Here is a 72,089-nt window from a genome sequence, read left to right as displayed (position 1 = left end):
AAATAAATAAATAAATATTTGGAAAAAAAAATAAAGCAAACTGCAGTGAGAATAGCAATAAAGCAAATCCGGCAGTTATAAAGTTATACATTTTATTTGCTAGCATCCCTAATTCTTGCATTTTTTGAATAATTACAAAAGATCCACAACTTCTACGGTTACTCTCCTTTTTCCTCCCTGTGTAGATATTCTGCTGCTAGCACAGAAGTATTTAAAAACAACTCTAGCTCTAGAGTTTGAAAGACCTGAATTTTAATCATAGATCTACTGTGTAATTGGTAAGTATCCCTGAATGATTCCTTCTGCGTTTCTTGACCCAAGTTTTCTCATCGTTAAGTTATGATAGTATCTTCTGTGTTTCTTGTGTTTCTTGACCCAAGTTTTCTCATCATTAAGTTATGATAGTATCTGTGCTGCAGACTTCTTATGAGGATCAGGCATAGAACGTGGCATGTAGTAGGGATCAAAAAAGGGGGAACTGGGGCACCTGGATGGCTCAGTCCATTAAGCATCCGGCTTCGGCTCAGGTCATGATCTCACGGCTTGTGGGTTCGAGCCCGCATCGGGCTCTATGCTGACAGCTCAGAGCCTGGAGCCTGCTTTAGATTCTGTACCTCACTTTTTCTCTCTCTCTACCTCTCCCCCGCTCATGCTCTGTCTCTCTCTGTCTCTCAAAAATAATAAATAAACGTTTAAAAAATTAAAAAAGAAAAAGGGAGCTGACGTTCTTATCATTTGTCCTTACTCTCGCCCCCTCTCCCTGTCCTATTATCCAGCATCTACCACAGAAATGTGTTTATTGGTTCAGAATGATCAGTGGACATTTGACCATTTGTCATAAGACAAATAACAATTTGGGACCATAACATGGTGGGGGTGGGGGGGTGGTATTAGAAGCACACCACCTGGGGGTTGGTAAATGTCTGCTTTGCTCTCATTCCTGTGGTATATCTTGTGGATAATGTAAGCACGGAATTTCAAGCATGTCAGTGACTAATTGTACAATCAGTTTTCATCTAGGCTACAAAGAAAAACAGATTTCACCCCCTGGCCAGGTGCTTTAGGTAAATAGGGTTTAGAAGCTTTAAACACTTCTTTGGAAGAAAGGATCCCTTGAGATCCTATACTTCACCTCAAACTTAATGTTCAGCCCCACTTCAACTCCCTAATATGTATCATACTTATGACTCACTGATAAATTGTGCAACCAGTTGACTAATGCACAGTCTATTTCAAGAAGATATGGTTCATCTCTTTTTCACCACTGTATTCTTAGCACTTGGCACAGTAGATGCTCTATAAATACTTGTCAAATCAACAGATAAAAGAAGTAATGACTAAATCTGAATTTTAAACAAGGAGAAAGACTTCCTAATTAAGTACAAACCAAGCCCATTAATTTTATTTTTCAACAAAATGCATTTGTATTACTCATTTCTGTATTGTCTTTAAACTGTTATTTCAAATCATTTTCAGTCCTAGGCCTTAATATTTGAATTATAATAAACTACTCTTTGAGATTTACTATGTAATAGCTCAATTTCCTACTTTGCATGCATGTAGCATTTAGGGGTTAAAGACGAGGTCATTATCATCTACCAAGGATATATTGGAATTTATGAAATGAATAATAATGTTAAAATAAAGCTCTCATTATCCCACAGTGCAATCTTTAAACAACTGGACTTTAACTTTTTCATTCTCATATAAGGATATAATTATACTCAGACTTATTTTTATTTATTGTACTCTCTTTAGAATAAAAACCAAATGCTTGGCAGTCATTTAAAGGAATTATCATCAAATCAGGGAATTCACTATTCTATGAAGTTATATGTGTGTGTATGTGTGTAAAACACAATATATGCAATATATCCTAACCTGGTAGGTGACATAAATACTAAGTAACACAGAGCTATATATAATATCTTATTCCTATAGTTTTATATATAATGCAAAAAATATATAGTTTCAAACAATGCACTAAATCTCAGTGTGTTCTTTTTGTGGAAATGTTTCTAAGTAATGTGGCTTTTTATCATAATTACTTTAATTTGAAAAAGTTCATAAAACTATAAAGACAAAAATAAAATCATACATAATGAGGATATTCCCATAATCTTCATTGGCACCATCCAGGAAAAGGGAAGCCCTATTAAATATTTGGTATATTTTTTTTCTTTTTCTTGTGAAGATATAGATAGAAAGATAGATTAGACAGATAGATAGATGGATGTAAAGGTGTGTGTGTGTGTGTATATATATATACATATATATATATAGGGAGAAAGAGAGAGAGATGGGAGAGATTAACAAAATTGAAGTCATACAGCATAAACCGCTTTGCTCCCTGCTTCTTTCACTCAACGATACACCATATATAGTAAGCATCTTTCAAAGGTTTTTATTTGTATCATTTTAATGACTGTATAACATTCTATACTGCGTAAGTACCCAGTCCTCTAATATTAGACATTCAAGGTATTCTACATTTTCTAACATTATAAACCAGACAGCAATGATTTGCTGGCAATCACTTTATGCTACCCGGCAGCAGGTTTCAACCTAAGTAGTAATGCTTTTGATCAGGTTTGCAAACCAGGCTAACTAGCTGGTCAGTAATCACGCAGTAGATCGGTAGTTCTTTAGCCAGGGACCCACCCCTGGTTGAACCAGCCAGGGTCAGCAGAGGTCATATGTTCAGTTCGCAAGTTAGATAATAGTGCTATTCAAAGTATGGTGGCTGCAATGTTATTTAAAAGTAGGCGAGATGGGTTTAGGCGGTACAGAAACGCACGAGTAGTTATTTGTTTTTAATGAGTAATAAAGTAATATCAATATAGTAACCTCTTGGCATAAATATTTAAGTCTGTTTTAGTGATGATTTACGCCTTCCATTCATTCGTCAAACAAATGCTTCTTGAGAATCTCCCAGATCCCAGGCTGTGTTTCCACACATTGGGGATGCCACTCTAAATAAGACAGGTAAGATTTCGACCCTCAAGAGGCTTATTCTAGCAAGAGAAACACATAATAAAAAAAAGTAAACATAAATATTTGAATTCAGGTAGTGATCAGTAATATGGAGGATATAAAGGAAAGTAAGAGAAGGAAGACAAGGAGGTCTAGGTATTGCTACTCACAGAAGCATTCATTTCTATGAAATGAGAAACTGAGCAGGTGTGAAGATACAGGGGCGCAGCATTCTCTGCAAAATGAACAAAAGTACATTCCACATACTGCATACTGCATTCTGCATACTACATACTGCAGAATAACAAAATGAACGACCTGAAAGAGCAAGCTTAGTGCATTCCAGAAAGCAATGCCAGACCGTTTGACTTAAGCAGACCGAGCAAGGGTTACTGGTAAAGAGGTCAGGAAGGTGATTCAGAAGGCAGGTCACAGAGGGCCTTGTCAGACCCCGCAAGGATTTACCTTGCTCACAGTGGAGTGGCAAACACAGGATAGTTTTAAGCGGCTTCATCAGACAAATTTATGTTCCAGAAACATATTCTGCTGCTGTGTGGAGAACCAGTTGGTAAAAAGCAGGAGCAAAAATAGGAAGATGAGTTAGGAATTTAATTAATACCACAGTCAGGTGTAAGACTCCCTTGGACCAAAATAAGAGAGGTGGATGTGGTGAGAACTGTCAGATTCAACGTCATGTTTTGAAGGTGCCGCTGACAACACTTGGAGGAAGAGAAGTAAAGTGTGTGAAGATTTGGGATGACACCTACACATTTGACTGTGTGATTCAGGCAATGGTGATGCCCTATACTAAAAAAGAGAATCCGTGCAAAGGGCGGATTTGAGACGAAAGAAAATTAATAATTTTGGTTTTAACGTGTTATGCTTTTTAGACATACAAATGGAAGTATCCAGTAGATGGTATTCAAACCTGAAGCTTCGGGGGCAGGAGGGAACGGGATTCTCACTGGATGCTATTTAAAGCCACGCACCTGGATGGAATCAGCTAGGGAGCCCATGAGGAGGGCGGGACCAAGAGCTTGCAGCCGGAACTGGGAAGCAAAAGAGGTGAGGTGGGAGGATACCCAGGAGAGTATGTGCAGGTGTGCAGGGAGGACCCACAAGACCGTGCTTCCGAGGGGATATCTGTGCTCAGTCTGCCGCGAGGTTGCAGAACATGGAGATTGAAAATTGGCTGCTAGGGGCGCCTGGGTGGCTCAGTCGGTTGAGCGGCTGACTTCGGCTCAGGTCACGATCTCCTGATCCTTGAGTTCGAGCCCGCGTCGGGCTCTGTGCTGACAGCTCGGAGCCTGGAGCCTGTTTCGGATTCTGTGTGTCCCTCTCTCTCTGGCCCTCCCCCATTCATGCTCTGTCTCTCTCTGTCTCAAAAATAAATAAACGTTAAAAAAAAATTTAAAAAAAGAAAATTGGCTGCTAGCGGTTGCCAGACGGGAGGGGTAGGGGTGGGCAACATGGGAGAAGGGGAACCGGAGATCCAAGCTTCCAGTTATGGATTGAGCAAGTCACGGGAATAAAAGGCACAGCACAGGGAATAGAGTCAATGATACTATACTAGTGCTGTGTGGCGACAGAGGGTAGCTATACTTGTGATCACAGCCTGACGTAGAGAGAAGTCGAACCACTATGTTGTGCACCTAACGTACTGCGGTGTGTCAACCATACTCAAATTTAAAGACCATAAAAAGCAGGAGAAAACTGCTGCTTTTAGCAACATGGAGATTGCTGGTGATTTTCACAGAGCAATTTCAGAGTAGTGAGGGCAAATCCCCGCTGAAGCTAGTCAACGCGCTGCGCGAGGTGAGACAGTGCAACAGCAAACACAGTAAAGTCTGTTAAGTCTTGCCCAGAAGCTGAGTCAATGTGGGAGTAAGTCTAGGAAAGGCTTGCCTCTACTTTGCTGAGATGAAAAGTCTAATTGCATGCTGATATCCAGTGAGACAGAAGAGTGGAAGTGCCAGGGACGGGCTCAGGGTGGAGAGACTGACCTTAGAGAGAGCAGGAGCTGCTCATCCTTTGTGACCAAAGGGAAGACATTGCATGAGGGTGTGGCAAAAGGAGGCTGGTAGATTTGGGACGGGGGAAAGGAAGCAATTCTCATCTGCTTGTTTTTTTGTTGTTGTTGTTAATTATAAGCTGAGGGTGGTGACCGGGAGGAAGCATTGGAGGTTGGAAAAGAGAGACGATCTAGAACAGTCGTCTGAAAAAGGGAACAGGAAACTGAACAGAGAATTCCAGCAGTACTCTCCTGCGGTTCTGGGCCCCCAGTTGAGATCTGTGGCAATGCATGTAAAGCAAATGTCTTTCCTCACGTCCCATCCATCTGGCTGCTAAAATGCAGGTGTGGGATAGGCAGGGTTGAATTATCACCAGGGTTTGGGTTTTGTCAGGAACGGTACAATGGAAATAGAGGCAGACAAAAGAGTTGAGGGTGTGTCTAAGGACGTTGTGGTGACACTCTATGAAATCTAAGCTGGGTAAGGAAAGAAGTGAGCCAAGAGGAGAGAATTGGACAGGGAAGAGGTCATGGGGTGGATCCCTGATCTACCGGAATGGTGTCATTTTTGAGTGATATCACAGTGGAGATCACAAAGTGGGGTGACGGAAAACAAGATTTTGGAGCTTGCTGATAATAACAAGATCTAGGCTATCATTGTGGGAACAAGTGAGCATGATGGGGAGGTGGGTGGAGGGGAGATGTTGGGAGTGAGATTAAGGAATTGGACTTGATCTCCCAAGTAAAGGGGTTCTGAATCCTGCCCGCATGTCCAGATCAACCTACGAGTTGAGAAAAAACTACCCAATGCCTGGATTTTATCTTGACCAATTAAATCAGCCTCTCTAGGGTTTGGGGAGGTGGGCCCAGGTAATCTTGAAAAACATCATCCTGTGATGCAAATGTGTAGGTAAATTTGAAGACCAACCATCTATATAAGTGTTGAAGTCACCAAGAATGATATCAGGAGCAGTAACAGAAGGAAATGTAGTGAGCTGGTTGCTCAAATCTGCCATGCCTGAAGCGAATGACTGGGCGGATAGGAGATGAAAGCAGTCTCGTGTCACCTCAAGGCAGCAGGGGTTTCTGAAAAAGAAGCACTGATGAGAAACAAGGAGAGCACCTGTTTTCCTATTCTCACCTCTAGGATCCAGAAATGTGGGACGGGGAAGCAAACACAGCCACCAATTGGAAGGGCTGCCGGTAAGCAGGATGCAGGGGGCAGATCCAGGTCTGAGAGCAAGAACGTGAAGGTATTCAGAAGAGAGTCTGGGAAGAGGATTCAGAGAAGAGCGTGAAGGTAAAAGAGGTGTTGCTATTCAAGCTCTGAGTTCCAAAGGCCACACTGGAAAGGACTGCAGTTTGGGAAGGAACGGGAGGGTGGCTCAAATAATGCACTGCGCAGCAACGTATGGACTGGAGTGCCTGTGTTGACCTGAGAGGCTTGGACTTGTGATGACTAAGGCCAATGAGAGTGTGAGACATGAGGATTAGTCCCATGGCCTCTTAGGGAAAGGCGGAAATGAATTCTGAGTACAGCTTCCTTCCTGGGATAGGGGGCTAAGGTAGTAAGTAGGTGATGACGAAACAGGTGGAGGAACTAGGTTGGTGGAGTTGTGGAAGGAAGGTTGTGTGTCTCTAAAGCCTTTTATGTTGAACTGGAGACAGCGTCAAAGAGGGTGGGAGAGTGGCGTCTGGGTGACCCAGTCAGTTAAGCATCTAATAGCTGGGAACCTGCTTGGGATTCTCTCTTGCTCACTCTCTCTCTCTCTCTCTGCTCCTCCCCTGAGCTTCTCTCTCTTTCTCTCCCTCATTCTCTCAAAAATAAATAAACTTAAAATAAAACCAGGTAGGAGAATAATCCTACAAAGGGTAAAGTATCGACCTCCCTTAAAACCTTTGACATAAACAGCTAAATGCTCTGAATCTCAGGACTTGAATTATATTGCAATGATCTGTTTACATGCCTGTCTACAAGTAGGCTTTAAATTGCCCCAGCAAGATCTTTTTCTTATTTATCTTTTTACCTCCAGCACCTTAGAATAGTGCCTAGTACAGAAGAGGTACTTAATAAATGTTTGATGTACTGAAATGAAATGTTTAAAAAGCCAAAAAGACCAGGTCTTTCTGTGTCTAGAGTCAAGTAATCAAGTGAGACACAATATTTTGTTAGAATTTCTGGTTTGTAACCTTACCAAACTGGACCTCTTGCTAAGTACACTTACTTGTTTTTTTAAGTTTGTTTATTTATTTTTTGAGAGAGAGAGAGTGAGCAGGGAAAGGGCAGAGAGAGAGAAAAAGAGAGAGAGAGAGAGACAGAGAATCCCAAGCAGGTTCCATGCTGTCAGCACAGAGCCCACCGCGGCGCTTGAACTCACGAACGCTGAGATCATGACCTGAGCTGATGTCAAGAGTCAGATGTTTAACTGACCGAGCCACCCAGTCGCCCCAATACACTTATATTTCTAACCACAAACAGCACTTTTATTTTTTTACTCATTAAAAGAATTAAAGTAGTTTCTGCCAGGAATTGGTGTCATGATATATGTGTTTAAGTATTACATTAAGAAATCAATATTTCTAGCTTGCACTAAGTACATTAAGCATCCCTTAATTCAGGAGCATGAGCAGTGTGTGCACTTAAGATTAATTTTATGAAAAGAGAAGATAAAGTAGATCAGCCAAGCCAAAGAGACAGTGAGTCCTCAACATGGTCTTTAGTACTAAACTTTTTGCTGTATTTGGGGCACCGGTTTCTCCCTTTGTTTGGAGTTTGTGGCTGGAATCAGGACAAGCTAACACAAAGCAAAAGCAAAGAGACTCTACTCAAAGAATCAGCTATCTGTTCTCAGCTTCTTGTAGAATCCTGTTGTATTTCTCCCTTACTTGTAATATTGTATCTCAGAAATACAAATACTAGCTGTTTAATATAATGTGGTAATTTACTAGAATGTTATTTTTTTCTTTCTTTTTTTTCAGAGAGAGAGAAAGAGAAAGTGAGCGGGGAGAGAGGGGAATAGGGAAAGAGAAAGAGAGAGAGAATCTTAAGCTGAGCGTGGAGCCCATGGTGGGGTTTGATCCCACGACCCTGGGATCATGACCTGAGGCAAAGTCAAGGGTTGGATGCTCAACCAACTGAGCCACCCACGTGTCCCTAGAATATCATTGTTTTAAAAATCTTTCTTATGCTGTATGTCAAAATAAATCCCAAAGAATTTATGTGTGAGGGGGAAAAAAAAGAAGAAAAATAGAAGAACAAGATAATTCTATCTTGATGCAACTCAGATGCAATAAAAAAAGATTCAAAGGAGGGGCGCCTGAGTGGCTCAGTCAGTTAAGCGTCCAACTTCAGCTCAGGTCATGATTTCGTGGTTCATGAGTTCGAGCCCTGCATTGAGCTCTATGCTGACAGCTCAGAGCTTGGAGTCTGCTTTGGATTCTGTCTCCCTCTCTCTTTCTGGCCCTTCCCTGCTCATGCTGTGTATGTGTGTGTTTCTCTCTCTCAAAAATAAATAATTTTTTTTTAATTTTAGAAAGATTCAAAGGAAAATATTCAAATATACAAAACTTTATGAAATGGCAAATATGCAAATCACAAAACAATAATAAAAGGAAATTGTTTCTCATTAAATGTGAAGAAAAGGATTAATGTCCATATTCAAGCATATAAGAAAAATAATCCCAGCGTGCCTAAGTGGCTCAGTCGGTTGGGTATCTGACTTTTGATTTCTGCTCAGGTCATGATCCCAGGGTCATGGGATTGAGCCCCATGTCCTACTCTGCACTGAGCATACAGCCTGTTTAGGATTCTCTCTCTCTCTCTTTCTCTGTCTCTCTCCTCCCTCTACCCCTCTCCCCTATTTGCATTCTCTCTCTTTAAAAAAAGAAAAGAAAAGAAGAGAAAAGTAATCCCAATAGTTAAGTGTTCAAAGGATACAAGCAATGACCACATAGTAAGAGATATAAATCCTAAAAAAATAAACAGAAGATAACAATAAAAATATTAGTTTAATCCTATCAAATGAGCCAAACTGGATTAATAACAATCCACATCTAGTGAAGATGTGATACAAAGCATTCATACAGTATTTGCAATATTGTAATTTAGGGCAACCATTTTGGAGAGTTATATTAAAAATATCGTTATTTTAGGGGCGACTGGGTGGCTCACTTGGTCAAGCGTCCAAGTTTGGCTCAGGTCATGATCTCAACAGTTCATGAGCTACAGCCCCATGTCAGGCTCTATGCTGACAGCTCAGAACCTGGAGCCTGCTCCAGATTTTGTGTGCCTCTCTCTCTGCCCCTCCCCTACTCATGCTGTCTCTGTCTCTGTAAAAATAAAGAAATAAACTTTAAAAATAAATAAATAAACACTTTTTAAAAAATATGTAGAATTTGGACCAAGATTAAAAAGGATGAATATTTTTAATATAATTATTTCAAAATTAATAATAATAGTGACTAATATTTACAAAACACTTCTTGGTGCCAAGCACTGTTCTAAGTGTTTTATATATATTTTATCTAACATAATCCTCAAACTGCTCAATTAAGTGAGTACTATCAATATCTCCATCTTATGGGTGAGGAAATTGAAGCAAAAGAGGCTTAATAACTTTTTCCAAGGTCAGTCTGCTACAAAGGGACGTGGTCAGAATTCAACTTGAGAATCTGGCCTCAGGATGACAAAACTATGAATTATTCTTCTTTTTCAAGCTGTCCTATACTATGGTTGAGACATTGCTTCTACGATTAACAGAGAAGGAATTTTCCATAAACTTTTCCACCTAGAGAAAGCTAAAGGTATAGAAGAAGGCAGATGTCTTTAGCTCTTTGCCAAACTCCATGGAGATTTCTCTCACTCTTTAATTATTATGTATTTAAAAGAAGCTGGGAAAACAAGGGCTCCATTCTTCCTATCATTCCCAAAAGCCCAGTCTCTGTCCACTACAGCTTGATCCAGGGAGAGTTAATATAGCTGGCTCTCTGCTTTCTGGAACAATCAGCTCCCCTGTGCATGCTGGGGTAAAAATTACGTTCGTGTGTTCGCATTTACTTTAAACACTGCACTCCATTACAGGTGAATGGTTCCATGCTGGAGAAAGGAGAGCAATTAAATGATAGAAAATCATGTTTCCTGTGTGAAGAAATGCAGAGGAACAGGCTAGGAAAAAAAAAAAAGCATTACAACAGTCGGTAATTTTTTTTTCACTTATCATGAATAAAATCCTGCAGGAAATTCTGCCTTGAGCCTTTTTTGCCAGATGTCATAGCATTCTCTTTTTGCTTTCACCCAACAACCAAAGGTAAATCTGAGTGCCATCCTGCACACATACAGTTTAGATTCCTTTTGAGTGGCATAATCCAGTGATTCCTCTTGCATAGTGTGAGACATGCAGGATGCGGTGAATTTTCAGCAGATTCAAAGTGTGGATTCATCACTCGAAACTAGTCCTCTTCTCCAGCTCATTCAATATGAATCAGTATTATTATTGTCGTTATTATTATTATTTACTTTTAATATATTAAGGTTTAAATGTTTCAGGGATTTTTCCTACAAGTCTTAGGCAATAACGAAAGGGATCTGAAACAGAAGAAGAAGGAAACAATAAAGACATAAGATTAATTTTCAGCTAAAATAAGCTCCACTCAATTACCTTTGGGGGAGAAATCGCTTTTATTCTCTGGGAGTGCTTGCAGCTGTTTGAACTTTGCTGATTTTTTTCCCCTCAGATTCTCATCTCGGTTACCTGGACAGTGCACAACATGTTCAGCAAGTTGTTCAGTAGGTAGGAGGAAGTCACTGATTTATCCTTCCTACTTTCCCAACTACCAAGCAAATCCACTTCAAGGTGAGACTCCAGAAATACCTTCTGCATGAGTGACCAGCAGTTAGACAATGTGGCTTCTGGGATGGGATGATGTCACCAGCCAGGGTCTAAGCTTTGCTAATGCTTCTCAACTCTGCATAAGTCATTTCAACTATGGGTCTTGCTCCCTCCTAGTGGCCAGATGAGGGAAAAACAGTGATTAAAATCTACTCTGGGGCTTGTTTGTGAACCATTTTAAGATTCTCCTAATGGAGAATCTTTTTTTTTTTTTTCCCTACAGAGGGCAAAACACTTGATTACGTTAACTACCTTTAATGCTATACTGAGGGGCAAATTTTTATATATATGAAAAACTTTTATGTATATGTATTTAAAGAGGCCTTGCTGTGTTGAGAGAGAAATGTATACATAATATGCATGGCATATATTATTTGATGCTGGTTGAGACTTCCCTTAAAAATTGCATCTTAAACTTATTTTTTAAAAAGTAAGTCTCTTTAGAAAGGGCATAAAGAAAAGATTCATTGAGGTGGAAGATATTTTATAAAAAAAAGTGTGATTTGGTGTAAAATATATAACTTAATTTGTTCAAAGGTATAGAGAGGATTTCACAGCCATCAGTTTTAACAGCTGAAAATGCATTTTCTTTCGTCAGTGTGTTTGTTTTTCTTTTAAATGATCATGAAGTGAAATGAATGAGTGTCTCCTGCTTGGCACAGGAATGAAAATTTGCTTCTTTCAAGCTATGAGAGTTTTGCTAGGATTTAATTTCTTTGTAAAGTCGAAGGTTAGAATGTATTCACCTCTAGCTTCTCCTGTCCAGATGTAAGATTCTATTAGTATCTCTTTTCTAGGAATGATTTCAAGGGTATTCTCACAGAAAATTTTGGGGGAAAATGTACTCTTAGTTCCTTCCTTTCAAAGACTTGATTGTTTGAACCTACCCACAAGTCAGAATTCATTGCTGCTGCTTCTGGGCCTGTCACTCTGCTCTGAATTACAGTCATGTACTTGCAGATTGATTTTCTCTACCAGGTTATAACCTACTTGAAGGCCAAAATTTGTGTCTTATTCATTCAAGTGTCCCCTTCCTCCAAGTATTTACAACAGCAATAGACTCCCTAAAAGCAGAGTAGAATTAGCAAGAACCTCGCACCTAATGGGTTTCCTACATTTGTTCAGTGACTATTGGATGTAACTCAGAAGTTGCAACTCAGTTTCACAGAGCTGGGCATAACTCAGTAGCACAGTTTCCTTCTTGTCTCCAGCCCATGATACCCAGACCAGCCCGTGTCCTGGTGCGGCAGTCAGATTGTTGTCTTACCCATTTATTTTCTCAGCACTTCATGAGTGCTGGGTACACCATTATCATCATTAACACACATAGTTCTCACTGCATTCCTAGTGCTTTACAAGTACTAACTCGAACTCTCACCCCACCAGCTATTCTCTTCATTTTACAGCTAAGGAAACTGAGGCACAGAATGTGACAATATTCAACACCAAATAGTCTAGGATCAGAGGCCACTTTTCTAGATCATAGTTCCTCCCACGTGGAGTACCGTTACTCTTTGGAAACAAAATTAAATCTAAGGGTCATTTCCTGGGTAATTGACCATTCTTCAGAATTCCTAATCCCTTTTGATGTATCTTTCAGTTGCTAATCAAATAGAAGAGCTCAGAGCCTGTTTTGCCAAGAAGGCAAAACGTTATTAAAACAGCGGTGTTCAAAGAATCTAAACCCGCCTAGCTTTCTGAATTCATTTTCCCTTGATTCAGCCTTGGTGAAAAACAGAGTGCGGCCTGACCCAGCGATAACCCCATTAGGGAGTTTCTTTTGGTGCAAACAACAATTTAAGCAAATATGCCCTTCTGTTTTTTTCTAGTGCTCTTTGTTATTGTAGTAAAATCCAAGTTGGGCTTCATGTGGAATCGCAAAGAGCCACAAGGGGACTTTTCATTATATGCAGAAATGCAACAGAATGCTTTTTATGCCCCTCCAAGCAGTTATTGTTTATCTGCGTGGCTAAGGATAGAAGATCTAAAAAGAAGCCGAGTGCTAGACGGGTCTCTGCTCCTTCACCCCGATGGAAGTCTCAGGTCCTGTGTGCAGTGTCTGGGCAAGTGCAGTCACTCTCAAAGCCAGGGGATCTGCCATTTCCTTTGCAGTTCAAGTACTCCAACTACAGACATTGTTCCTACTTTTAATCTGATTATTAAAAGCCAACTAAAGTAGTTAAATGTTTAAAAAAGGTGAAGACCTGATAATACGTAAGACACTCTGAGTACTCTGTTGACACTTAAATACTGTAGCCAAGGACAACGCAGGAAGTCATTTACTGCTATTAATCAGTAATCTAAAAGCTTTGTGTAGGTGTGCAAGTGTCTCTCCCTTGGCTAACATCTGTGAATTGATCACTGAAAAATCTGATAAAGGAACATTCTAAAAGTACACAGTGAAATCCAAATGATTGCCATCAATTACAGCTTACCTTTTGTCAGTCTCAAACTTGACATTTTAAAACGTTTTCGTTATCACCTTGCTTCAAAACCAACAATGCACCTACGGTTAAAATTCTACCTTTCATCAAGACATTTGAGACCTATAAGACTTAAACTTCTATTTCATACTGACTTTACTTCTATAGTTTTTAAAATAAAGATTTCATGCCCTCTGTATGCTTTATTTTTTTCCTCAAGGTCTTGTTTCGTAATCCTGACCCATGAAAAGTACTGCCATCTGCTGGCCATTGGTATTTAACTCTGTATGAACAGTTTGGGGTCCTTGAAAGGACTGTGAAAAAGCATACGCCAACCTATTTGTGGGTACATTTGTGACTTTAAAGTTGACCTTTAAATGATGACACCTCTGTGTGTATCTGTGTGTGTCTCTCTTTCCCGTACAAAGTGAGTGCGACAAATGTTAGACAATATTGACTGGCAAGGTTAAAAAAGAAAAAAAAAAAAAAGGCTAAGTTTTGCTGCCCCCTGCTGTTCAAGTTTCTTAGCATACCTGAGCTTTCATTCTTGCGAAAACTAAAAACAAAATGTGTTTGTTCCTGCTTTTATTTATTCACGTAGTTGTTCACTCGGTTATTTACTCAATGAATGAATACAAGCGTACTACCTACCTATGAACCATGCTGTACAAGGTGACTGAGACAAGGAAAGAAAACCTGACTGAGACAAGGAAAGCAAAATGAAGAATTCCAAGGTAAAATGACATGAAAATCTGTTTTAAAATGCCCCTAGAGGGGCGCCTGGGTGGCTCGGTCGGTGAAGCGTCTGACTCTTCATTTCAGCTCGGGTAATTATCTCACAGTTGGTGGGGTTGAGCCCCGCTTCAGGCTCTGCCTTGACTGAGCCGAGTCTGCTTGGGATTCTCTCCCTTTCTCTCGCTGTCCCTCGCCTGCTTGTACTCTCTCTCTTCCTCTCTCTCTAAATTAATTAATTAATTAATTAATTAAAATAATGTCCCTAGAGTCCATACATTCAGTTGTATCAAATCAGTGATGTTTGCCTTAATAATAGTCTGAGGAAGAGTGGGGAAGAGAAGGGAAGGGGGCAGAAAGGGAGGACAGGCAAGGAGAAGGAGGGGAGGAGAGAGTGGGCAGGACGGTGAACAGAGTGTAATCCAGTCATGTCAGCAGCAGGAGGATAGCCATTTGTTTCCTTTTTACTTTAAGTCCATTTTAAGCATAAAACTTTTTTTTAATGTTTATTTTTGAGACAGAGAGACAGAGCTTGAGTGGGGGAGCGGCAGAGAGACAGGGAGACACAGAATGTGAAGCGGGCTCCAGGCTCTGAGCTGGCAGCACAGAGCCAGATTTGGGGCTCGAACACACAAACTAATGTTTTAATTGAATTCTGAAATATCTTGTCAGATGATGTAGAATAAAATATTGCATCTGGTATAAGATCTCTGGGGAGGCCTGTGGAATTCTCAGCAACACCGTGCTTCCTTTTACTAACCTTTGCTCCATTTGGCCATAAAGCGATAATTTCAGTTTGATCACAAGCTACCTCAGCGATGGCCAATCACTTACTCTTCAATTCAGCCGCTTGGAACCTATGGCAATACCACAGGAGTGCCATTTCTCCATGAAATATCGTCCATTGGCTTGAAACTTGGCAACTACCTCCCCACTTTACGTAGCTAACTAGGGGCTGTCTTTTAGGAGCCCCATCACATATCACCACCTCTGGGAAGTTTTTCCTGATTCTTCCTGAGCTACCAGTCTGATTAAGAACTCCTCTCTCGCATTTTCCCTCAGCACTTTATAAATACATTTTCCACTGCACTCCGTGAAATGACTGTTTAATTATTAATAAGCTCCCCTACAACCTCACCCTCCTTCTCGATCACTCTTTCCACCTCCTTGCCTTTATTGAAGCCTAGTCAACCATTTCCCTCCACAACTTTCTCCAGGAGAGGCCAAATGTTCTAGCGTTCCTCATGTATCATGGGACTGCCAGTCCCTCAACTGCCAACTCCAGATTGGTTTGCTTCCTGATGTCTATAAAAACTAATACTATATTGAGGTCTCTGACCAGCCTTGTAGTTCTCTCTTGCCAGTTCCTCCAGCAGTTGGATCCTGGCTCCCTGCCTTCCCCTTTCCCCAAGTTCTGTTATAGACCATGGAGATACAGTATGATCTCAGACCATGCACACAGACAATATCTTCTGTCCTATCTAATGATCTGATTTAGCTGTACACTTTTTGGACCTTGCCATAACCTGGGGTGACTATTTTTCTAAAACCTTGAGCTTCAGTATCTCCCTTCAGGACCTCCCCTCCTTCCATCTTTCACACCCCTTCATCCTACCACCACTGCGCCGAGCCTTTTTTTGCGATCTTCAGTTCCTTTTACCATCACCCAGCTCCTTCTTGGCCTCTGCTCCCTAGAAGGTTGGACTCCCATGACTGATGATATAAACTCACCTTCCCAATTCCGCCCATTCCTTGAGACGCTAGCAAGTCAGACAACAGAGGGCTTCGAGGGAAAATTATACACCATTGTAGATTGGTACCATTTCAAATTTATGGTCCTTAATCTGACATAGTCCCACAACCATGCCAAAAGTATGCCATTTATCTTCAAAGCCATTTTGCAACCTCATCTCTCACTTTGTTGAGAATATTAGGCCATCAGGAACCTTCTATTAAGTTTATCTCGAGCTCCCATTCTTACCTCCTTTTTCCAGACCCACAGCTCCTTCCTCTGATACAGGACCATTCTCTTCATCAGTACTTCTGATCCCATCCCTCTGAGAAACTCTGAGATCCTGCCCCATTAGTCATCCCTCTCTATCAGTATCTTCCATTTTTCCTTCTGTGTGAACTTCTTCCCCTCTGCTTACAAATGTATTCAAAACTCTTTCATCGTTAAAGGGGAAGAAAACCAACATTGACTTCCTCTCCTCTTATCGTGTTTCAGTGTCGCCTCCTTTCACTTCCAAACTTCAGGATGGAGGTATCTCTTGTCTCTTCCTCACTTCCAGACCATTCCTTTTGCTCTTCAGTCTAGTCGGTTTCCACTCTTGGTGGAATAATCAATGTGAGGGCTTTGTTTTTATGTTTAATATTCTGGAGTCAGATGGAATAGAGAGCTCTGCATATATATAAAGAAGTGTTTTAAACTATTTGGTTTTAACATTAATATTCAATTTATTAAGGCCACAAAATAAAAAACAAGTTGTAAGTATTCCTTCAGTAATTACATTCAGTTTACAAATTGTCTTATTTTTACATTGGGTACAATGAGAAATATCTTCACTTTTTTACTGATTATTGTATTAACTATTATTGGTAACATTTCTATATTGAACAGAATAATTTTCCTCAGCTCTCTTTTGTCATTAGATTCAATTAAATATTTTAAATTTTTCAAAAATTTTACATATTTCATTTTATATTGAAGCATTTCACATTTCTAACAAGACACATTTAAGATACCTATAAGCAAAGCATGTCCAATAACTCAAATATTTTTTAGATGGAATTATTTATATACTTATAGAATTACCTATAATACTCGGAAATATAGCAAATCAACTTTTTTGTTTTGGGGTTGGCTTTTTCTCTTTTCTTTTCTTTTCTTTACTTTTCTTTTTTTACTCACAGCTTACTATTGTCAGGCCAGAAAGGAAATGCAAAGATTTCAATAACAGCAATTTCTTTTACACTCAGATATTTCCCAATTTTATATATCCATCCCATCAGAAAACTTATGTATGCGCCATGAATAGTTGTAAGAACCACTGAGCTATTTCTAATTTATAACCAGCTAATCACAAAGGCTCATATGGCATTCTTTAAATTTGTCCCAGGAAGAAAGTTAATCATGGCTAATCCTACTCCAGATTATTTCTTACGAAATCTGATTAGCTGATTAATGTTGTCAAAAATTCATTGTCACCACTGAAGAGTTTGGGCTCTCAACCAATTTAATGCAACAGCCCCAGGGTGGTGCCAACACAAAGGGCAATCAACTTGGTTGTGATTGGAAAACCAAATATTTATGTAAAGCACTCTGTCAACATTTTGTGAAAACTGTGGAGTCTTGCCATTTGAATTGTAAATTACCACAATTAAAGTTAAGGATCAAGTGATTTGGTCACTAGTTTATTGCTTAGATCTGGGCATGTCCAACCTACAAAACCTTTCTCTTAGGAGCCAATGACACTAAGACAGACTCAAGAAGTGACTTGGCACTCCTTTCCTCTGATCATCACTCTCCTCCCCAAGTCCTACTTATCAAGCTCCCCATCCCTGTATTGCAAACTCACTAGTCTGAAGTATATCACTTGGTAAAAAAAAATTAAGAAGCATCAGAGAACATTCAGGTTTTTCAAGTAGGTATGAAGTCAAATTTCACCATTTTAAGAAGACACACTAAGGAATTTGAATGTTGAAAGTTGAAAAGCCTAGCCCCATCATCATATATGTATACATATAAACATGTATATGTGTATGCATCATATGTATATATATGTATGCACATGTATATCATCATATATACGTATATGTAAATCTTGTCATGTCCCAATATCTCATCCTTGTAGAAGATGGAAATTGACCTGACATTCCTTAATCCTGAGTTTTCCTCTTTCTAAAGTGGGAATAATAATTTCTATCTTATAGATTTTTTTAGGAGATTAAATTGTTAAATGTAATTCACATGTAACTGTAATATAATCGACATGTAGGTATTTTTTCAATAAATGTCCTTTCAGATAGCGAGTTTTGTTTTTAGTTCAAGTTAGAAAGTATAGCTGACTATTTCTGTAGAATTAGGACATAAAATTGGGGTTTATAAAGAAAGTATTTATACATGTATCTATTTAATATATTTTTTAATTCAGGATATGGATCAAGACAAAACACTTGAAATGTGAATGGCTAATAATATATGAGAAAAAGCTCAGATGTACAAGGAGTTAAATACAAATTAACCATAAAATGGATTTATATTTATAAATATAATGCTTATTATTGGTGAGTATGTGGGAAACAATTTCATTTTCTTCCCAGTAGTGCAAGCTTTCTTGGTGGTAGCTTTCTGTAAGATAATCGGACCCTATTGGGTGCTTGCAAAATGTTCATTCCTTTAGATTCTCCAGCCCCACTCCTAGAAATTTATCCTTAGGAAAAAAATAATATTTAAACAAGTATTTGTAGGGGCACCTGAGTGGCTCAGTCAGTTAAGCATCCAACTCTTGATTTGGGCTCAGGTCATGCTCAAGATGTGATATGGACAGCTATTAGCAACACCCTCTCAGTATGTTGTTGGCTGGGAGCTGGAAGTTGGGAAGGTATGTATGAGGGATTACCCGAAAAAAGAAGAAGCTATTGAAATACCTGTACAGTGTCATAATCAGAATTGTTACAAGGTGTCCTGGGTACTTCTTTAGAATTTCTTAGAAAAAAACAGGTGTACAGGTGAACAGAGAGAATTTATAGGGCAAGAACAGAAGGATAGAGCAAGATGTTATTTTCATATACAGACTCTTGAGATACCTCTTGTTAATTCCCCATACCAATCAAAAAGAGAGACCACTAACTATTAAAAATGTTGCCCTCTGTTGATTTGAGGGCTTACTAAGAAAAAAAAATTATCTAAAACTTGGAAATAAGCCAAAAAGGTTACTGTCTTTTCAAAGACACATGAAGTCATTATCCAACAAGTCTGCCCAAGGGTCATCTGCTTCCAGGGGTGAATGGCAAACAATGGCCCTCACCCTTAGCCAAACCAGCTCTCTACCTGTTTTTACATAGATTCAAACTAAGAATGGTTTTTATAATCTTAAGTGGGAGATGAAAAACTCTAAAGAAGAGTTATAGTTTGTCATATGTAAACACTATATAAAATTCAAATTCTAGTGTCCATAAAGTTGTACTGGAATATAGCCATGCTCATTCAATTAGACATTGTCTACATTTTCAAGCTTCACATACTCCTTGATTTTTGCCTCTTAATAGGTAAGGTTTGCAGACCTTACCTAAGGGGCTGTAGCTTTGTTTTATTGTTTCTTATTGATAAGTGTTTAGACTCAGGTGGTAGATTTCTTGTTTGTTATGGTTGATAAGTTACTTTTTTTTTTTTTTTTGGCAAAGCTGCAAATAGGATTGTTGGTAGATAAGAAAACTCCAAAGGCTACAGTTTTATTGTTTTGCAAAAACAGTTTTGTATCTAATTTTGCCATCTTCTAACATACTATTTTCTGCTGTTTCAGCTTCTTACTCTCCTCCTTTGAATCAGCTTTGCCACTCCACTAGATCCTTTACTAACGACTAAGAGATTTTTTAGAGACTAAGTACATCTCTGACACAGGCGGACTATATATTCATTTGAATATTGTGTTTTTAATTATCGGAAAACTTATTTTGACACATTCTTCTAAAATTGGATTTTTATATTAAGAGAACCCTATAGTGGCTGCTGTGAGTTCAAATCACCTAGAGTTTGCCAGTCCAATCCTTCTCAGTATTTGCCTGCTTTTTTCTCATAATGCATCGTGATAAAAACTAATACAGTCCCCTTGGAAGGTGGGTCCATTTGTCTTGAACTACATGCCACACACACACACACACACATAAATAGTGCATGACAATCAGCTGGGGGGGGGTGGCGGGGGAAGTGCCTGGTTTCCTACAAGAGGTTAGAAAATTGCTTACATTTTGTCTAGAAGTGCTAATTTCCTCCTATTGATGGTTTGTGAATTATATCACTCAAAAACCCAGACCAGATTTGGGACAATTTTCCCTTCACGGACATCACATGTTCAAGAGCACATGTTTGAAGATGTTGGCGAGGATGTGGACAAAGAGGATCTCTTTTGCACTGCTGGTGGGAATGCAAGCTGGTGCAGCCACTCTGGAAAACAGTATGGAGGTTCCTCGAAAAACGAAAAATAGAACTACCCTACCACCCAGCAATTGCATTACTAGGTATTTATCCAAGGGATACAGGTGTGCTGTTTTGAAGGGACACATGCACCCCAATGTTTATAGCAGCACTATCAACAATAGCCAAAGTCTGGAAAGAGCCCAATGTCCATCAATGGATGAATGGATACAGAAGATGTGGTATATATGTATACAATGGAGTATTACTTGGCAATCAAAAAGAATGAAATTTTGCCATTTGCAACTACGTGGATGGAACTGGAGGCTATCATGCTAAGTGAAATTAGTCAGAGAAAGACAAATACCATATGACTTCACTCATATGAGGAGACAAAACAGATGAACATAGGGAAGGGAAACAAAAATAATATAAAAACAGGGAGGGGGACAAAACAGAAGAGACTCATAAATATGGAGAACAAACAGAGGGTTACTGGAGGGGTTGTGGGAGGGGGGTGGGCTAAATGGGTAAGGGGCACTAAGGAATCTACTCCTGAAATCATTGTTGCACTGTATGCTAATTTGGATGTACATTTTTAAAAATATAAATAAAATTAAAAATTTTTTAAAAAGAGCACGTTTGAGCCCTGACCTGCAAGTTACAGTACAAAAGTCCAGAAGTCCAGTTTAACCCCTTCCAAGTTTCCAACTCCTTCTCTGAGAGTCTTCTAATGCTTACAGGATCCATTCTATTCACAGGGTCTAACTTTGGGCAGAGAGGCAGCACAGAACAGAAACTGGACTTGCTGGTCACATTAAAGCACAGAAGTTGGTCAAGATCCCCCAATTACAAAGCAATCATACCCAGGGTATCTTCCTTCCCACAATGGTTCCCTTCTGATCACTGGGCTTCCTGCTCCCCAGTAGAGAAATCAGCAGACTCCCAGAAAACTACATCTTTGAGGGACTCCCAGCCTTCTGCCTTTTCAAAGGAACACCCCCGTCTTCTACATTTATTCTTTAGCCATTTCATTTTATAACTTAAAATAAACAAACAACCTTTACATTGTAAGAAAGGGTAGACCTGGAGCAAAAAGTAACAAAGAGTGGAAGTCTTTACTATTTCAGTAAACATCTTACATGGGCAGCACCCCCACAGTGATATTTTAAATGAAAGTGTACTTGTGTCTTGTTTCAGTGCTTTGCTGCTGTAGAGAAAGAGGAAAGTGTATTCTTTCACAGCCATCCTCCCAACCCCTAGGTTTATGTGCAGTATTTTTGTATCTCAGAACATTACTGCCACCCAGCATTTAGTTTAGGAGAGTTTAATCCATCAAGGGAGGTTCAACTAGATTATCCCAGCAAGCAGGGAAGGGATGGGGACTTTGAAAGGAAAGGATTATCCCAGTGGAGGGCTGGTGCTCTGCCTTGGAGATGGTTGGGGAGGGGGGCATGCAGCAGGAGGATGCGGGAGTGATCAGTCGGTGTCGAACAATGAAGACCGTGAGTCTGGATTCCGAATCTCGGTGTATTGGACATTGGCTGGGGTGGGAGAGGTTAAAGATGGCCTTGGTCTGCATCAAGCCAAACTGGGGGTTGGCAGTGTCTCATCTCCTCAAAAGGCTCCCCTCAAATTTAAGATGAGTATAGTATGCACATCAGAAAGGTCATCCTGTAGCCGGTTACTCTGTTTATTTCCTTTCTGTTACCTCGGAGTCTTGCGTCAACCTCATCCCTACTCGGTCCTTTAGGAATTCAGGGACAGGAGCACACCCCCGATTGGGTCGCGAGAGTAGGAAGAGCAAGTCTCGACAGCCGGGTGTTAGCAGTTGGGCAGAATGTCTGTGAACAGCCAGTTTCCTCCAGAGGAGTCTCCCTCCCGCGAGAACTTCTGGAACACGGACCAGCCTGATTTTACAGAGGAGGCCGAGGTTGCAGCTACCAGTGGGCAGAGCAGGGAGTGGCGCTCTTCCTCGTAGGGATCTTGCGAAAGGTAACAGATCTGATTAAAGGGCAAAGGCACAGAATCTGGGGCAGTGCAACGGCTCAACTAACGGTCTCCATTATTATTATCATAACTGTGAACCCCTTACTTAGAACTGGGGTGAGAAAGAAACCGCGGAGAACCGGAAAGGTCTGCCAAAAGGACCGGACGCGAGAACCTCCAATTGAGGAGGGGGGTGGCGGGGGCGATTCCCACCCCAGCAGCCAATCCAGCTGTCTCGGGGAGGAAGAGGAGGAGCCAGGGCCTCCCCCGGGACTCCGCACTGCTCCGCGCGGTGCCACCACTATAACTCGGTCGGCTCCGGACTCAGCGCGTCCGCCACCGCAGCCGCTTCCCCGCGCAGATATGGCCTCAGGTGCCACCCCCGCGGCGGTGAAGGTGAGATGAGCCGTCTCGGCGGCTGCAGTCCGCCCTGCTCCCGCTGGGTGGGTGGGGGACCGCGCCTTCGGGCCACGCGCCGGGCCTGTGCGCCCCAGCCACGGCTGGCAGGGTCTGGGGCCCGGCCCCGGAGGCGCTGGCCCAGCGGCGTGGGCTGGGGGAGAGAGAATGCTTGCAGTCTCGCTCCTCTCCCCCCACACCTTGGGCTCAGAGGCACCTGCGCCGCGCCAGGAGTGGGCAAGTGGAGAAGGGCGGTGGGCGGAGGCTGCGCTTGCTCCCCACACTCCCCCCCCACCCCAAAACGCTTCCCCAGCTCCACTCCTTTCCGGCGGGCAGCTGCTGGACTAGCAGTGTGGGCGCCCACAACTGCTGAGACCCGCCCCCGGTGCCGGCAGTACTCACGCTTCCGCTCCAACTCCGCTCGCTGCCCGCGGCCCACGTGGAAGAACTGGGTGCTTGAACTTGTGCGAGCTTCCGGTTTTTTTCTTATGCTTTCAAACGTAGGGCTTTTCTGTCCTGAAGTTTTCCCTGCAGCGCAATGCTTGGGGAATTCTGAGACTTTTTGACCTCACCGAAATGGAGTACCGGGCCGCTCCCTGTTTGGAGGCCTCTGGCTTTAAGCTGCTTTGTTTGCAACCTTGAAACAGTTAGAGATCGGTTTCCTTGTACCCTCGGACCTCACAGGTCTCCTCCATACAAGGGATCTTTGTTCGGTGGAAGCTTTGGCCAGAGGAGGGCCCGAGTTCTGAAGGGTGCCTCGAGCTTCCCTGGGGCTTTTAAAATACATCCTGGTTGTAGTCTAGGGAGAGAGTGTAGAATTACAGAGCAATGGAAATATTGATGATGAAACTTCAGATCTCTTCTAGGTTGTTTATGATTGGTTAAGAACTCAGTAAATTTGTTTGACTTTAGAAATTCTTGGCGGATGGGATAGGAAGGTCTGGGATAGATCCCTCTTCGGTTATCTCCTGATTCCTGCCTTTGTGTTCACTTCTTTTGGGAGAAGGCAAATCTCTGCGGTGTGTATTCAGCCAGAGTGATGAGTTTATTAGCCCTTGCAGCTCTTAATGAGACACTTAGAATGAGAAGGGGTAGGGTAGAGAGTGTTGCATTCATACTCAGACATGAAACTCAGCTTTGACATTTTGAAAAGAATCTTGCGTTTAACAAATATTTGTAGAAGGCCTCTCCCTTGTCAGTAGCAGAGGACAAGCAGAAAATGTTTACTACGCTTATGAGCAAAGTAGGTGAGTTCCTTAGGTGCCCGTCTTTTAAGTGGGGATTTTCCTGCAGGGTTTGCTGGGATGGTGACAATTAATCTGTCTAGCATATGGTTGAAACTTATTAGATGTTAGTGCTTATTAGTGAGGGAGCTGAAATAAATTTTACAGGTCTTTTCTCCAACAATTATTTTGCTAGGTCTTATTAGATGACAGCTTTCAGTGGCTAAGCAGCGGAAGTGATCACCTTTCCCTTATAGGAGTACACTTAAAGTGACATTAGGAGCAGAGAGGGATGGTTATGGAAACAGCCTCCCTTCAGTCTTGTTTGACATTCTCCAGTCACACAATCCCTGTGAAATTAGTGCAGTACACTTAAGTGCAGAACGGGCATTGACTAGAGCCCTGATGTAAATACTGAATGACGTATATCTTTGGTCTTGGCGAGCTGCTGAATATAAAATTAAGAGGGACAAATAGTGCTAGGCCTGCTGGCTGATTGCTCTTTGAGCTTAGAAAGGTGACTGCTGTGCTTTGAGAAACCATGATGGCAACGCCAAATCCCTCAGACTGCTGAGGCTACGTCCTATGCAGGAGACAAAAGGGCCAGCGTGCAGAGCAAAATGGGCTCTAAAAACCATACCCTGTCCCCAGATTGTGAAATGTAGAGCTGGAACATTTCTTAAGACCACATAGCCACACAGACCCTTTTTGTGGACATAAAGCTGAGGCCTGGAAAGGTCGACTAAGGTGTCCAGGACTATACAGCTGGACCTAGATAGTGATAGAATTGGGCCCAGAGCCCGGTGTGCCCCCAACTAGATGTGAGGCAGTTCCGAAATACGACATGTCCTGTTTTATTGTGTGAGTAGAGAGATCATGCGGCCTGCACCCCCCTGCCCGTGCCCACTGGCTACTCTCCCATGTTATTAAGGATAGCTGTTGTCTGGGAGGACCTCAGGGAGACATCATCCTCCAACATCAGTCACGAGCAGGTGGTACGTATGACCATGCAGAGGGCTAAACTGGTTTTTGGCACCCAGACAGAACATTCTAAAGGGCTCTTTCAGCTGGCTATGGTTCCCCCAGGCAGCTGCTCTGGGGGATTAAAAATAAGCCTTATTAATCACGGTTGTTATCACAAGGAGGAAATACGGTTCCATCATAAGTGTGCAGTGAGCTGTCAACAAAATGGTATGGAGAGAGACAGGCAAGTCACGGAGTCTAGACTGTGATGAATGGGCCTTTTGAGCTCTCCTTGTGGCTGCCTGAGTGTGGCTGGCAGAGGCCTTCATACTGAGAGTCCTTGAGCGACTCTCCAAAACCAGGCCCCAACTGGAAGCTAGAGGCCAGGGAGCCTTCATTTTTTGCCTGGGGTCACAGTGGCCTTTTGGACGGGATGCTTGTAGGGCCGCCCTGAGCATTGCCAGGCATATAGTGCGTCCTGGACGCCTCCCCACAAAATGCCAGTGGCGCTCCTGCCCCCTTGTTGTGGCAGCCAGAAGTGTCCCCATGGGTTTCCCGACACTCCCAGGAGAGCCAGTACACGCTGGGTTGAGGGACCTGGGCCAGATCCCTGAGGCAGAGACTACCTGGTGAGGAGATGCGGGAGCAGCCCAGTTTGCATTCCGACCAGCAGAGAAAGACCAAGCAATAGGGGGCTTTTTGTTGTTGCTTGTTGCTTCGAGGGATGTTCATTTTTGTTTTGTTTTTGCTGGAAGTGGGAAGATATACAGAAACGGTGACAGGGGCGCCTGGGTGGCTCAGTCGGTTAAGCATCCGACTTCGGCCCAGGTCATGATCTCACGATCTGTGAGTTCGACCCCTGCATCGGGCTCTGTGCTGACAGCTCAGAGTCTGGAGCCTGCTTCGGATTCTGTGTCTCCCTCTCTCTCTGCCCTCCCTGGCTCTCTCTCTCTCTCTGTCAAAAATAAATAAACTTTGAAAAAAAAAAAGAAACGGTGACAGATATTAATGCATTATTTCACTTGATTCTCATCATTCTATAGATTAAGGATCTCCTTTTCAGTACCGATGAGCAAACAGGTGATATAAATTTTTGTGTCCAATGGACTCTAATCCCTAATTGTGATTGTGATCATGGTATTCTATTTTTTAAATTTTTTTTTAATGTTTATTTATTTTTGAGAGAGAGAAAGCGTGAGCAGGGGAGGGGGCAGAGAGAGAGAGAGAGGGAGGGAGACACAGAATCTAAAGCAGGCTCCAGGCTCTGAGCTGTCAGCACAGAGCCCAACGCGGGGCTCGAACCCTTGAACTGCGAGATCATGACCTGAGCCTAAGTCAGGACGCTTAACCGACTGAACCACCAGGTGCCCCATGATCATGGTATTCTAGTCTGTGCCTCAGAAACATCTAAAGCAATCGTTTTCAAAGTGGATGATGCATCTGCACCCACCTTGGGGATTTGTTAGAAATGCATGTTATCAGGCCTACCCCAGGCCTGCTGAATCAGAACCTCTGGGGGTTGGGGGGTCCAGCAATCTTGGTTTTAAAGAGCCTCAGTGTATTCAGAAGCCCACTAGAGTGTGATTGCTGCTGACCCAGGGAGCTTTGAAAAGGCCAGGTTTCTGCACTCTTAACAAGCCCTTCAGACGCTTCTTGGTGTTTTAGTTTCCCATGGCTGCTATAACCGTTACACAGACTGGATGGCTTAAAACAATGCAGATGTATTTTCTCGCAGTTCTGGAGATTAGAAGTGCAAGAATGAGTCCTAACTGGGCTAAAATGGGAGTGTCAGTAGAGTGGCTCCTCTTGGAAGATCCAAGGGAGAGTCCGGTCCCTTGCTTTTCCAGCATCTAGAGATCACCAGTGTTCCTTGGCTCATGGCCCCAGATCACGTCACCTTCTTTCCCATTTGACCGTCTTATAAGGGCATTTAGGGCCTACCCCGATAATCCAGGATAATCTCCCTGTCTCGAGATTTGTAACTTAATCCAGTAAGGTAACATTCACAGGTTCTGGGGCTTAGGACACAGACAGGCTCTCTTTCAGGAGCGTTATTTATTTAGCCTCAGCTAGTCCAGATTTTGGCAATTCGTGGTCTGGGCCATAGGGTGGGGGTGCTCATTTCTGGCTGCACATTAGAACTACCTGAGGAGCTTTAAGAACACAAACCTTGCCTTGCCCGGTTAATCAGAGTCTCTGGAATCTTGGACCTGAGCTTCAGTATTGAAAGTTCCCCGCAGGATTCTCGTATCCGGGAGCTGACCCAGGAGGAACACCGGGAACATTCCTGCTGCTGTGCCACAAGGGAAGGAAGGCTCTACAGAATACAATTAGCATTGAGGAAAATCCTTCTCAAAAAAGAAAAAAAAATTGGCCATTTCAGGAGGTAAATTATATCTTCAAGGGGGGTGTCTACCCATTAGAATAAATATCCTGACTTTGCAAGGGGTGGTTGGTTAAGTAAAGCTACGGATGTTCTGAGCCCCAAGGTTATCTTTGATCAGAATATCACATGACCAGATTAGTTTCCCAGTGCCACCGTAGCAAAGTACCGCAAACTGTTACTTAGGCAACAGACATTTATTCATTGTCTGGAGGCTGGGAGGCCAAGATCCAGGTGTCGGCACGGTTGGTTGCTTCTGAGGCCTCTCCTCGGCTTGCAGTCAGCCAGCTTCCTGTGCCTCACACGGTCTTCCCTCTGTGTGTTTGTGTTCCTAATCTTGTTTTATAGGGATACCAGTCATAGTGGATTAGGGCCCTTCCTGTGACTTCATTTAACTTTAATTACCTCAACAAAGATCCTATTTCCAAAAAGAGTTGCATTCTGAGATATTAGATATTAGTGCTTCAAAATACGGATTTGGGGGGAACCAGTTCAGCCCATAACCATCACCTACAAGGGTGGCTTACAGAGAAGGGCATCTTGTCTGAGATGGAGCCACCAGCTATCTGGACCGTATTGCAGGTTTTCAACAGGCCACCCAGACTGAGACATTTGGCCACTCTGTCCCCATACAGCTGGGCTTCTGGGATTTTGCAAGGCCCTGGGAGGCTCAAAGCCAGGTTGGCTCAATTAAAGGAGAACTTTTGTCTCTTGTGCTTGCCAAATAGGTCAGTGGCAGCTGGGGCTGCAGGACTGAAATGCTCAGATCAGGGATTGCTGCCAGCTTGAGCTCTGGCCTTCTTGCCTCCTCGTGAGCTTGAAGCGCTCAGAGGAAGCCCACCTCTCTGGCATGAGCTAGTCTCAACTGCTTGGGGTTACGGTGTTTTGAGAATCCATCGTGGAGTGCTAGGTTCCTTCAGGTAGTGTATCTGGGCCTCAAAGTGATGGTGAGTGGTTCTTGAAACCGAGTGGGATATGTGAAATCTCCTAGGTCTAGGTACCAGGGGAAAAGGACACAGGATAGGGGGTTAGTGTGAGCCCTTTTAGCATTGCTGGAAATAACCATTCTGGCCAGGTAAGCCAACATTTAGATAAAATGCTTTTGCACTCTCAGGAAGTCAAACTCTCTTCTCTTTTGAAGGAAGTTGACTCGGTGGTCTGTCAGTGGGAAAGTATGGAATGAACCAGTAGCTGTTATAATTTGGCAGTGACCATGATTGACCAGGTTGGGGCGGGGGGGGGTTCTCTATTTTAGAACTTTATCTGGTGTAAAGTGACCTAGGAATTCCATCCTTGTCTCCAAACATATTTATTTCTAGCAGTCTAGGGTTTTCTGGATGGAGGGCTGATGCTTCTGACCCAGAAGGCCTGGTAAGGTCCTGTCGTTGCTTCCTGAGTGTGGATGAAGTCACTGATGGAGAGTCCCCTCCCTTCTTAGGTGTTTGCGTAGATGCCAGAGTCATTATTTCTGTTTGCTCTGTGACCCCGGTCCAGAATTTGACCTCTCTGGACATCAGTTTCCTTAATACATGGAGACAGAAAAACTTTCCCAGTACGGTATGAGGCTGTAAAGGACTCCAGGGGATATTGGAAGGTAGTAGTACATCGTTGTAGTTGAGCGTGAAAGACCTAGGTTCCTATTCCAGCTTTGCTCCTTACTTCTTGTACAAGTTTCTTAATCTGATGCTTTTTTTTTTTTTTTTTGTCTTTGGTAAAGTGACTGTGACACTGTGGGGCCTGTCTTGCAGGGTGGTTGTGAAGATCAGTTGAGGTAAGGCATCTGAAACACTCAGCCTAATGCCTGTGACTTGTAAGTACTCAGACACAATTACTTCATCACTAAGGCATTACCAAGGCAGGTACTAGATGGACTGTTGAATTGAGAGGCTCCACGTGACACCCATTTAGGCCATGGCTGCTTGAGAGAGTTCCCTCCTAGTTGTACTTTGCTGTGGAGCCAGCAGGTGGCAACATTGCCCCATTCTGGCACTGCTGGCCTGCCTCCTCAGCAGAAAAATGGTTAGAGGTCTATTTCCCCGATATGGCAGTACGCAGTTTGCTACATGTGTTCTGTATCCCTTTTGAGATGTGGTTTTCCATGAACAGTTGGAGCCGGTTAGATGACTGGATGTGTTCACCTATAGATAATTCCAGTGCCCGAGACCCTGTTCCAACCTTCTGGGGAGCGGTAGCAGCTCTTGCTTTCATGCCCAGTGAAACTACGTGTTCCTCTCTGAGGGCTGAGTTACCAGCTACCGAATGCAGTCATGCAGCCAGGGTGCTGTGGACTGAAGCTTGGGGCTGCTGACAGCGGGCCCAGGGGCTCCAAACTTCAGCAGGATCCCTGGTTGGCATTTCTTCATCGCTGCTGCGAGGCTGGGCTAGCTTCCCCCAAACCGAGGTGGTTTCACAACAAAGTCTGTGTTGTCTTGTATGTACAAGTCTGAGAATCCAGTATTGAATCCGGATGTGAGAGGCCCTGGCCCAGCGAAAGGAAGGGTTAAGATTATATAAAACCGAATTTAAAAACTTATTTTTCTATCAAAATTGGCATGGTTTAAATGGACTGACTTAAATGAACATTTCTGTTGATTTCAAAACTGCAATGTGGGTTTTGTCTTACGTGGTAGCAAGGTACGAGAGAAATGTGGGGTCGGCATCGCATGTGTAACCTGCTGTGGTTTTAACATACCACAAGGTGGCACCAACTTCAAAAACTGGTTTAGCCACTTGAGGACGTTGGGGGGATATTTTCAAAGGTCTGGATACTGTAACTAGCAGTTCTTCAGTAAAATCTCACTAAATTACCTGTGTTGTTTTATTCTGTTTGGTTTTCCTTCCAGAAAACCGCGGGCCAGAGAGGTGGCCATTTTCCCGCATATTAAATAGAAGTCAACTTGTGTCACTTGATCTGAAAATCACTCAGATGTTCAGTTAATTCTTAACTCTGGAATTTTTTCTCAAGGAGCTGCTTTCTTTCATTTAGTAGAAATTTTACTCCAGTGACAATAGATTTAAAGCTTTTTGTTGAAAAAAAGGAAAACGTGCAGGTCACTTTCCATTCAGTTTCTAGTAAAGTGTCCTCTCTCTAACCTGTCATCAGTAATTTAAATCCTGTTTCTCTTTGAGGAACTGTCAGCCCAGGAAACCTGAATGATTTCAGTCATTGAAGTTTTAGTTAACTGTTCAGTTAACATTTAGTTGTCTTTGTAATTATTCTTGTTTGTGTTTCTTAGTCATCAAATTAAATTAACTCTGGAATTGCAGTATCAGGTTCCTGTAACTCCGATTAGCACCTGGAGACAAGGACTAATAAGTTCATCTCTGGAAAATGCAATACAACACTTGAACTTAAAAAATTTAGAACTTGTTGGGGTGCCTGGGTGGCCCAGTCAGTTAAGCGTCTGACTTCGGCTCAGGTCATGATCTCACAGTTTACAAGTTCGAGCCCCTCATTGGGCTCTGTGCTGACAGCTCAGAGCCTAGAGCCTCCTTTGGATTCTGTATCTCCCTCTTTCTGTCCCTCCCCCTCTCGCTCTTTCTCTCTCAAAAATAAATAAACATTAAAAAAATTTTAGGGGCGCCTGGGTGGCTCAGTCAGTTAAGCGTCCAACTTCGGCTCAGGTCATGATCTCGCCAGTATTGAGGTTTGAGCCCCGCATTGGGCTCTATGCTAACAGTTCGGGGCCTGGAGCCTCCTTCGGATTCTGTGTCTTCCCCTCTCTCTGCCCCTCCCATGCTCATGCTCTGTCTCTCTCTCTCAATAATAAATAAACGTTAAAACAAAAAACTTAAAAAAAAATTTTTTTTTAATTTAGAACTTGCATTACTTATTTATATTTACATATATATGAAGGATAGTTTGATTTTATAAATATACATGAAGCTAACTTTTTATGCTTTTTCAGACTCTTCTATCATGATCTGTTACAGCTCTATGATTTCAGTGGCCTAGGAAAGAAAATCTTTCTTGTTTCTTTATCAAATGGCATAATGAGGAGAAATCATTACTGGATGGGGATACAGAATATTTTCTGTCCTGGCCGTCTTTTGAGCATCCCTTACTCCATAACCCATTTAGTAGAGAAAACAAGATTGGTTAGAACCACATGCCTCATTTTTAGATTTGCTTTTCTAACTTAAGCTAGTTAAAGTATCTTTCTATGCTACCTTTGTTATTTCCATAGTCAGAAACAAATGTCATATAGTCCAAAATATGTCCCCTGCATTGGTTATTTCTGGAATATAGAAGGCTGTCAAATGTGTATTGAATGAGTGATTGTTTTTCTGTGATGTTCAGTTTTTTTTTTTTTAAGTTTTTTTTTTAATGTTTATTTATTTTTGAGACAGAAAGAGACAGAGCATGAACGGGGGAGGATCATAGAGAGCGGGAGACACAGAATCTGAAACACTCTCCAGGCTCTGAGCTGTCAGCACAGAGCCTGACGCGGGGCTCGAACTCACAGACCGTGAGATCATGACCTGGGCGGAAGTCAGATGCTCAACCGACTGAGCCACCCAGGCCACCCTGTGATGTTCAGTTTTTTAAAAATAACTAGGACTTAGCAGGAATGGTGAAGAGCATATATGTATGAATAAATGAACTTGCATGAAATAATGGTTTGTTTACAATGAAAAATGACCAAATATGTCGTTTTCTTATTGTCTCCTTTAGATTGGAATAATTGGTGGAACAGGCCTGGATGATCCTGAGATCTTGGAAGGACGAACAGAAAAATACGTGGATACTCCATTTGGCAAGGTTCATATCCAGTTAGCAGAGACATACCGGCCTCTTCCTTTCTTCTTGCTGGCTTGGTTTTTAAGTTAAAAAGAACTTTTTTTAAATTGCTTTTGTCGTGGCAGCACAGGGCTCTCTGCCCCCGGCTGAGAGGGGCCAGTATTCCTGTCATTGGGCTCTGCCAGCTGAGACCGTGTCCCTAAGAGTGCCTTGGACTTCACAGGATTGAGAACATGGCTTTTGAACGTGCACACACAACTTCTCAATTTTTATCTCTAGAAGCCAGATACTCATTTCAGAGACCGCAACTGCACTTCTTCAGACCTCTGCATTCAAATCAGCTTCTAATTGGGGCCTGTGTGTCTTCCATACTAATTTTGGAGACAGACTGATGACACACGGTAGCAAATAATGCAAAGTGGCCTCTTCTCAGTAAGCCCTGGCCCAAAGGGGGGATTTCCTGAGGATGCAGAACACAATAGCATAACTAAACTGGAAATAAAACACTCCTTTTCTGTTGCATGGAGGCTATTTGTTCTTCCAGCTCTTGTGTCATCCAGCTAGGATGAGGTGTCTACCTTCTAATTCCATAGTGCTGCTTCCAAACTCGATGGTTCTCCTGGTCCTGTAAGATCCCTGCATCTGGCAGTCTCAACCCAGTTCTCCTTTTCATCCAAGGCTATAGATTGACCTTGTGTTCTCTAAGTCCTGCTTTTGCCTTGGCTTACTTCACGGTCTCCTGTTTTCTTAACACCCCCCCCCCCCGCCCCCTTCAAGTTGTCGGGACCTTCCTCTCCATTATCTCAGGTCGTCCCATGACCATCTTAGACCTGGTTAACATGGCAAACTGTTCCAGTGCAGAGTCCTTAAATTCTGTGACAGCGAACTCCTTTCTGCACCTGTTCTTGTACCCGCCCAATACCCTTGACACATCTCTCTTTGATCAGTGTAAGTGACATCAGAATCCCCGGGGCGCTTGGCTACAAATAGTTCTTGCTAAGTGCGGTCTACCCCATGCACCCAAGGCAGCTCTCCAGGTCCTGTGACTTTCTGTGCTTGTAGAAGGCTCAGTATTAGTGACTAAGTTAATCAAATATAGACTCTTGTACTTCTTTAAAAGCATATCTTCCAAGTTCTCATGAATCCTTTTGTGGTTGAACAATGGAAGTGGCAGTTTTTAAATTGTTTATATATGAGTGTATCCACGTCACTGGGTTGTAACCATTTTTCATTATGTTCAGCCTTCTGATGCCTTAATTTTGGGGAAGATAAAGAATGTGGACTGCGTCCTCCTTGCAAGGTAAGATATTCTAAGCTTTTTGAATGTTGGTACCAAAGGAAGATTTAAATTTGACCTGAATTCTGGAGAGAGTAATGACACAGGATTGAGTTTTTATGTGCTGGTGGAGCCAGAGCCTCTCGGTCACCTTTATTTACTACTTATGGTTTTGGGGTAAATTATCTGGACTCTGGAGAACAGAGATCTCACCCCACCCCCCTTAGACTAGGCAAGTGGTTAGAGTAATTAATGAGCAGTACAGCAAGTCCGACAAAAATTGAAGCTTCTGGTTTCAGTTCTAACTTCAAGAGGAGAGAGGCTTTCTCATGTCCGTTGTTTCTCTTCTTTTTTAAAAAATTTATTTTAGAGAGTAAGAGTGTATTTGTAAGCAGGGGAGAGGGGCGGAGGGAGGGAGGGACGGAGAGAGAGAGAGAGAGAGAGAGAGAGAGAGAGAGAGAGAGAGAGAATATCTCAAGCAGGCTCCATGCTCAGCTTTGAGCCTGACGCAGGACTTGATCCCACAACCGTGGGATCATGACCTGAGCTGAAATCAAAAGAGTTAGTTGCTCAACTGACTGAGTCACCCAGCCACCCCCATTGTTTTTCTTCTAATAAGGCAGACTGCTTCATTCACGACCCCTGGTGTAGTAAGAGTTCTAGGTTTGCGGGGAGTGGGTTCCCTTTGGTATCCACACTGTTTTCTTGACCAGGCTGGGACTATTCCACTATTACAGAGGGGGCAAATCATTTTTATCACATGGTTGGAAATTAGACTACATAGATTAGTTTTCTGTTGCTGTAGAACAAATTAGCACAAATTTAGCAGCTTAAAACAATACACACTTTCTGAGCCCCAGGAGTGTGGGTGCAGCTTAGCTGACTCCTGTGTTCAGGGTCACACAAGGTCACACAAGGTACACTCAGCACTTGTTCTCAACATTTGGAGCTCCGGGTCCTCATTCAGGCTTAAGTGCTTGTTGGCAGAATTCAGTTCCGGGGGCGTAGGTCATAGGATAGCAACCTGCTTCCTCAAGGCCAGAAGGAGGGGGTGCTCTAGTACATGCTGGCCAGGTGAAACCTAGTCAGGAGAGTGACCCCAACACCTCTGGTGTAGCCCATTGGCTGGAAGCAAATCTCACATCCACCTGCAGTGGAGGGAGGAGGGAATTAGGTGGAGCGTGAAAATGGGGATCACCCTAGAGTCTGTTTGCCACACCCCTTTTTAAAAAAAAATATTTTTAATGTTTATTTATTTTTGAGAGAGAGACCTTGAGAGCCAGGGAGGGGCAGAGAGAGAGAGACAGACAGACAGACACAGAATCCAAAACAGGCTCCAGGCTGTGAGCTCTCAGCACACAGCCAGCCCAATGCGGGGCTCAAACTCACAAACCATGAGATCATGACGTGAGCTGAAGTCGGACGCCCAACTGATTGAGCCACCCAGGTGCCCCTGTCTGCCACACCACATTTTTAAAACAGAAGTGACTTTGCTGAATTCAGTAAAACTAAATTTAGGTTTAGATGGTTACATGGGTTGATTTCAGGCAAAATTCTTTGTTGGTCTGTGGTCATTGTGGGAGGATTGATTAATTTTTTCCAGGCTCTAAGAGAAAACAGCTAGTGGTGTGGCCCCATGGTGAGGCTTTTATACTACTGCCAATTGAACTGAATTGTGTTGGACCGTGAACTATTTGTCCCTCTAATGTAGTGTTTCTTTTTTTTTTTTTAAGATTTTATTTCATTTTACTTAAAAAAACTTTTTTTTTTTTTAATTTGAGAGTGAGAGGGCACGAGTGAGCTAGGGGCAGAGAAAGAGAGAGAGAGAGAAGCAAGGCTCACCCAAAGCGGGGCTTGAGCGGGGCTCAAGCTCACCTGATGTGGGGCTCGAACTCAAGAACCGTGAGTCATGACCTGAGCCGAAGTCAGATGCTTAAGGACTGAGCCACCTAGGCACCCCTGAAGATTTTACTTTTGAGTAATCCCTACACCCAACATGGGCTCGAACTCACAACCCTGAGATCAAGAGTTGTATGCTTACCAACTAAGCCACCCTCGTGCATGTCTAGTGCAGTGTTTCCTAACTGCTTTTTTTTTTTTAATGTTTATTCATTTTTGAGAGAGAGAGAGAGACAGAGAGAAAGCAGGGGAGGGGCAGAGAAGGGAGACACAGAATCCGAAGCAGGCTCCAGGCTCAGAGCTGTCAGCACAGAGCCCCTATGTGGGGCTCGAACTCATGGACCATGAGATCATGACCTGACCCGAAATCAGACACTTAACTGACTGAGCCACCCACCCCTCTTGCCTACTTTTGGTTTTTGATTTTCTTTTGAAAATCTTTTTAGTGTTTTGAAGACCAGTCTTAGGAAAATGCATATACTTTCTGGGCATTCATGAACCTCTACCTTCTGAGAAGTCATCTGTCAACTCAGGATAAAAACCCTGATAAGCTATTCCCTGATAAGTCTGACAGTATATACAGAGCATTTTGATGTTTTACATAATTCTGTTGGTAAAGATTAAAGTTTTTTTTTTAATATAAATATGGGATGATACAAGGGATATTTAATAACAATCTGTGGAATCTATGGTGCAGGTAATATCCATTTTACAGATGAAAAAAAACTGGGCTGAGAGAGCTGAGTGGCTGTGATGAGATCACCCCAGTAGTAAATGGCAATGCTAGGATTTGGACCCAGGCAGTTTTACTCCAAAGCTCAAACTTAATCGTCATTCTAGAAAGAGATTTGTGTATGCTCGGTTACTTCCTTGAAAGCTTACCTCTGTATTACCACATGTAAAGGACACTGGACTTGACACTTTACCTTTCTGTGGTGGAACATTCCATGTAGTATTGGTAGTTTTTCAAGCAGCCCAGAATAATTTTAACTCTATGAAATACTGCTTCTATTCTAACAGTATTCGAGTGCCCTGCTCACTCATCTGCTGTATTCTTCCCACAGGCATGGGAGACAGCACAGCATCATGCCTTCCAAAGTCAACTACCAGGCGAACATCTGGGCTCTGAAGGAGGAGGGCTGTACACATGTCATAGTGACCACAGCTTGCGGTTCTTTGAGGGAAGAGATTCAACCTGGTGATATCGTCATTATCGATCAGTTCATCGACAGGTGAGCAGATCATTGAAGATGCTTTAGGCTCATGTAAGATCATTCCCAGCTCAAATGGACATTTGGTGGGTACCTGGGAGAGATGCGGAGGGCAGGCCCACAGACTTGCTCTAAGCTTTTCATTGTGGGAGTTTTAAACATCTGCAAAACAGAATAAGAATCTCTCCAGTTACCAGTTCCCAGCTTTGCCATATATCAGTTCATTACAGCCTGGAACTTGAAAAGATAAGGACTCTGTTAGAAACAAGCAAATCACTTAATATTTCCTTAGTATTAGCAGTCTAGACAGTGCTCCCCTCTTCTCTACCATCTTAGAGACTTTTGTTAAGTTGGTTTGTTCAAATACGGGTCCAGAGGGGGGGTCCACTCATATATGCATGAGCTAATAATGTTTCATCCACCTCCTTTTTTCCTTTTTCTTGTTATTCTGTAGTGTCCCCCATCTGGATTTTACTGACTACATCCTTAAGTGTCACTTAGGGTGTTCCCCTGTGTCCTGTGTTTGTTGTAGACCAGTGGGTAGCTCTGGAGGCCTGATAAGAACCAGGTTCAAATTCTTGGCAACAACCCTCCCTTCCGCGTTGTACCAGCAGGCACGTGATATCTGCTTGTCTTTACACGGTGTTAAGATTGATCAGTTGGTTCAGGAACTACGGACTTCTTTGTATTTAATTGCACAAGTAATTTATAACTGTCCTTTACCAAAAAAATTCAGTAGTAATAGACTGCCAAGCTCCTGGGCTTTTTCTGGACTTAGAAATAGTTAAAGAGGTCACAAGGGAGAATGGGTGGTCTCCTAGGGATTCCTGCCTGCTGCACCCTGCCCCCCTACAATTCGTGGTGAAAAGAACCACCTCCCAAGGTGTTTTGGATGCAGACAGGTAGCTGTGCTCTGCACCTTGAGTCAATGATGGGGAGAAGTAGCAGAGTGGAAGCCACTTGGTGGCTCCTCCTGGAGTCCCCAGACCATGACCTGTGTCTATCACTCCCTTCCCATCTGCTCTGTCTGAGTTTACTACACCCAGACACCTCTCATACCTCTTCTATGCAAGGAAAGTTTATTCAGTCTGGTTCTCTGTGTCTTCTGCCTGCCAGGGATCTGTTCTAGTTAGAGTCCATCAGAAGCATTCTTGATTATTCCCTGATGGAGTGAAACTGTTAGGTTGAACTACATGAAATTGACCATTCTCTAGGTCAGAAATGGTTGAATATCAGCAGTTTCATGTGGCTCCACCTAACAAATAATGGGGGTAGACGAAAATCATTACATGACCTTCATGTATCATTTTTCCTATCATTTTTTCAGCACCTGACACCATATGTTTATTATTCATCTTTCCCTCTAGAATATAGGCCATGTGAGGGTAAAGACCCTATCTGCCACTTTTATCCCTAATACTCAAAACCGTGCATGGCCTGTAGTTGCTCCGTCAGTATTTAAAGTTTCTTTTCTTTATTTTGAGAGAGAGCGCAAGAGCGTGAGTGCATGAATAGGGGAGGGGCAGAGAGGGAGAGAGAATCTCAAGCAGGCTCCACTGTCAGCGCAGAGCTGGACACGGGGCTCGATATCACAAACTGTGAGATCATGACCTGAGTTGCAATCTAGAGTCGGACACTTAACCGACTGAACCAGCCAGTCAGTATTGTTTAGCAATTGCATGAACGTGATCGTTCGAAGGAAGAGAGAGGTTGGAATTCTTGATCAAAATCTCTATGGTTGTCAAGAGTCCCTGTGCTTGGAGGTAATGACTTGAGAAAATGGCTGTAATATGCTTGTGTTTAATAAAGCAGAGTACATGGGATGCCTGACTAGCTCAGTCAGTAGAGAGCATGGGACTCTTGACTTCAGGGTGGTGAGTTCAAGTCCCACATTGGGTGTGGGGCCTACTTAAAAAAAAAAGTATAGCAGAGTATAAAACTCCGTATTCAGACTGATCCAAATTTATTAAGTATCATAGACGGTGCTGGAAAGAAATGTCTGACTTGGGCATTAAGCCTTGGATTAATTTGTTACTTAGATGGTGTAACTGTGGTGTTTGCCAGATATTTTCCTCACATATAGCAAATGTAGATGTTTCCCATACTGGCTCTTTCAAGAAAGCAGTTGGGGTGATGGAGAAGAGAAAGAGAACAAGCGTTGCCCTTCTATGTGGTTTCATTCCGTCGTAGCACTCCTTAGCTGTGTAACCTTAACACCTTCTGATACCTGTTTTCTTGTATGTGAAGTGTGGATAACCTGACTCCTTGCTCTTACCTTGGAAATTCAGAGTCTAGCAAGTGCCTTTTATCCAGCACGTACTACCTTCCCAGTACTTGGGTGCCATTATTGTGCTTGTGGCATGTTGGTTGGGTGGGTCTGTAGTTAACATTATTTGGTAACAATAGAAGAGACTTTCTCTTAAGGGAATATCATTTAGAAGAAATCTGAAGTTTTATGTTGATGACATATCGCAATGATGACATTTTGGATTTATTGGGCTAGATAAGATACTAAAGCTAATTTTACTTATTTCTTTTACTTTTTTTTAATGTGTTAGAAAACGTAAAATGACTAAGTGGCTTGTATTATACTGCTATTGGACAGTGTTTCTGAATAATGCTGCCACTAGCTGGGCCAGTTTACCAAGCTCGGGTACGTACCTGAGTCACTGTGAGTAGGTTCCTGTCATAGGAGAGGAGAATCGGTACTTTTTGCTTTATGAGTAATGGCCTTCGTGTATTTAAGGTAAACCTTGGTGTGTTCAGGCAGGCACCTGATGCGTTCTCTGGGTGATGACCTCAGACACAGAATGGTGAGCGAGCGGCTGTGCTGTTTGTAGCTTGAGGTTCCCGTAGCCACCAACCCAGCCTCAGCTTGGGTGACAAAATTGCAACATTCTGCAAAGCCACCCAGTGGGTGATAGCCACGGGGACAGGAGCCCTGGATTATGAGGTTTTCTCTTGGCTCTGTTTATCCTCAGCCAGATCAGCAGCCCGTTGCCCTCTCTTAAATCCACGTTGAGCCCCACATTGCTTAGGCTCTTTCTCTCTGCACTACATATGGATTCTTCTACAGGGACTGATCTAGAAACATATTTTTGCTTACTGCTGTCACTTTGTCGGCACATTATCTTAGAAAAAATATCCTTGTCCTAAAGTGGTCATCAGAGGATTAAGTGGGATTTTTTTAATATCCCCAACAGAAACTTGTGATAAAGAATCAGGAAGGAGTAGTGTGGCTATTCTTACTTAATAGATGGCAGAACTAAAACATGTCATTTTCTCTGCCGTCCATAGAAAAAGTGCCCAGCATAGAGAAAACCACCACCAGCCTGGCTTATCAGCCAAGCCTACCTTAGAGGCCATTAACGTTAAGAGTGACAGCAGGCTCTGATTTTATGGTGGTTTTTAAAATGTTAGATTTCTACCCTAAAAATGGAATACACCCTTAAAGGAGTATGATGGACTAGAAGCTCTTTTAAGAAAATAAGCTCATTGTCCTCTTTTTTTTTTTTTTAAGTTTATTTATTTATTTTGAGAGAGATGCATGAGTTAGGGAAGGGCAGAGAGAGAATCCCAAGCAGGCTCCACACTGTCACCGCAGAGCCCCGTGTGGGGGTCGAACTCACAAGCTGTGAGATCGTGACCTGAGCTGAAACCAAGAGTTGGACGCTTAACTGACCGAGCCACCCAGGTGCCCCAAGCTCATTGTCTTCTGAAAGTAATTTTTTTCTCTCCAGCTGTGTTCCAGCCTGTGAAAAGTTGAAAGCCTGGGCCTGAGAGAAGGGGAATCCTGGGTGTGGCTGACATGGAGAGAGCAGGACAGCAGACAGGTGGGGAGGGGAGTGGCTCCAAGTATTTTTGGGGTGTGTGCAGTCATGCATCTCTTTCTCAGACATGCAAAGAAATGTCTTAGCAAATATTTAAAGTGAAAATAATATCTTGTGCTTATGATTAGGGCAGCTGTGGAAAGCAGAATGGATGATCTAGAATTTAAATACCAGAAGAATGTGTTGGTTTTGTCATTTTCCTATTCTTCCTACACGGTGACAGGTTTCTTCACTCTTCCCTTGCCCTGGGTCCTGGGCTTCAGGCACAACGCTTTTCACAAACCAGTTACAAATGGCGTTCTACAAGTACTGAGAACTTGTAGGAGGTTCGTCCATAGTAAGTTTTTTCAGTGCCTCATGCCTTCTGATGGAACTGGGTTTGATTGATCCATTTCTTCTACCTTGATGGAGGTTCTTGTTGTCAGAGCCACAGGTCATTTGACAGTTCGGGATAAAACATGGTTAAGAATGGGACTTGTTTCACTCCTTGATGGTCATTCCATGGTCATTGCTTTGAACTAGGGAAGGAATTTGATCTTTCTGTCTGTCTTAAGAGACTGTTGAGAGGCTGTTTATACTTTAAAAGGATCTCACAAGGGAGATGCTCTGAGATTCATAATTTGGGGGTTCTTCTGTGATGCAAACCCTTGTGTGTATAGCGTATACCTGTCACCCCGAACTACTGACTCTCCATGTCGTGCCTGGTACACATGGGTAGAGGATTCCAGTAGTTCCATACATTACTCTTCTTCTCTTCACCATCAATCCTGATAGTTACTGAAAGGAATTGAATTCTCTATATGTGGGTACGCTATTTGGAAAGATACCCACGTTCTATTAAGTTTTGTTTGGTTTTTTTTTTTGTTTGTTTGTTTTTTAAGATGCAGATTAGTAGGACCCATTAAACTGCTATAGCTATCGGAACTATCTCGAGCTGGGGCTAGCAAACATCTGTGAAGGACAAAGATGAGATTCTTACTTTCTAATAGTGGCTTTTATCAGGAATGTTATGCAGATAAGGACTTTTTTTTTTAAACAATAAGAAAAATACAATAAAAAATTTGAGATGAAAAAGAGGGTGTGATTCCTACTGCCAGATGTTTTCTGCAAAATGCTGTTAACATGTTAGCCTGTTATGTTTGAGGCCCCCAGTTAGGTTCTGGTGGAGAATGCAGTGGGAGAAGCCCCAGCTTAGAAGTGAGAACGTCCAGAATTGTTCCCTGGCTTTGCCCCCAAACTCTTTTGTCACTGAGTGTCCTCATCTGCAAAATGAGGGTGCTGGATTGGTTCTTGAGTTGATAGCTTCCCTCTTCCTAGCGTTCTTTTTTCACTACGTCAGGGAAAGGTTTGAGTAATGTGGCTGTGATGCTTGCTTGCTTACTCATCAGGAAAGTCCCGCTGTAAACACAGTGGTAAGGGATTATGTCAGTTTATTTCCCCCTCCCAAAGCCCTGGGCTTCCCCCCTTGAGGTCATGGTGTAATACTGTTTGAACAGGCCCCTGCCAAGGACTGACCCGGAGGTTGAGGTGTACTATGCTGTCCATTATATCACCAGTCTTTGAACTTTTGGGGCATGGCGTGGATTTTTATCGGTACTAATGGGGCTTCTGGTAAAGGATTGCACAGGAAGCCCTCCCTTAGCCCTTTTTCCATGCCCGTGAGCAGCTGTTTCAAACCCTGACTGCTTCCTGCCCCTCTCCTTCACTCTTAGTTGAGAGTATTACTTCTTTATGAAAAAACAGAAGCTATTAGGCATAACTTACCATGTTCCTTCCCCCTCCCTCTCACCAGTTACTTGTGTGCCCAGCCTTTACCATCTTTCTGCCCACCTGTCCAGGAAGCAGGGGCAGCTATACCCATGTTCCCTCATTCCCAGAATGAGTTTCCTCATTCTGCTCCGCAACCTAGTTCTCTTATTACTGCCTCGCTTCATAGCCCTTATCTTATTAAAAATGTTGATAAGCTCCCAATTTGGGGGTTATTACCAAGTGCCACAAATCCCTTAATCCTCTTCACCATGTACAAGTGTAATTTTCTCAGTCTATGGTTGAAGAGATTTAAAACTCAAAGATACTGGTCATTACTCTCTAGTAAGTGGGACCCATGGAGTTTGAAGTCCAGTTAGCATCCAGAGCCTGTGACCTCACCCACCCTTCCCACACAGACTTCCCAGCTGCGCCTTCCCCCTTCAGATCCCACTGGCCACTAGATACAGGACAGGGTCCCAGAGATACCTCACACTTTGTAATTCAAGATTAAATTACCCCCCTTGGATGTCTTCTAACCCCACACTCTCACCCCACCTCAGCTCTTCCTTCCCTGCTTGGAAAATTCCTAAGTTGATCATACCCATGGTGCTGCCTCAACCTGGCAGTCAGTGCCATGGCTCTGGGTCACCCCTGCATAGAGAGTCCATCCTCAGGTCATACCTGTGTGTGCTTTGAACCACCCTCTGTTCTCTGTCAACCACTTCCCTCACATCCCTCCTTCTCTCCAGTGTGTCTCCTGCAAAGCTGGTTTCCAGACTACTTCCAGAAAATAGAACAGAAACAAAGACATGATCAGAAAAGTGCTGGAAACAAAGCATCCACTACTCTCTGGGAGCACTCGCTTAGGGTTGTCACACAGTGGTGATTAGTACCAGCTCAGACCCACAGGGCTGAGTTAACAATACAGCCTGGGGAGAAGGAATGTCCTAATAAGCTCTTTGTTTGGGAGGGGCCAAGATGGCGGAGCAGCATGGAAGGTTTTTTTGCCTCTCTCATCCCTGAAATGCAGCTAGATCAACACCAAACTATTTTGCACACCTAAAAACTGATCTGAGGATTAACACAACAGGCTGCACAACTTGAAGCACAGAACTTGGCAGTTACATGGCACGCAGAAGTGAACTAGGGGAGAGAGAAGCCGTAGAGGGTAGAGAGCTGATTTTGCTTGCGGAGAGATGATGGAGACTGGGGTGGGGGAGAGAAAACAGGAAAAGCACTCCCCCTAAAGCAGCTGGAGAGAAAGGGAAAGAGTGGAAACACCTCTAAGGGGCTTAACAAGAAAGGGAGAAAGGAGAAAATACAAAGAAGAGGGTTTAAATACCGTTAAGACACTATAAACAGGGGAGTGCAGAGTCTGAAACTCCACAGCTTGATACCTGTTGGAGCTCTAGTGGGAAAGGTGAATTCCTAGGAGCAGACAGCAGGGTCTGAGGGGTCCTCAGGCCACATGGGGAGAAGTGGTTCCCCTGCTGAGAGGACATTTGGTAGAGGTTGTGCGGCCTCCCCGCAGGCAAAGGTCCCAGTGGACCCCGGAGGACAGCCACATTTGCTGGTGTTGGAACAAGGATGTTAAAGGTGAAGCCTGGCACCAGATGTGTGTTGTGATTTACCATAATCCCTGGAATGCTGCTGCTACACCATCTGAACTTTTTCTGGGGCAGGCTGGCACCTGGCCATTGCTCAGTGAGACCCTCCCCCAGAGGATTGGAGTGGGTCAAAGCCACAGGGCCCTCAGAAGTGAGGGGTTTGGAAACACAGCTACATCTGAGATAAAGCTCAGGAGGGAGGTGCCGCCTGGCAGGCTGATGGCTTGGTCAAGGACAGTGTAGAAGAGGGGAGTGGACGAAAGCTGGAGACAAAGGAGGGGCGCTTGATTGCCTGTTGGGGAGAACACAGAGTTCTGATACTAGAGACTGGGTAGCTGGGTGACACCATTTTCACCCTTCCTGTGCATGCACCACAAATGATCCACCCTGGTAAACTCAGCACCATCTAGTGGAGAACAGAGCCATTATACCAAGCCCCATCCAACTGTGCCAACTGTGCTCTAGAGGAACACCACACGTCTCTGCCTGCTTAGTTTAAGACCATAAAGTGCTTCATAGTTTGACTTCCAAGAGAAACTGGACATAATTCCAGTCATATTTCATTCTGTGGTCCATCTGTTGAATTTTTTTTTCTTCTCTTATTCTTGAATACATAAAGAGAAAAACTTATTTTTATTTTCCATATTAATAAAAATTTTTCTTTAATTTTTTCTACTATACTTTTTTGTAAATTTTTTAGTTCTATTTTACTTCGTCATTCCATTTTATTCTTTTTTATTGTATTTATGTTTTTAAATTTTCAAACGTTTTCCTTTTTTCTTTTTTTTTCTTTTCCTCCCTTTTTTCTCTATTCTGTCCAGCTTCTTTCAACAACTAGACCAAAACACACCTAGGATCTTCAGTTCTTTATTTGATTTTGTGGTGCTTTTAATTTTTCAATTTTTATTTTATTAATTCCTTTTCTTCCTCCAAAATGACAAAATTCACCCCAAAAGAAAGACCAGGAAGAAATGACAGTCAGGGACTTAATCAGCACAGATACAAGCAAGATGTCTGAACCAGAATTTAGAATCATAATAATAAGAATACTAGCTAGGGTTGAAAAAAGCATAGAATCCCTTTCTGCAGAGACAAAAGAAGTAAAATCTAGTCAGGACAAAATTAGAAATGCTATAACTGAGATGCAATCTCGCATTGATGTCACAAGGGCAAGGATGAATGAAGCAAAACAGCGTATCAGCGATATAGAAGACGAATTTATGTAGAATAATGAAGCAGAACAAAAGAGGGAAACTAAGGCAAAAGAGCATGATATAAGAATTAGAGAACTCAGTGACTCATTAAAAAGGAGTAACTTCTGAATCATAGGGGTACTAGAAGATGAAGAGAGAGAAAAAGGGGTAGAAGGCTTTTGTGAGCAAATCATAGCAGAAAACTTTACTAACCTGGGGAAAGACACAGACATCCAAATCCAGGAAGCACAGAGAACCCCCTTTAGATTCAACAAAACCCAATCATCAACAAGGCATATCATAGTCAAATTCACAAAATACAAAGACAAGGAAAGAATCATGAAAGCAGCAAGGGAAAAAGAGTCCTTAACCAACAAGGGAAGACAGATCAGATTTGCAACAGACCTATCTACAGAACTTGGCAGGCCATAAAGGAGTGGCAGGATATATTTATTGTGCTGAATCAGAAAAATATGTAGCCAAGAATTCTTTATCCATCAAGGCTGTCATTCAAAATAGAAGGAGAGATAAAAAAAATTCCCAAACAAAAACTAAAGGAGTTTGTGACCACTAAACCGGCCCTGTAAGAAATTTTAGGGGGGAACTCTCTGAGGGGAGAAAAGATGAAACAAAACAAAACAAAAAAGCAACAAAGACTAGAAATGACCTGAGATCACCACCAGAAACTCCCAACTCTACAGGCAACATAATGGCAATAAATTCATATCTTTCAGTACTCACTCTAAATATCAATGGACTAAATGCTCCAATCAAAAGACATAGGGTAACAGAATGGATGAGAAAAGAAAATCCATCTATATGTTGTTTATAAGCAACCCATTTTAGACCTAAAGACACCTGCAGATTGAAAGTAAGGGGATGGAGAATCATCTATCATGCTAATGGTTGCCAAAAGAAAGCCATAGTAGCCATACTTATATCAGACAGTCTAGATTTTAAAATGAAGACTAATGAGATAAAGAAGGGCATTTGATCATGATTAAGGAGTCTATCCACCAAGAAGATCTAACCATTGTAAACATTTATGCTCCAAATGTTGGAGCCCCCAAATTTATAAATCAGTTAATCACAAACATACAGAAACTCATTGATAATAATACCATAATAGTAGGGGACTTCAATACCCTACTTGCAGCAATGGACAGATCACCTAAACAGAAAATCAGCAAGGAAGCAACAGCTTTGAATGACACACTGGACCAGATGGACTTAGCAGATATTATTCAGAACATTTCATCCTGAAGCAGCAGAATATACATTCTTCTCACGTATTCTCCAGAATATATCACATATTGGAACACAAATCAGCTCTCAACAAGTACAAAAAGACTGAGATCATACCATGCATATTTTAGACCGCAACACTATGAAACTTGAAATCAACCACAAGAAAAAATCTGGAAGACAACAAATACTTGGAGACTAAAGAACATCCTAGTAAAGAATGAATGGGCTAACCAAGAAGTTAAAAAGGAAATTAAAAAGTACATGGAAGCCAATGAAAATGATAACACCACAACTCAAAACCTGTGGGATGCAGCAAAGGCAGTCATAAGAGGGAAGTATATCCAGGAAGCAATCCAGGCCTTCCTAAAGAAGGAAGAAGGGTGTCAGATACACAAGTTAACCTTAAACCTTGAAGAGCTGGAAAAAGAACAGCTAATAAAACCCCAAACCAGCAGAAGATGGGAAATAATAAAGATTAGAACAGAAATCAATGCTAACAAAACCAAAAGAAACCGTAGAACAGGTCAGTGAAACCAGGAGCTGGTTCTTTGAGAGAATTAAAAAAATTGATAACCCCCTAGCCACTTTGATCAAAAAGAAAAAAGGACCCAAATAAATGAAATCAAGAATGAAAGAGGAGATATCACAACCAACACTGCAGAAATACAAACAATAAGAGAATATTATGAGCAATTACACATCAAGAAATTGGGCAATGTGGAAGAAATGGACAAATTCCTAGAAACATAAGCTACCAAAACTGAAACAAGAAGAAATAGAAAATTTGAAAAGACCCATAACCAGTAAAGAAATCAAATTAGTAATCAAAAGTTTTCCAAAAACAAGAGTCCACGTCTTTCCAGGGGAATTCTCCCAAACATTTAAAGAAGAGTTAACACCTATTTTTTTGAAGTTGTTCCACAAAATAGAAATGGAAGGAAAACTTCCAAACTCATTCTATGAAGCCATCATTACCTTGATTCCAAAACCAAACAAAGACTCCACTAAAAAGTAGAACTACAGACTAATTTCCCTGATAAACATGGATGCAAAAATCCTCAACAAGATACTAGCCAACCGGATCCAACAATACATTAAAAAAATTACTCATCATGAGCAAGTGGGATTTATACCTGAGATGCAGGGCTGTTTCAATATCTGCAAAACAAGCAATGTGATATATCCTATCAATAAAAGGACAAGAACAATATAATCCTCTCAATAGATGCAGAGAAAGCATTTGACAAAGTGTAGCATCCTTTCTTGATAAAATACCTCAGGAAGGTAGGGATAAAGGGATCATACCTCAAGATCTTAAAAGCCATATATGAAAGACCCACCACTAATATCATTCTCAATGGGGAAAAACTGAGCACTTTCCCCCTAAGGTCAGGGAAGGACAGATATGTCCACTCTCACCACTGTTCTTCAACATATAGTATTTGGAAGTCCTAGCCTCAACAATCAGACAACACAAAAGAATAAAAGGCATCTGATACAGCAAGGAGGAAGTCAAACTCTCACTCTTTGCAGACAACATGATACTCTATGTGGAAAACCCAAAAGATTCCACCAAAAACTGCTAGAACTGATCCATGAATTCAGCAGTCACAGGATATAAAATCAATGCACAGAAATTGGTTTCATTTCTATACATCAATAATGAAGCAACAAAAAGAAATCAAGGAATCAATCCCATTTACAATTGCACCAAAACCCATAAACTACCTAGAAATAAACCTAACCAAGGAGGTAAAAAGTCTATACACTGAAGAATATAGCAAGCTTATGAAAGTAATTGAAGACACAAAAAAATGGAAAAATATTCCAGGCTTATGGATTGGAAGAACAAATAGTGTTAAAATATCAATAGTATCCAAAGCAATCTACATATTTAACACAATTGCTATCAAAATAACACTAGCATTCTTCACAGAGCTAGAACAATCTTAAAATTTGTATGGAACCAGAAAAGTCCCTGAATAACCAAAGCAATCCTGAAAACCAAAGCTGGAGGCATCACAATCCCGCACTTCAAGATGTATCACAAAGCTGTAATCATCAAGACAGTATGGTACTGGCACAAAAACAGACACTCAGATCAATAGAACAGAATAGAGAACGCAGAAGTGGACCCACGGATGTGTATGGCCACCTAATCTTTGACAAAGCAGAAAGAATATTCAGTGGAATGTAGACAGTCTCTTCAGCAAGTGGTGCTGGGAAAACTGGACAGTGACATGTAGAAAAATGAACCTGGACCACTTTCTTACACCATACACAAAAATTAACTCAAAATGGATGAAAGACCTAAACGTAAGACAGGAAGCCATCAAAATCCTTGAAGAAAGCAGGCAAAAACCTCTGACCTTAGCTGCAGCAACTTCTTACTTAACACGTCTCTGGAGGCAAGGGGAACAAAAGCAAAAATGAACTATTGGGACCTCATCAAGATAGAAAGCTTCTGCACAGGGAAGGAAACAATCAGCAAAACTAAAAGGCAACCAAGGGAATGGGAGAAGATATTTACAAATGACATATCAGATAAAGGGTTAGTATCCAAAATCTCCAAAGAATTTATCCCAACTCAACACCCAAGAAATAATCCAGTGAAGAAATGGGCAAAAGACATGAATAGACACTTTTCCAAAGAAGATATCCAGATGGCTAAGAGACACATGAAAAAATGCTCAACATCACTCATCATCAAGGAAATACAAATTAAAACTACAATGAGATACCACCTCACACCAGTCAGAATGGCTAATATTAACAACTCAGGCAACAACACATGTTGGCGAGGACCTGGAGAAATAGGAACCCTTTTGTACTGCTGGTGGGAATGCAAACTGGTACAGCCTCTGGAAAAGAGTAAGGATGTTCCTCAAAAAATTAAAGATAGGGGCGCCTGGGTGGCTCAGTCGGTTAAGTGTCTGACTTCGGCTCAGGTCATGATCTCGCTGTCTGTGAGTTCTAGCCCCGCGTCGGGCTCTGTGCTGACAGCTCAGAGCCCAGAACCTCCTTCAGATTCTGTGTCTCCTCCTCTCTCTGCCCCTCCCATGCTCATGCTCTCTCTCTGTCTCTCAAATGTTAAAAAAAATTTAAAAAAAAAAAAAATTAAAGATAGAACTACCCTATGACCCAGCATTACACTACTAGGTATTTATCCAAAGGATACAGTTGTGCTATTTTGAAGGGGCCACATGTGCCCCCAATGTTTATAGCAGCACTTTCGACAATAGCCAAAGTATGAAGAGAGCCCAAATGTCCTTTGACAGATGAATGGATAAAGAAGAAGTGGTATATATGTACAATGGAGTATTCCTCAGCAGTCAAAAAGAATGAAATCTTGCCGTTTGCAGTTACATGGATCGAACTAGAGGGTATTATGCTAAGTGAAGTCATAGACAAATATCATATGATTCCGCTCATATGTGGAATTTAAGATACAGAACAGATGAACATAAGGGAAGGGAAGCAAAAATAATGTAAAAATAGGGAGGGGGACAAAGAGACTGTTATATACAGAGAACAAACTGAAGGTTGCCAGAGGGGTTGTGGGTCAGGGAATGGGCTAAATGGGCAAGGGGCATTAAGGATGACACTTGTTGGGATGAGCACTGGGTGTTATACATAGGGGATGAATCATTGGAATCTACTCCTGAAATCATTATTGCACTATATGCTAACTAACTTGGATGTAAATTTAAAGAAATAAATAAAATTAAAAAAAAAAAAAAAAGCTCTTGTAGAAGACCTCAGCTCTTCCTGTAATTTGATGTAATTTTTTCCTAGTTCCTTTTGTCATCGATGCCAATGATCTTTGACATATATCTGGTCACCTTTGTGGTAGTTTCTTCCATTGCCTTTGTGCTTAGTATCCCTGCCCATTTCCCTCTCCCCGGTGAGTTATTAATGTTTATAAATGATTGTAAACATGAAGTTATTTCTGTGTAATTCTGAAGTGAAATAAAATATTAAGCTCCTCCCACATGTCAGGTGCTGTTAAGTCCTGGATAATTAACTCACATAGTTATTGCTGGTAGAGATTGTTAGAACTCTTCTTAAAAGGCAGTCTGGGGGCGCCTGGGTGGCTCGGTCGGTTAAGCGTCCGACTTTGGCTCAGGTCATGATCTCGCGGTCCGTGAGTTCGAGCCCCGCGTCGGGCTCTGTGCTGACAGCTCAGAGCCTGGAGCCTGTTTCAGATTCTGTGTCTCCCTCTCTCTGACCCTCCCCCGTTCATGCTCTGTCTCTCTCTGTCTCAAAAATAAGTAAACGTTAAAAAAAATAAAATTAAAAAAAAAAAAGGCAGTCTGACTTCTTATTAAGGTTTAAAGTATGCATGTCTTTCCAACCAGCCTTTCCCTTTTGCAGTTTGCAGTCCTAAGAATAAAAGCAGCAAATTTTTCTAGACACATACCAAGATATATGTATATTGTTTCCTGAGTGAGCAGCCTAAAGCAATGGTTGACAGCCATCCCGTGGAATGTCGTGAAGTTGCAAACAGGATCTTGTAAAGCTACATACATTGACCTGGAGTGGTGTCCATGATACTTTACAGCAAAACAAAGCTGCTTTTGTAGTCGTAACATGTTCCTAGTACTGCTAATTATCACAGCACTGGAAAGCATCTCGTACAGATGAGAAAACTGAGACCCAAAGAGATTGTTACTCACCACCTGTGTCGGAGTCGAGATTTTGTTCTTGGCTACTGCTCTGCATCCTCTGTTTAGCAAGACCTCATGAAAAGTCCAGAATAAGAAGGGAAACTGTTAGCTATTTATTGAGCAGTATTGCCTCCTCATTGGGATATAAACATCATTGGGTTTTCTCCTTTTCTGTAGCACCATAAGCACTCATTAGATCAGAGCAATAGTGGGATCTTAATGACCTTTGTCCAAATTTAGAAGGTTTCGGTTTCTTCTGATTAATAGAGCAGACTCCGTCGTGGCCTAATTTGTTGCCATTCACATCAGAATTTCCTCTACTTCTACCCACTGCAGTTTTAAATACTATCTTCCTTTCCCCATGTGCCCTACCTTTCTTTTCCAGAGGAGAACCCTTGACCCAAGTCTTCTAGGATTTGATCCTTCACTTATAAACGTGCTCATGACAATGCTGTTCACAAATATGTGTGTGTACACCTACACACATATATACTCCTAGAAATTGAGAAGGCTCATTCTTAATCCTGTTGATCTTAAAACTATGCATGTTTCCTAGGATATAAACAACCCTTCTGATTTAATCAGTTGGTGACTTGGCCCTTTTTTTTTTTTTTTTTTTGCCATCTTCGCCTGTTTGTATACTTTTCAGATATTTAATTTAAATTGTCTCTGGTGTTGTAATATGTGCTAAAACTAAAATGCTATCCAACAGTCTTGTGTTTTAAAGCGTTTAAAGAGTAATGTATATTTGTAACGGAATAAAATGAAAATGGTAGAGGAGAGCATATGGTAGAAAGTGACACCCTCCTATGTTTCCAGTGGGTGTATGCCTTGCTACAGCCCTTTGAAAAGCAGTTTGGTAAGATCTATTAAACTTCAAAAGTGTGTGGCCTTTGACCGAAACAGTTCCTTTTCTTGGTTTTTTGAGAACTGTGTATAAGGTAGCTCATGCAGAGATACTGGTTGTACCCTTTTTAATTACCCATTTTTTGTATAATAAATATACTGGCCTATCTGTGGCTTTCTATTTAGCACTTTAAACAAATAGATTTTTATGTCCTGATCTAGAAAAATCGTCGAGATGTACCATTAACTAAAAAAAAAGAGATATTGTTAACTAAATCAAACATTTTGTGAGTCCATATTATATACATTTATATATTCTTTAACACAAAGAAAATACGTTTGTATGACTGTAGGAATTCTAGAAAAAGAAGTTTTTCTTTTTATTCTATTCCAGTTCACAACATGCGGTTTTCCCTTTTCACCACCATCTCTCTTAGCTTTCCATACCTGTAGTCAGATATATCACGTTCTTCCTAACAGCTATACGCTCTTCCATTGTTGGGTATGTGATTTATTTAAGTTGCCTTCTAAGTGAGAAATTGTTTTCAGTTTCCTGTTTGTATTAACTGGTTCAGTTAACATTGGTGTGTCCAGTTATCTTTGTATTTGTGTGAACATCCCTGTAGGATAAATTGCTAGCACAGCTTCTGGGCGTCAAGGTGGCTGTGACAGACCTACATAGAACACCTCCACTTTCCCTCAGAGCCCAGGCTGTAATGAAAAGAGGGACTGGGAGGTTTTTTTGTTTCATTTTGGTTTCTCAGAAACTGAGTTTGTCTCTGCCCATGCACATTATTGTTTGGATATCTTTGAAGTGATGTGGGTGGAATCATTTCCCCAAAGCCATGCTCCTTATGAGTAGTCGTTGGCCCTGCTTTGCCAGTATATTAATTGACTCATGTTCCTGCATGCTGAGGCCTGTTGGGCACATGTGCCTCCTCAGAGATGTGCAGTTAGGTTTGCTTCTGCCGTAGGACAAGTTGTTTGCAACTCAGCATTTCTTCAAAGGAAAATTATTAACAAATGACTGTCTTATGGCTGATTTAAGAGTCTTGATTCAGAAACAACCTACCAGTCCGTCTTTTTCTAGGCTTTTCCCTATTCTGTGTGTGAAAGTGCCCAGTGTTCTCTCCTTGGCAGTCTTGAAGTCATTTTTCTTGCCAGTACACAACACAATTTTGCCTCCTTCACTCTACCATGGGCAGTTTTTTGTTTGTATGTACACGTAACGTCTCTTAGCATGTATCCGGGTTTGATAGCCTCACACAGTTTTTTGTGCACCTTTGCCTTGAGGTCCACACACACATCAGGCTCTGAGGTTGGCACGTGGCAAGTACAGAAGTAGATTTTCCCTGAACAGTAGTTGCTAGTGCTGAGCACTTGCTTCATGTGTCTCATTCAGTCTTCACATCAACCTTGGAAGGCAGGTGGTATTACTTACTTCTCATTCTGAATATGAGAAAACAGATAAAAACTGAGGTGCATAGACATCAGATTGACTTTCCTAGAGGCATAGAGTTATTGAGTAAGCGGTAAAGCCAGCCAGATCAGTCACTTCAAGAGTCTTTCTGCCAGGTGGGGTCCTAAGCTAGTGGGGAAGTGAAATGATAGTCCTCTTGCCTAGCTGGGAAGGTTTGCTAACTGTAGCAAGAGTTGGGACAGCCTTCAGCGTCATTTCTTTATTACTTGCAGAAACCAGAACTCAGTTGACTGTATCTTAAACCATGTGAGCATATGTATTAGTGTCCTGTTGATGCTGTAACAAATTACAGTTGACCCTTAAACAACATGGGGGCTAGGAGTGCTGACTCCTGTTGAGTTGAAAGCCCATGTATAATTTTTAACCTCCCCAAAACTTAACTACTAATAGTCTACTGTTGACCAGAAGCCTTTGATAACAGTCATTTAACGTGAATTTTATCTGGTATATGTATTATGTACTATAGTCTTACCATAAAGTAAGCTACAGAAAAGAAGGTGTCATTAAGAAAATTCTAAGGAAGGGGCGCCTGGGTGGCTTAGTCTGTTGAGGATCTGACTCTTGATTGTGGCTCAGGTCATGATCTCACAGTTTACAAGCGTAAGCTCCATGTGCTTATAGCGTGGAGCCTGCTTAGGATTCTCTGTCGCGTGCGTGCGCATTCTCTCTCTCTCTCTCTCTCTCTCTCTCAAAAATAAATAAATAAAAACATTTAAAAAAAGAAAATCATAAAGAAAATACATTTATATACTTTACTGTACTTATCAAAGAAAATGACTCCATTCTTGTCCCCTATGATTGTAAACTCCCATTGCCCTTGGTCAGCATTTCCTTCAACATTAATCATGCCTTATTTTATGCTGGACAGGAGTATTGCTATTTATAGCAATTGAAGTTTAGGTCATTAAATGTTTCATTGAATGTACTGACACTTAAGTTATATGAAACACCACGGATAGGTGGGCAGGCTGTGTGAAGCAAGGTATTTCTCATTTGCTCCTTCCTTTGCTGGATCTCGACAGTCTAGCCCTGAAACCATTGGAAATATTAGTATTAAAGTCTTCATTTCCTCCTCAGGGCTGTCCCCTTCACTTGCCCCTGCAGGCTTGAGTGATCTGAGGCTCCAGCCTCAACCACAGCTTCTCCTTGGTGCTGGCTCTCTGTTCTATCTCCAGCCCAGACCTCACTTCTGAGCTGCTGGCATTTGTCTGGACATCTTGATTGACTTAATCCTCATAATACCTGTATAAATGGGTGGATAAAATACATTTTATGATTGGAAATGGAAGATCAAAAAGATACGGCAGTTTGCTCTAAGCCATATAGCTAGTGGTTAAAGAGCTTTATTTAAAGTGAAAAATGTAAGGGGCGCCTGGGTGGCTCAGTCGGTTGAGCGTCTGACTTCGGCTCAGGTCATGATCTCATGGTCCGTGAGTTCCAGCCCCGAGTCGGGCTCTGTGCTGATGGCTCAGAGCCTGGAGCCTGTTTCAGATTCTGGGTCTCCCTCTCTCTCTGCCCCTCCCCCGTTCATGCTCTGTCTCTCTCTGTCTCAAAAATAAATAAAGGTTAAAAAAAAATTTTTTTTAAAAATAAATAAAGTGAAAAGTGTAAAATCTTCCACTTGACAGAGGAAATGAAAACTACAGTTAATAATATCACATGTATATGACATAACATAAAGCATAACTAATACATGTTTTGTCTTAAGATAGAAGTTCAGAACAGAGAGGAGTGATTAGGCAAAGAAAGGGTAGAAATAGAGGAGAGAGGGACAGAGATACGGTGTGGGTTCTATTGCGTGGACATTGGGGTATAGCTGCTAGAGGTTTTTGTGGCCCTGTTTTTGTACTCGATCATGGTTGTAAATGGGGATATTGCTAATACTTGACTCATGGAAGGCAGATACCAAGCCAGAGCTGGAGTACGTGGCACCATTTTATTGGTTAGTTTTACAAAAAGAGAAAAGCCTCTGTTTATATGGGCTGGAACAGTCATTTGACCTGTTCTTCAACCCCATCTGGAATTGCTTTGGGGTTAACTTAGCCTTCCCCTGAGACACATGACAAAAGGTTGGGAGGAGTACAAGCTAGGTTTTCATCCCTGCAAAGCACGGAAGCCTCCTTACTGAGCCAGGTGACTTTGGTGCCAGCTAGTGTCCCTGTTTGGTATGTGACAGGATGAAAGTAACAGATTAATTTTGGTAGGCGGACCCACCAGCTGTATAAACTGAACCAGTATATTCTCCATGCCGTTTTCCTTCTCTCCCGTCCCCGGAAGTAGACATTAAGTGATCTACCTTCCCCTGTTTTCCCTTGGTCTGGCCCTCTCCAGCCCTCCCCTCTGTAGGAAAGATGAAGAGTCTCTTTCCTGTATTACTCATGAGTTCAAGTTGAGAACAATATAAAGGACATAGAAAGTGCTTTATTCTGAAAACTTCGGGTGAAAATTGCAGGGTGATTTGGCTCTGGCTCTGGGTTAATTTTAACCTCTTCTTTGTGGATTCAAAAATGTTTTACCAAAAAGTTGAACTAAGAGAGTTCAGAACTAATTATGATGGGTAGAGCAACAAGCTAAATGGGGTGGCAAAGAGATTCCCAAAAGTGGAGCAGGACAAATGGCTGCTTTTTCAGTGGGCCAAAGGCATGAAAAAATAAGATTGGGGGTAGAGGGCAGAAATTACTTTCATTAGAGACAGGTCAATCAAATGCAAGTTTAGGACCTCATCTGGAACTTGAAACTAAAAAAGCATTTGCTTAAAAAAAAAAAAAAGGACATTTTTGAGGGCATCAAGGAAATTTGCATGTGGTCTGTGTATTAGTTGGTGCTGAGGAATTAATTTTAATCAGATGTGATAATGACATTGCAGTGAAAAGTACACATATTTTGGTCCATCTAATGAGGGGTAAAATGACAAAGTCTGAGATTTGCAATCATAGAAAAGCTAACAGATGAGGCAAGCTTGACAACATTTGAATTGTTGAATCCAGGTGATGGATATATATGGGGTTCACTGTACAGTCCTCTACATCTACAATGATTGGGAATTTTATAGTGACTTCTTAAGTGGTTCATCCAGCCTCCCAAGCCCAAAGTTGAGCTGTGCCTACAGTCCACTTTGGTTGTCCTGTCATAGTCACCAGACCTGGTGGGAAGCATTTTGCCACCAACCCAGAGCCAAAAAAGCCAAATACCATTCCAGAGTGGCTTTTCCAATAGTTGCCTTCACCATATCCAGAGCTATTGATTCTGGAGCAGGCACCAAGATGCTGACCTAGATAAAGTTGATTCACCAGCCTCCAGAGGATGGAGTGATGGCTTTTAAAAAAAAATTTTTTTCACTTTATTTTATAGGACCACCATAAGGCCTCAGACCTTCTATGATGGAAGTCATTCCTGTGCCAGAGGAGTATGCCATATTCCCATGGCTGAGCCGTTCTGCCCCAAAACGAGAGAGGTTTGTAGTCTTTCTAGAAGGTGTGCTAAAATAAGTTGTAAGGGCTTGGGGTGGCATCTAGAGTTAGACTAATTGGCTAAGCACATGGTCCCTCTTCCACCTCTCAAGCTTGCTTCTTGGGCAAGGTTTCACGAAGAGTTTCTCTGTGTCAGTAATGCCTCTTAGTCATTTATAAGCTGAATCACTCAAAGTTGCAAGCTACTTTTTATAGGACTTGATTTTGCTGTCAGAAAACCTTTTTTTAAATTTATTTATTTTGAGAGAGAGGGTGCATGTGCTCACAAGCAGGGAAGGCGCAGAAAGAGGGAGAGAGAGAATCCCAAGCAGGCCCTGAGCTGTCCGCATGGAGCCCGACTCAGGGCATGATCCCATGAACCATGAGATCATGACCTGAGCTGAAACCATGAGTCGGATACTTAACTGACTGAACCACCCTGGTGGCCCAGAATACCTTTTAAATAATTTAGTGTAGGACAGCATATTAGTCAAGGATGTATAGTCTAGAACAAGATTACCTTGGTTCTTGGATCAAACCTCTGCTCTTCTGCTTAGCTGTGTTTTGTTGGACAAGTTACTTAATGCCTCTGAGCCTCAGTTTCCCCATTTGAAAAATGAAGATAATGATAACCTGTACCTCATAGAAATGTGTGAGGGATAGATAGGTTATTACTCATAAAGTGCTTTGAACTATACCTGTTATGAGACATCCAATGAGTGGGACCTGCTTTTATGAATTAAGTTATTAGTGATAATCTGTAAATTGTCAGATTGGCATCATTGACTTTTAAGATGAGTTTGGCTATTACTGTCCAGCCTCCTTTCCAGGATTATAGTAAACTCTCAGAACTACGGGGTTAGCCCTACAAATGCCAGTGGAAGTACCTAACCATGCCACTCATTCAGATAATTTCAACACCTACATATGGAAAGTAGAAGAACTTTTATGTTCAACCCTGCATAATTGTGTAAAAATAGGTTCCTTGTGGTTAATAGCAAGGGCATCTTAACCTCACTGTGATCTCAAAATTCTAGAATCTTAAACCAGGAGTTGCGGGGGATCAGGGGGCAGGGAAGCCATTTCAGATATACCACTGCTTGTTGGTTCCCTCTGATTTCTGTGAAAGTAATTTTTTATTTGTTTTAAAAAAATGGAAGGTTAAGTTTGTATTTTTGTATTTGGATGTATATGTTTCTGGGTAGTTAGCAGAATATATCAAAATGTTGGTGCTAGTCTTCCCTCTGAAACACAGATCTGTCCACATAATGAATTTGTTTCCCAGGGTTAATTAGATGTATATAAAATTGTCATCCATTTCCAAATGGGGGCAGCTTGGGAAGAAATAGACTAGGGAGAGATATGCTTGAGATCTTGTCCCACAGAGAAAACACTGATTTACAGTACTAGGAGTAGAGGTAGGGTAAGGGAAATACTAATGATGTCTTCAGAACTCATGCAAATGTGGTGGCTTGATGATAGTTTCCAGTAACAGAGTTTGGCCTCCCTTGAGACCACATTAACTCAGCAGTTATTGGTCTAGCCAAGTCAAGGGACCCCCCCAACATTTAGAGTGCTAGGAAAGGCAGTTTAAGAAAATGGGAAAGGGGTGCCTAGGTGGTTCAGGCAGGTGAGCGTCCAATTCTTCATTTCAACTCAGGTCATGATCCCAGGGTTGTGGGATGGAGCCCCCACGTTAGGCTCCACACTGAATGTTGAGCCTGCTTGGGATATTCTCTCTCTCCCTCTCTCCCACTCTCTCCCTCTCCCCATTCCCACCCCCCTCCTCTTGTGCGTGTTCTCTAACTAAAAAAAAAAAAAGAAAAAGAAAAAGAAGCCTTTGGAATATAACTTTATTCCTACATACTCTGAGAGATTTGTAAATATTGTCCAGAAATGTAAAGAGTAGATGGTGCTGCCCCTTGGTAATTATTACTTTAACTTTGAACATTCACATGACTTTTCATGTACTGATGAGGAAGGATTGTCAAGGTGAATTGTCAAGTGGCAAACAAGGTGTGAACAATGGTTGTACTGCTCTACCACTTGTGTTATATATAAAGAGGTAAATATGAAAATATTTACATGCAAATAGTCTTTTTGGAAAACTGACCCAAAAAACTAGTGATTTCCCTTGGGTAGGTGAATTGGCTCACTAGGACGTGGGTGGAAAAAATACTCGTCACAGAATAATATCCTTTTGTAGTGTTTATCTTTTGTCCCATGTCACTTCTACCCCCAAAATATTTTCACTTCATGTCGTTTTAGGAGGTAATCTGAAGACACAGTCTTTGGAAGTTCTAACACATAAAATATATTTAGCTTGGTGATCTAATATTGCTGATAATATTTGAAGGATGGTGGTAGGTTCAGGAATTCCATCATGATTGCTCAAAACATGTAAATGAAAGCATCTTGACCTCAGACCCAGAGATCTCTCAGTCAGCCTGTGGTTTGTATCTCTGGTACATAGTGTTGGAGTTCTCTGTTCTTGTGGGGGGTGCAAAGTGACGAGACCCCGGGGTCTGTCACTGTAGCTGGCCCACACCCAAAGAAGCCTTCTCTTCTTCCTCCTCACCATCATGCACCCACCTCCCAGAGTGACGTGAGAACTTAACACGCCATAATCCAATGTACCAAGTGGTTGTGTTATTCCTTCACTCATCTCTAGAGGTGCTCAAGTTTGGCCAGACATACAGCTTAGGTATTCAGGATTTTAAAAGACATTTAATGAAGACAGGACTGGGCTGGCTATATCTTTTAAAAACAATTTTTTAAATGTTCATTCATTTTTGAGAGAGACACAGAGCACCAGCGGAGGAGGGACAGAGAGAGAGAGAGAAAAACAGAATCTGAAGCAGCCTCCAGTCTCTGAGCTGTCAGCACAGAGCCTGATGCAGGGCTTGAATTCATGAACTGGGAGATCATGACCTGAGCCGAAGTTGGATGCTCAACCAACAGAGCCACCCAGGCACCCCTAGGCTGGGTATATTCTTAATTTGGGGGTGGCGGGGGTAGGTAGGGGAAAGAGGAGTGATTTAGGCCTTTGAATTTATAACCTGTACTCTAGGGAAAAGTTTTTATTAAGCATATTCTTATTTTCAACATAATCTGGGATAAATAAACATGATATAACATCAACTGTTCACTGTCCTATGACTTGTCACGCTTCTAAATTTGGAGTTGCCAAAATTATTTAAGAAATAGGTTAATTTGCTTATGTGGTTCCGACACATGCAGGCTAGACATACTTTGGCCTAAATTGGAGACTTTATTGACATTGAGTCTCTCCATTTTATATTTAAAGCACCCCAGGAACCTTTGTCAATTATTTGGCAAACGTGTGTAGAAGGTGCCAAAATTAGCAATTGTTAGAAGACCGGTTTGGCTTTTTACACAGTGTTTACAATATGCCCAACACAGTTCTGTGATGTATATTCCTTAGCTCCTTTAACCTGCACAACACTTCTATAATACAATCTTAATTACCATTTTACAGATGAGAAAACAACATACAAAGATTAAGTGAATTTCTGGCAGTGCCTAAGTAGGTTAACAGTTAAGTTTAAAAGACTTAATTTTTTTTTTTAGGACTTCATTTTTGTTTTTAATTAAAAAGGAATGTTGAAGCACAGGCTAGAAATTAATAACCTGAAGGTTAGATGTGCATTATTAATTAGATACTGGAAAAACTGATCAGGCTTTTAAATAATGTTTTTAGGGGCGCCTGAGTGGCTCAGTCAATTAAGCGTCCGACTTCGGCTCAGGTCATGATCTCGCGGTCCGTGGGTTTGAGCCCCGCGTGGGGCTCTGCTGACAGCTCAGAGCCTGGAGCCTGTTTCAGATTCTGTGTCTCCCTCTCTCTGACCCTCCCCCATTCATGCTCTGTCTCTCTCTGTCTCAAAAATAAATAAATGTTAAAAAAAAATAATGTTTTTAAAATCCATGCATAGCCTTACCATTGAAAGAGATGCCATGATAAATTTATCCCTAGAGAGAAAAAACCTGCACAGCCTCATTCTGTTTCGGTATATTTGTGGGAGAGGCAACAGGCAAAAGAGATTATGAAGAAATCATCTTCTAGCCAAGAAAAGCTTTTACAATGGTCTTTAGATTGTGTATGAAAGACCTTTCAGGAGCTTGGAAACTGTTCCTAGCATGTCTTTGAGATGTGACTAGAATCAGAACCTTAGCTCAGCCTCTGGGGTGAAGAGCTCAGACTCAAATCCATATTCACAACCCAGCTTAGTCTCTTCAAGCTGTTAAGAAATAAATGAAATTAAAGTATAAAAAGAAATGCCTAGTGTATAGAAAAAGCTCACTGTTTGCTTTTATTGCTGTAAGCCATATGTGCAAGGCGCTGGGGGAACAGGATTATGTAAGGAAGGTGAGGATCCAGGAAACACATTTCCGTGATCTCCCAGGCTCTGTCTGAGGGCCTCCAGGTACTAGCCATTTATAGAAAAATACTTAAGTAATTAACTTGTTCAACATTGGGGGAAAAAAAAACAATATTAAACTGTTACTTACATTTGTATGTTTTGAGTTTGTGACTCTGTGTGTTTTCTAGGTCCTCATAGAGACTGCTAAAAAGTTAGGGCTCCGGTGCCACTCAAAAGGGACAATGGTCACAATTGAGGGACCTCGCTTTAGCTCCCGGGCAGAAAGCTTCATGTTCCGCACCTGGGGGGCGGATGTTATCAACATGACCACGGTTCCCGAGGTGGTTCTTGCTAAGGAGGCTGGAATTTGCTACGCAAGTATCGCCATGGCGACAGATTATGATTGCTGGAAGGAGCATGAGGAAGCGGTAGGTGGAATTTGCTTCTGAATATATACCGCCTGGGTTTCCGGGTGCCACGAGAGCCATTGAGAGAGTGCCTTAACCATTTGTTTCTACTGTATTAGTTCCAGAAACCACCTTTCTACCAGGTCTTAAAGTCAGCTTTTTATATATGGTCAAATATTTTCTTTATAGTTCTCATTGGAAGATACAAAATAGGTCTCCAGAGAGAAGAACAAGACACTTCTTTCCAAGGATCAACAGTAAACAGTACATTGTAGACATGTAGGTGCAGGGGGAATTCATTTTGAGACTTGCGCCTTATTTTTTATTTTTTTAATGTTTATTTTTGAGAGAGAGAGAGAATACAAGCAGGGGAGGGACAGAAAGAGAGGGAGACACAGAATCTGAAGCAGGCTCCAGGCTCTGAACAGTCAGCACAGAGCCCGACCCAGAGCTCAAACCCACGAACCATGAGATCATGACCTCAGCGGAAGTCAGACGCTTACCCAACTGAGACACCCAGGCACCCCGAGACTTGGGCCTTATTTTAAAGGTGAAAGTGTGTTTTGGTTGTAATTTCCTTATCCTGCGCTACGGGTTGTTTGTTTTCAAAGGGAAAGACCTATTACCTCTTCCTGGTAAGAGGACTCTGTGTTCATATCTGTTTAACCTGCCATGACTGGATGGATGATGTTTGGTGTAGGAATATGACAGCAGACAGTCAAGCCTGTAAGGGTCTAACATTCTGAGTTTTTGGGGGGCTTAGGGAGGAACTACAGAGGTTAAGCAGACCAATGTAAGAAAGCTCAGGCTTATAAAGAAATAGTATGGTGAGAAGTACATATCCAGTTGACTCAACCAAGCATTTGAAGTCTGGGAAGCCTTTCTGGTGTATGTGCGGCGGGAAAGGCAGGCATGCGTGGGTGGAATGGAGAGGAGGGAGGGAGGCAGGCAGCGCCATGTAGACTATATAAGGATTTCAGCGGGGAGATTAGTAAGGAGTTCTGGGCAGGAAAGACGGCAAGGTCCAACTGGTATCTGAAGACACTCGACCACTTCAGTCAGGCTTCCAAAATAAATATTCTCATTGTGGAAAACTTCAAACAGCTACAAAAGTAGAGAGTCTAGTATAATGAACTCCCAGTAACCCATCACCCACCTTTCCTATGGCCAGTCTTGGGTCATATAAATATACCCCTACCCACTTCTCTCTCCCCTGCCCTCATTATTTTGAGTAAATATTTTTCCAAAAGGAGTCTCTTTTATTTTTTTAAATAAAATAACAAAGTAACCACAATACCATTATTGTACCCCCAAAATACTGATATGAATTCCTAGTGTAATCAAATATCTAGACTGTTGACATTTTCCTTCTAATCTTCTACAACCATTCACATCAGGGTCCCTTATAACCCATACATTGCATTTGAATGATATACCTTTTTTTGTTTTGTTTTGCTTTGTTTTGTTTTGTTTTGTTTTGAGAGAGAGGATGTAAGCTTGTGCAGGAAGGGCAAAGGGAGAGGGAGAGAGAATCTTAAGTAGACTCCACACTCAGCACAGAGCCCAACACGGGGTTCGATCTCACAACCGTGAGATCATGTGCTGAGCTGAAATCAAGAGTCAGACACTTAACCAACTGAGCCACCCAGGCGCCCCTGGAATGATACAACTCTTATATCTCTTTCAATCTAATATTCCCCTGTCTTTTCACTCCTTGGATTTTACTTGAAGAAACTGGATCATATGTCTTGTCCTCTATCTCATTTTAAAAGAGAAAGGGAGTGCTCGCTTCAGCAGCACATAGACTAAAATAGAGAAAGGGACAAAAGTACAGTCAAGGAGTTTTGAAGTAAAGAACGAGTACAGGGCTGGCTGTTCTGAGCACACGTAGGGGAGCTGACATCTTCTCCAAGGTGACCCTTCCCACTACGTCAGAACTGCTTGTTTCACCGTCCATTTTCATACAAAACCGAGTAAGATATTCTTGCTGTCTGTCCATCTGTGTATATGGAGTTTGGGTTATACTTGAACACAGGTTCCTTGTTTTGCATCAGTAGCTTGGTGTGTAAGAGACTTCCAGATCCTGACACAGCATAATCTCTGACTTGGCAGCTCTGGTCACCTAAGGGACAGCTCAGACTTGCGGTGTTGAGAAGCTGCCTCCAATTAGCAGGAGGCTCCAGCCCCTGCCACTCCCCAAGAGCAGATTGCTTCCTGCCTGTGGCTTTCTGCTCAGTCTGGTAACATCGGTCTCCTCTGCAGAGCAAATGGTGCTTTCCTTTAATACATGAGGTTTGGAAAGCAGTCAGTTGGAGTCGCTTGAGTTGAAAGCAGAGAAACTAAGCTGGGTGTAAGTGGTAAGGCATGAAGGCAGATAACGCTGAATGCCACAAGAAAAGCATAGATGAAGTTCGCATCATCAACCAGCCATGTGTGTCACTGTGCTTTAGACCAGATGTGCAGCCTGGCGTGGTGTGAAGATCTGGGAGTTGCCTAAACCCGCTGTCAAATTCCTGTTGCTCCATTTACTTGTAAGATGGGGCAGGTTATTTGATCCATTTACTCTTCTGTGGGATGGAGCCAAAAGTGAGGGGGGGGGGAGGTGTATATAGTTTTGACCTTGCAGGATTTCTGGGAGAATTAAACCAAATGATACATGTTGAGCAAGTACCATAGTGCTAGCTCCTATGCAGGGGTGGTCATCGGATGGCAGCTATGACGGAGGGGGGTGCAGAAGTGTGAAGAAAACTTGACATTTGAGCTAGACATTAAACAGAGGATTTAGAGGGGCGCCTGGGTGGCTCAGTCGGTTAAGCCTCTGACTTCGGCTCAGGTCGTGATCTCATGGTCATAAGATTGAACCCCACATTGGGCTTTGCAGAGCCTGTTTGGTATCCTCTCTTTCTCCCCCTCTCTGCCCCTCCCTTGCTCTAGCTCTTACTTGCTCTTTCTCAAAAATAAATAATAAACTTTAAACAGAGGGTTAGATTTTATTATGAGGAGGTTAGTAGAGTGGGCATTTTGGGTAGAACCCAACATTAGGAACAAAGAAAAGAGAGGTCAGAGTCTATATAGAAATATCAGTCAAAAGGAAAAGTGTAAGGAAAAAAAAAGCAAATATAAGGTAAATCCCTTGGGTGCTTCATGAGCCTGCCCTGGAAGACTCTGCTTAAAGTATGCCTCTCCATGTACCTGGCAGCACCCAGCCCATCACTGCTTCGTATCCCCGCAGTGAACGGTGCTCATCATTTTTTTCCAAAACACACCTCAGTGTTTGTGGGAGGGATTTGGACTTTATATAAACTCCAGGAAATAAGTAGAAAAGTATTATAGTCCTTGTGTCCCTGAACCTCAGATCCGTTCTGAAGTATAGTGAGGTGTGACAAATATTCCACCTCTAATTATCCATTTTACATTCACAATTTTCAACTTCCTTATGAAGCAATTTCAGTCATATACAAAAGTAGATAATAGTATGAGGTTTTATAAATCAACACCCAGCTTCATCTATGAACATACCAACTTAATGGCCAACCATATTTCATCTATACTCTGATCCATAATTTTATCCATAGACACCTAACAACATACATTATCATCACTTTCCAACAATAATTCCTTAACCTATCGAGGCAGAGTTCACGTTTCTAGTGATCTCTAACACCACAGTTTTTTACTTCCAAGTGTTCTGAAAAGAAACCAGGTCATTTGACCCATAGAGTTTCCCACCATCTGGATCACGGAAATCATCTCCTTGGGGTAGTTTGAAAGATTTCTCTGTCCGCTGTATTATTTTCTGTAAATTGACAGCTGGTTCTAAAGATTTTTCGATCCAGTTCAGGTGTCAGATGTAGTGTTTAGTTTTCCCATCAGGAAGCTCATTAAAGTGGACTATTTGTTTGGTTTGGGATTTTTTTGTTGTTGTTTCTGTGATATTAGCAGCTCATCCATTAATTCATTGGGAGCTATAAAAATGATGAGACTGATTCGTCTTGAAGACGTCTCTAAAGGGAAACGTGCTGGAGCATCTGGGTGGCTCAGTCTGTTAAATGTCAGACTTAGGCTCAGGTCATGATCTCGCAGTTCGTGGGTTCGAGTGCCTGCATCAGGCCCTCTGCTGACAGCCTGGAGTCTACTTCAGATTCTGTGTCTCCCTTGCTCTCTACCCCTCCCCCATTCATGCGCTCGCTCTCTCTCAAAAAATGAATAAACATTAAAAAAGATTTTTTTTTTAAATTTACATCCAAGTTAGTTAGCATATAGTGTAACAGTGATTTCAGGAGTAGATTCCTTAAAGCCCCTTACCCATTTAGCCCATCCTGCCTTCCATAACCCCTCCAGTAACCCTCTTTTTTTTCTTTGTTCTCCATATTCAAGAGTCTCTTATGTTTTATCCCCCTCCCTGTTTTTATATTATTTTTGCTTCCCTTGTGTTCATCTCTTCTGTGTCTTAAAGTCCTCGTATGAGTGAAGTCCTATGATATTTATCTTTCTCTGACTAATTTAACATAATACCCTCTAGTTCCATCCTCATAGTTGCAAATGGCAAGATTTCATTCTTTTTGATTGCCGAGTAATAAATACTCCATTGTATATATATTCCACATCTTCTTTATCCATTCATCCATCAATGGACATTTGGGCTCTTTCCATACTTTGGCTATTGTTGATAGTGCTGCTATAAACATTGGGGGGCATGTGCCCCTTCGAAACAGCATGTATCCCTTGGATAAATACCTGATAGTGCAATTGCTGGATCATAGGGTAGTTCTATTAAAAAAAAAATTTTTTTTAAGAGAAATATGTTCATCTTCTGATTGGTTAGCCAGTGTAGCAATGGTTTTAAGACTGGGATCCATTTTACTGTGGATGTGAGGAGAATTAGCCACATCTTTCTAGACCATGCTAACACATACTTCTGAGATGGTTTCTCAGGCATTATATTGAGAACCAGTGGTGCTTTTCAGAGATGTCATTAGGTTTCTCCAAGACCTTCCCCCTGGAAGCAAGACTGCCTTGAAAAATGCAGAGCTGGTGCTCAGGGGATTGGAATTGGAGTAAACTGACTTCACAGATGAGGTAGAAACTCGGGAAAATGGTCTGCGAAAAGCAGTGGAATTATAAATTGCTAGTAACACCCTGTGCTGTTGTTTCTCTAGGTTTCAGTGGACCGGGTCTTAAAGACCCTGAAAGAAAATGCCAATAAAGCCAAAAGTTTACTCCTCACTACCATACCTCAGATAGGGTCCATGGAATGGTCAGAAACCCTCCAGAACCTGAAGGTAAGTATCCTTAGCCATCTTCAAGCGACCCTTCCATAGACCTTCAGCTGCCTTTTTCTCTTATTTTCACTTCACCTTGATTTAGCCCGTCGTGTATTTTATACTAGTCTAGAAGTTCTCTACAAGTTTTCATGCTCTTTACTATCATACTAAAATTGAGTAGTTTTATGTTTTGGCTAATAATGCAAGACTGTTGAAAGTCGAGGTGGTGAGAGTTTTATTATCTAGTCCACCAGATTCTTAACATTGTCATGCTTTAAAGAAGATTGATTGTGCTTATTGTGCACATGGCTTACATTGTTGACAAAGCTATTTGCTGTTTGGCAGATCCATGCAAAATTTAAAGCCAAAACACTAAGATAGCAATACCAAAACGGTGCCAAAGAATGCCTACCTAGGGCTGATGTTGTGTCAAATTAAGACAGTGATTAACGATAAACATGGGATGGGTTGTAGATTGGTAGCTTTTCAACTCTAGTAGTAATTCCCAGAATATAATTTAAACAGACTGCTAAACTCAGAGACTCATGATTTTTATTTGGACATTTTGTGACTCTGATGATTAACCCCATTGGATAAGGAATTGCCTCAAATGGATTGGATATTATATTCCCCTACTATCCAGAGAAGGTAACTAGCATGTTCTAAGGCCTAGAACACACCTGTACTCTTGGATCTTATGACAGGTAGTTAAGAGAGGATTTGAAAAGTTGGTAAAAGCCCTCCCTACCTGAACTGCTACTACCAAGGAGCCCTGGAATGAGAGCCACGATTTCAGTGTGATGAAGACACCGTGTGGTGGTCAGTGATGGACAACTGCTGGGCTTGGAGGAACCATGATTTGGAGTGGATGCTGACTGCATGGTATAAATGCTCCAGCACAGCTGACTTCAAGCTGTCCACACAAAGCCACTGATAGATACACAGAGCTGGTTCTTGCAAACTGATATAGCAGGCTGCAGCACACCCTATAACAAGGTGTCTGTCAGCCTTAAGGACTGGCAAAGTCAAGAATATTGGAATTTGTATTCTGTTTTCCCACTAGACTTCAAGTCCATAAGGGACAGGAAATACATGTGTTGGTTTCAACCTGTATACCTAGGAGATACATGTTCTTAAGTGAGTAAACGATAGCCCTTTTCCCCCATCATAATTGAATACAGGCAACCCTTACTATAATTAAGAAGGAAAGGGAAACAATAATTTCTAAGAATAGGGAGTGTTATAACCAGAAACCGTTATATTTTCCTGAGTGCAGTGCAGTAGGAGCAGCATAACGTTAGCTTGTCTAAACAAGCACACTATTGATTGTGGGAAATATGACTCATACTTTTGCAGCTGCTGAGGCTAATGTCACCTGCAAAATATGATGGGTTGTTTTTTTTTTTAGGTTTTCCAACTGACCGTATTTTGACCATGGTCTTTTGAATTTGAAGATAATTTCCCAAGCAATAAATTATTTCAGCCTCATTTTTAAGTAAAACATGCTTGAATGGTAGAAATTCATGTGTTCCTTTCCTTCTGAGAAACTTCTGAAAAGTATGTAAAAATAGTGTATTTCTGTATATATGCATTTTTAAAGAGGGTTAATAGGTGTAGCTTTCATCAGATTCTCAGGAAAGAAATTGATCATCAGATTCTGAAGAAAATGAAGAATTGCTGCTCTAGACAAAACTAAGAATCATGACCTCCATTCTGTCACATTAAGGGACACCCTACTAATAACCGCTTATTCTTTTGGGGTTTTCTGGGGTAGCATGTTCAGACCTCTGTACACTGAAATGTGTATCATACATTCACTCATGCATTTCAGAAACACTTAGTACCCGTTGTGTGTCCAGCTGTGGTTTATAAAGATATATAAGACTCGCTGTGATAAAGAAGATCCTATTATGTTTGGAGATACCAGTATGTTAAAATTTCAAGGATTTTTTCCAGTGGGATAAGGTGAATGACAGAGATTGCGTTAAATTAATCGAGGCTGGAGGTTGGTGCATAAAATGTGTCCTAGTGGATGTGAAAGGGAATAGAGATCTGAGAGAATCTGAACAACCTTCTTGAAATAAACACACTTTACAGGAAAGGAGAGAGAGACAGAGGAACAAAGAGTTATGAGCTATGTCCCAAGTCCCACCTGTGGTTGGTTGTTTTTAAGCTTTGGTGAACATGAGAATTTTCTGAGGAGTGTACACCATGAGTCCTCACTCTCTGAAATCAAAATCTGGTTTGGGGCACCTGGGTGGCTCAGTCGGTTAAGCATCCGACTTTGGCTCAGGTCACCGTCTTGAGGTCAGTTCAAGCCCTGTGTTGGGCCCTGTGCTGATAGCTCAGAGCTGGAGCCTGTTTCAGACCGTCTCCTTCTCTTGGCCTCCCCTTCTCGTGCTCTCTCTCTCTCTCAAAAATAAACATTAAAATTAAAATCTGGTTTGTAATAAGTACTCCAGGTGGTTATCCTGATCCTAAGAATCACTACCTACAGCAAGTGCTTGGTTAACTGTAATCTATGCCTGCTTTCTTCCTTTTAGAATACAGCCCAGTTTTCTGTTTTATTACCAAGACATTAAAAGAGCATGGCTGCCTAGAAGACCAGAAGACTTTCTAATTCCAGTCATTTGGGAAATTTCTGCCTAGTTAATGGAAAAAACATGGAAAGACATGCAGCTCTCATGCCCCTGCCTGCTAAGGAAGAACATGACAAGACATGCACATATCAGAAATGCCTTCTAGAAGGCTTGGACTGCTTCAGAAAACAGAAGGAAAGCAAATCACCAGTTAAACACGTGGAAAAATTCTTAAAAAGACAAGACCCCATTTGCCCTTCCCCCAGTAAGTTTGTAATAATACAGGGTAGGAGATAACATCCAGCTTCCTATGTTACCAAGGAAATATGAAGAACTGGAATTCCTAGACTATTTATTGGTGTAACTGTAAATTCATACAGTCTTTCTGGAGGGCAGTTTGGTAAAATTCCTACAGTTTTAAAAAGTTTTAAAAATACTTACACCCTTTGTGCTGGCTACTCTAGTCCTAGGACTTTATCTTTATAAAAATATCAGAGATACAAAGAATTATGTATAAAGAAGGATATCTAATATAGTTTTAGTTATAATAACAAATATACAAAACAATCTGAATATCCAACAGTTGGAGGTAAATTATGACCTAGCTCTAATTAGATTGTGAAGCAGCCAAGTAAAGATCATGTTTTCACATATTTAATGTCCTAAAGAAATGACTGCTCTGTAATATGAAATGACAAAAGGATATGCGTAAGCATTTTACATTGCTAATTTTGTCTTTAAATTCTGCATTGATGTATAAAAAGACTAGAAATGAATATATTATAATCTTTTGTTACCATATTTGGGGGAGGGAAACAATTTTAATTTTCTTTATATTTTTCTGTGTCTTCACATTTTTCTACAGTGAATATAATCAAATGGTAAAGCTGTCTTAAAAATAAAAAAGACCCAGTTCTTGAAAAAATTACAGGTGTAATGATACAAAATTTAAGATGGTAATTCTAAGAAGAGTTCTGTTTGAGTTCGATCTTCATGAGTGACTGTACAGTCAGAACGATATTTGGGCTTGCCACAACTTGAGAAAAACTGGGTGTTTAATACTCAGATAGTCTTAAACCATGTAAGAGACTATATACACACATTATAGTGTGTCAGGTATTTTTAAAATTAATATTTGATCTTTGTTTCTACTTTTTGAGTTGATGAATTATTTTACATGAGTTAGTGGTTTAGATTTTTTCATAAAATAGAAGCTTGCTTCTTACACTGCTTTTTGTTAATTTTATAGGAATGTGTTTTGTTCTGTCACAGGGAAATCTTTTTTTTTTCCTCAGAATTATTACTTTTCACTGTGGGCTGTTACTGGATCCTTTAGTGATGTATCCTGTTTAAAGAGTCTGTAAAGTCCATGTGTTTGTGTCTAGGAGATTGGCTTCAAGATAATCTGCTAATTATAAACAATAAAATAAACCAGTTACCCCCAGCATTAAAACATGGAGCTGTTTGGGTTACATGTGATTATGACTCTCACATTCTCCAATACAATGATTCAACTCTGGTTGCGCATTAGAGATGCACAGATGGCCTAATGAATCTGAACCCAGGGTTGTCTGGGTCTGTAAACCCTGATTCACTACTCTGTAATACTATACCTTCCTTTCCTTCATTCTTAGAAGTCTGAGGATATCAAGGCAAAAACGGCATTTTTCTTGCTGCCTTCAGAAAGCACAGTTTTCCCCCAATGACTTAGGTACTTTTCTTGATTCAGTAGCCTTTTCTAGCAACCTCATTTTCAGAGTTCTCATTTGGCATATACTCCTGTCTTTTTGTTGTTACCCATCAGTCAGTCTTTTTTTTTTTTTTCATTTTTTTAATGTTTATTTTTGAGAAAGAGCATGAGCAAAGCGGGGGCATTTTAAGTTTATTTATTTTGGGGCACCTGGGTGGCTCCATTGGTTAAGCGTCCGACTTCAGCTTAGGTCATGATCTCATGGTTTCAGGGATTCAAGCTTCACATAGGGCTCTGTGCAGACAGCTGGAGCCTGGAGCCTGCTTCAGATCCTCTGTCTCCCTCTCTCTCTCTCTCTCTGCCCTTCCCCTGCTCGCGCGCTCTCTCTCTCTCTCTCAAAAAATAAACATTAAAAAAATTAAAGTTTACTTATTTTGAGAAATAGCACGCACATGCATGAGCAGGAGAGGGGCAGAGAGGTAGAGCTAGAATCCCAAGCAGGCTCCTAGCCATAAGCGCAGAGGCAGACGCAGGGCTGAAACTCAGGAACAATGAGATCATGACCTGAGTTGAGATCAAAAGTCAGATGCTTAACCACATGAGCCACCCACGTGCCCCAGCTGATACCTTATTCTTAAGGACTATGTAGACTTTCTTCCTGGGATGCTTTTTACATGATCTTTCGCTTTTTTTTTTTTTTTAGCTACAAAATTAAGGGAACACATTGGTCAGTTTTGAAATACTTTTCAGTTTCCCTAGTGAAGGTTATGGGCATAATGGAAAAGTTGTAGCATAGTGACTTAACCCTCTGGAAGAGTGCCGAGTTACTGATTTGTGCATTTGCATCTACTTAAAAATTTTATTGATAATGCATTGTTTTGCATTGTTTTTCATGATTTTGTGGATAAACCAGAATCCTTCATATGTAGAGTGTTAACCAAAAAAGGAGAAGGGTGGAATACCAGGGTTATATTTGAAACCTGACATGTTTTGCAAGTTAGCCTGAGTGCATTCTGGAGTTGTTTATAGTAGGCAAAAGCTTAGGAATGGCTAAAATTCTCAAAGGAGTGGGGGCATCTAAATAAGATACATCAGCTCAAATAAATGATGTGTATCTTTATGCACCAGAATGGAATGATGTCTGTTACAAGTGGAAGTCAGAAAAATACTGGATGTGTGGATAGTGTATTTATGCTTTATGTTCATAGAAAGTTTCTGGTAAGAAGCTTGGTGATAACCTCTGAGGTATGAATCCAGAGATCTACTGTGTACTTCATGTCTTTCTGCACTGTTTGAGCTTTTTACTGTAAGCATCTACTCTCTTAAATTGATACCTTTAAAAAAAAGTTTATTTATTTTGAGAGAAAGCATGTGCAGGAGGGGCGGGGGGGGGGGGGGTGGAGAATCCTAAGCAGGCTCCACACGGTCAGTCTGAAACCCCAGTGCAGGACTTA

The 72,089-nt window shown here is 41.7% G+C and overlaps 1 protein-coding gene across 3 annotated transcripts; it reads left to right on the top strand.

The window, feature by feature from the left end:
- Window positions 1–22,098: 22,098 nt before the first annotated feature.
- MTAP (methylthioadenosine phosphorylase) lies at window positions 22,099–70,398 on the top strand. Of its 3 annotated transcripts, none has more exons than XM_027039229.2 (8): window positions 22,099–22,548; window positions 31,793–31,879; window positions 33,100–33,158; window positions 36,098–36,265; window positions 56,216–56,318; window positions 60,884–61,123; window positions 66,262–66,384; window positions 67,071–67,753. In XM_027039229.2, exons 1-8 carry the CDS (start codon window positions 22,516–22,518, stop codon window positions 67,116–67,118), a joined length of 861 nt encoding a protein of 286 aa, XP_026895030.1. In that variant the 5' UTR covers window positions 22,099–22,515; the 3' UTR covers window positions 67,119–67,753. The 3 variants fall into 3 exon arrangements, with proteins under 3 accessions (XP_026895030.1, XP_026895032.1, XP_026895031.1); XM_027039231.2 differs by lacking the exon at window positions 67,071–67,753 and adding an exon at window positions 67,775–68,893 and having other exon boundaries at window positions 22,101–22,548; XM_027039230.2 differs by lacking the exon at window positions 67,071–67,753 and adding an exon at window positions 68,910–70,398 and having other exon boundaries at window positions 22,106–22,548.
- The last annotated feature ends 1,691 nt before the right edge of the window (window positions 70,399–72,089 follow it).

The sequence above is a fragment of the Acinonyx jubatus genome, chromosome D4 (genome assembly GCF_027475565.1).
Source record: "Acinonyx jubatus isolate Ajub_Pintada_27869175 chromosome D4, VMU_Ajub_asm_v1.0, whole genome shotgun sequence".
NCBI classification, from domain to species: Eukaryota; Metazoa; Chordata; class Mammalia; order Carnivora; family Felidae; genus Acinonyx; species Acinonyx jubatus.
This window is presented reverse-complemented; position numbering and strand designations above follow the sequence as displayed.

Bases quoted from the DNA above. Each gene is read 5' to 3' on its own strand.
- MTAP (XM_027039229.2), top strand. From the start codon at position 22,516: ATGGCCTCAGGTGCCACCCCCGCGGCGGTGAAG. The intron at 33,159-36,097 runs GTAAGATATTCT...TTCTTCCCACAG, and splicing joins GACTGCGTCCTCCTTGCAAG to GCATGGGAGACAGCACAGCA. The intron at 66,385-67,070 runs GTAAGTATCCTT...ATCTTATGACAG, and splicing joins AAACCCTCCAGAACCTGAAG to GTAGTTAAGAGAGGATTTGA.